Below are 72089 nucleotides of genomic sequence, written 5' to 3'. Positions count from 1 at the left end.
CTTATTCATTCTCGTCTGGACTACTGCAACTCTCTACTAATCGGTCTCCCTCTTACTAAACTCTCCCCTCTCCAATCCGTCCTTAATGCAGCAGCCAGGATCATATGCCTCGCCAACTGCTACACCGATGCCTCTTCCCTGTGCCAGTCATTGCACTGGTTGCCCATCCAATATAGAGTTCAATTTAAACTTATCACACTTACCCACAAAGCGCTCCATGCTTCAGTACCCTCCTACATCTCCTCCCTTGTCTCAGTCTACCACCCTACACGTGCCCTCTGTTCTGCCAATGACTTAAAACTAAAATCCTCCATAATCTGAACTTCCCACTCTCGTCTCCAAGATTTCTTGCGTGCTGCGCCAATTCTTTGGAATGCACTACCCAGGACAGTTCGATTAATTCCCAATACCCACAGTTTCAAGCGGACCCTAAAAACCCATTTCTTTACATTGGCGTATCGCCTCCACACACTATCTGTCCGTCCCAGTTTTCCCCCATATTAAAATCTTCTTCAATTTCAGGTTCATACCATCCATGCACTTAATAGCCTCAGTCAGGACTGTACACATACTGGCTGGCGACCAGTCCATGTATTATTATTTATACATGGAATATTCTTGAATGGACAAGTCAGTCACCTGATCTCAACCCAATTGAGCATGCATTTCACTTGTTAAAGACTAAACTTCAGACAGAAAGGCCCACAAACAAACAGCAACTGAAAACCACCGCAGTGAAGGCCTGGCAGAGCATCAAAAAGGAGGAAACACAGCGTCTGGTGATGTCCATGAGTTCAAGACTTCAGGCAGTCATTGCCAACAAAGGGTTTTCAACCAAGTGCTAGAAATGAACATTTTATTTACAATTATTTAATCTGTCCAACTACTTTTGGTCCCTTTAAAAACAGGGTGGCACATGTTAAGGAGCTGAAACTCCTAAACCCTTCATCCAATGTTAATGTGGATACCCTCAAATGAAAGCTAAAAGTCTGAACTTCAACTGCATCTGAGTTGTTTTGTTTAAAATTCATTGTGGTAATGTCTAGAACCAAAATTAGAAAAATGTTGTCTCTGTCCAAATATATATGGATTAACTGTATATCAAGGCTGCATTATACAATATATGTACATTCTACCTTTTGTGTCTCCATTTCTTCATAGACTGTAAGCTTGCGAGCAGGGCCCTCAGTCCTTTCGATATGAGATATGCTTATTCTGTATTGTCTGTATGAGTCCCCCCTAAAATTTGTAAAGTGCTGCGGAATATGTTGGCGCTATAAAAATAAAAATTCTTCTTATTATTATTATAGATAAGGGGCTGTGGGGTCATTATTATATAAGTAGAGAGCTGTAGCGACATCATAAAATATATAGGGGATTGTGCGAGCATCAAACTATATATAAGGGGCTGTGGGGCCATAATACTGTATATAGAGAGCTGTGGGGGACATTATAATATATATAGGGAGCTGTAAGAACATCATTGTGGGGCATCATACTATATATAGAGGGCTGTGGGGCCATAATAATGTATATAGGGAGCTGTGGGGACATTATAATATATATAGGGAGCTGTAGGAACATCATTGTGGGGTATCATACTATATTTAGGGGGCTGTGGGTCCATAATACTGTATATAGGGAGCTGTGGGGGACATTATAATATATAGGGAGCTGTAGGATCATCATTGTGGGGGCATCATACTATATATATCAAGCTGGGGGCTTTAGGGCCATAATACTGTATATAGGGAGGTGTGGGGGACATTATAATATACATAGGGAGCTGTAGGGACATCATTGTGTGGGCATCATACTATATATAAGGGGCTGTGGGGCCATAATACTGTATATAGGGATTTGTAGGGGACATTATAATATACATAGGGAACTGTAGGGACATTGTTGTGGGGGTATCATACTATATCTAGGGGGCTGTGGGGCCATAATACCGTATATAGGGAGCTGTGGGGGACATTATAATATATGTAAGGAGCTGTAGGGACATCATTGTGGGGGCATCATACTATATACACGGAGCTGTGGGATGTCCCTTAGTAATGTTAGTAGGGGACATAGAGCTCTTCTCCTCTATAGGGTTATTCAGGACTAATCCGGGAAAAGCTGAATAATTGCACCAACAAATTCAAAATTGTGCATGTTCCGAGCTTTTGCCATGATCGATGGCTTGTGCATAAAATCATGGCTGCTGCAAATTACAAACTGTGGATTGGTAGCAGTTCCCATGGGTTTCAGCGCCTTGTGATCTCTATCCATTTTAATACAATGTGTGGATGGCTCCTCTAAGATCAAGTTAAAAATGGCCACCAAGGTATTCGGCACCTGTAGTTCCTAGACGCCCATTCACTTTACTATTGTTAATGTGTCTTCTGTTATCAAGATTTTCAAGGTGGTGACTTTTTTCACAAAATGCATCTATATTAGCAGCGACTGAGGAGGGAATCAAGATTTACTATAATACCTATATTTTCAATAATACCGCTATATAAGATTTAATAACAATAATGCAATAATAATATTACAATATAAGAGACAAATAGCACCAGCCCATAACCAATATTACCTGCATATACAGTAGTGATAATACCGCCAGGGCCGGCTCCAGGTTTTTCTGGGCCCCGGGCGAAAGAGTCTCAGTGGGCCCCTATAATACATACCACGATTCATGATGCACAGATACCACAGAGAAATATATATATATCTATATATATAATCGTCTTATCCCGTCTGTCTGTCTGTCTTTCTGTCTGTCTGTCTGTCTGTCCTGGAAATCCCGCGTCGCTCATTGGTCCGGCAGCGGCCAACAGCGCTGCGGGATTTCTAAAAAAAGATGGCGGCCGTTAGCGGCTCATCTGCGGGACGGAGCTCAGTGGTGATGCAGCCGGGAGATGACCGGCGCGAGGCGCTCATCTCCCGGCCGGTACCAGCAGAAGGACCTCGACCGCCGGACCCATCTGCGGGACGGAGATGCAGCCGGGAGATGAGCGTCGTGAGGCGCTCATCTCCCGGCCGGTAGCAGCGGAAGGACCGCCGGTGTCGCTGACCTCCATGCGGAAGGGAGGACCTGGGAGCGGCGCTGTGGGTCGGGATACTTCTGCTGCGAGCGCCCGCTCATGTCCCGGGTTCTCGCAGCGGAAGTACCCGCACAGGCAGCGCCGCTCCCCGGTCCTCACCAAGACGATTCGATGATTGGTCGCGGTCTTCGGACCCGACCAATCACTGATCTTACCGCAAAAGTTAAACACCGCTGTGCTGATTGGTCGCGGGCAATCAGCACAGCGGTGTTTAACTTTTGCGGTAAGATCAGTGATTGGTCGGGTCCGAAGACCGTGACCAATCATCGAATCGTCTTGGTGAGGACCGGGGAGCGGCGCTGCCTGTGCGGGTACTTCCGCTGCGAGAACCCGGGACATGAGCGGGCGCTCGCAGCAGAAGTATCCGGTCCCGCAGCGCCGCTCCCCGGTCCTTCCTTCCGCATGGAGGTCAGCGACACCGGCGGTCCTTCTGCTGCTACCGGCCGGGAGATGAGCGCCTCGCGCCGCTCATCTCCCGGCTGCATCTCCGTCCCACAGATGGGTCCGGCAGTCGAGGTCCTTCTGCTGGTACCGGCCGGAAGATGAGCGCCTCGCGCCGGTCATCTCCCGGCTGCATCACCGCTAAGCTCCGTCCCGCAGATGAGCCGCTAACGGCCGCCATCTTTTTTCAGAAATCCCGCGGCGCTGATTGGCCGCTGCCGGACCAATGAGCGACGCGGGATTTCCAGGACAGACAGACAGACAGAAAGACAGACAGACAGACGGGATAAGACGATTATATATATAGATATATATATATATATATATATATATATAGTGTACAATACAAAGATTTCACTTCTTACATTACATGAGCGATATCTATTGTAAATTCCACAATAGCTCAGAAACCGGCGAATCGCTCCACATAGTATACTGGCCCCCATATAACGCTCAATACAGAATACTGGCCCCCATATAACGCTCCATACAGAATACTGGCCCCCATATAACGCTCCATACAGGATACTGGAACCCATATAAGGCTCCATACGGAATACTGGCCCCCATATAAGGCTCCATACGGAATACTGGCCCCCATATAACGCTCCATACAGAATACTGGCCCCCATATAACGCTCCATACAGGATACTGGAACCCATATAAGGCTCCATACGGAATACTGGCCCCCATATAAGGCTCCATACAGAATACTGGCCCCCATATAACGCTCCATACAGGATACTGGAACCCATATAAGGCTCCATACGGAATACTGGCCCCCATATAAGGCTCCATACGGAATACTGGCCCCCATATAAGGCTCCATACGGAATACTGGCCCCCATATAAGGCTCCATACGGAATTCTGGCCCCCATATAAGGCTCCATACAGGATACTGGCCCCCATATAACGCTCCATACAGGATACTGGTCCCCTTATAACGCTCCATACAAGATACTGGCCCCCATATAATGCTCCATGCAGGCTGTCCCCCCCCCCTTATAATGCTCCATGCAGGCAGTTCACCCCACATAATGCACTATGCAGGCTGTCCCCCCCCCTTATAATGCCCCATGCAGGCTGTTCCCCCCCTTATAATGCCCTATGCAGGCTGTCACCCCTCCTATTTATAATGCCCCATGCAGGATGTACCCCCTCTTTATAAGGCCCCATGCAGGATGTCACCCCCCCTCTGTATAAGGCCCCATGCAGGATGTCACCCCCCCTCTGTATAAGGCCCCATGCAGGATGTCACCCCCCTCTCTTTATAATGCCCCATGCAGGATGTCACCCCCCCCCATATAATGTCCCATGCCTCCATACATTTAAAAAAAAAAAAAAAATACTCACCTCACTCCTCACCTGCTGCCTGCGGCTGCTCAGCTCCGGACTCCAGCATCGCCGACTCGCCGGTATCTTCCCGCTCTGCGCGGCCTGTGACGGCCCAGGGGAGGGCGCGGTGTAAAGACGTCACCGCGCCCTCTGACCTGGGACGTCACAGAGAGCGCAGAGCAGGAAGACAGCGGATCTGCGTAGGCACGGGGAGAGGTAAGTATCCGGCTGCCGGGGCCCTGAGCAAGCGATGGAGAAGGGCGGGCGCTGGCACAGCTCTCCTCCGCCTATAGCCCGGCGGGGTGCGCAACCGCCAGTGGGCCCCTCTGCCTGCTCAGGGCCCCGGCATTTGCCTGGGTGCGCCGGGTGCTGACGCCGGCCCTGAATACCGCCATACTGCTCATTACCCAAAACCACTGTACTAGGACTTATAATACAGTGGTATGTAAAAGTTTGGGCACCCCTGGTAAAAATTACTGTTATTGTGAACAGTTAAGAAAGTTGAATATGAAATTATCTCAAAAATACCTAAAGTTAAAGATGACACATTTCCTTTTGTATTTTAGGCCAAAAATATATATATATTCCATATTTTACATTTTAAAAATGACAAAAAGGAAAATGGGCTGATGCAAAAGTTTGAGCACCCTGCATTGTTAGAACTTACTAGCGCCCCCTTTTGTGAGTATCACAGCAATCCCGGATCCAGGGAAACTATTCCAAATTTGAGAGCTGTCCCGGCAGGTGGTGTGGGGTAGGGTGTCCTGACTTTAGCTAGCTCCTAGCAGCATGGAGAAAAGAGACAGGCACTGGTTGCTTGAGCAGCAACATTATCATCTCTGCTGTTTGGCAGGAGAGATAATTATTGTGTCCAATAGGTGGCAGCATCGCTACGCTGCCTCCTGCTGGTGTTATAGCACAGCCTGGGACCAGTAGTGAGATTAGTCTGTGCTGCAGAGGAAGAACACAGGAGGAGGGGGAGTGTGAAGCTGTCCTCCTTCCCTCCTTACAGTCCAGCGGCCAATATGACTGGACTCCTCTCAGGGACTGAGCTGACTGCATAGGTCGGTTACACAGTTTGTGACTTTACAGGGAGGTCATGGAGGTCATGAATTACCTGCCTTCCTAGGTTCTGTACAGGCAGATGCTGCAATGAAATCAGTTTTTCAGTGGCTCGTCCCCCATTCAAAAGGCCCTGCGACCCAGTGTCCTCCTCCAAGAGCCCTTTCTACCCGGTTTTCCACTCTAATCCCCACCAAGAGCACCTGCCTCCCAGTGTCCTTCTCTAATCCCCACCAAGAGCCCCTGCCTCTCAGTGACCTTCTCTAATCCCCACCAAGAGCCCCTGCCTCTCAGTGTCCTTCTCTAATCTCCACCAAGAGCCCCTGCCTCCCAGTGTCCTTCTCTAATCCCCACCAAGAGCCCCTGCCTCTCAGTGTCCTTCTCTAATCCCCACCAAGAGCCTGCCTCCCAGTGTCCTTTTCTAATCCCCACCAAGAGCCCCTGCCTCTCAGTGTCCTTCTCTAATCCCCACCAAGAGCCCCAGCTTCCCAGTGTCCTTCTCTAATCCCCACCGAGAGCCCCTGCCTCTCAGTGTCCTTCTCTAATCCCCACCAAGAGCCCCTGCCTCTCAGTGTCCTTCTCTAATACCTACCAAGAGCCCCTGCCTCTCAGTGTCCTTCTCTAATACCAACCAAGAGCCCCTGCCTCTCAGTGTCCTTCTCTAATACCCACCAAGAGCCCCTGCCTCTCAGTGTCCTTCTCTAATCACCACCAAGAGCCCCTGCCTCTCAGTGTCCTTCTCTAATACCTACCAAGAGCCCCTGCCTCTCAGTGTCCTTCTCTAATCCCCACCAAGAGCCTGCCTCCCAGTGTCCTTTTCTAATCCCCACCAAGAGCCCCTGCCTCTCAGTGTCCTTCTCTAATCCCCACCAAGAGCCCCAGCTTCCCAGTGTCCTTCTCTAATCCCCACCGAGAGCCCCTGCCTCTCAGTGTCCTTCTCTAATACCCACCAAGAGCCCCTGCCTCTCAGTGTCCTTCCCTAATCCCCACCAAGAGCCCCTGCCTCTCAGTGTCCTTCTCTAATATCTACCAAGAGCCCCTGCCTCTCAGTGTCCTTCTCTAATACCTACCAAGAGCCCCTGCCTCTCAGTGTCCTTCTCTAATACCCACCAAGAGCCCCTGCCTCTCAGAGTCCTTCTCTAATCACCACCAAGAGCCCCTGCCTCTCAGTGTCCTTCTCTAATACCTACCAAGAGCCCCTGCCTCTCAGTGTCCTTCTCTAATACCCACCAAGAGCCCCTGCCTCTCAGTGTCCTTCTCTAATACCTACCAAGAGCCCCTGCCTCTCAGTGTCCTTCTCTAATACCCACCAAGAGCCCCTGCCTCTCAGTGTCCTTCTCTAATCCCCACCAAGAGCCCCTGCCTCTCAGTGTCCTTCTCTAATACCTACCGAGAGCCCCTGCCTCTCAGTGTCCTTCTCTAATACCCACCAAGAGCCCCTGCCTCTCAGGTTCCCCTTATAATCCCTATCAAGAGCTCATGCCACACAGTGTGTCATCCTATCCCCCCCCCAAGTGACCCTGCCACCCACTATTTCCCTCTGATACTCATGAAAATCCCCAATATAAAGGACTGGGATAGGTTAGGGTACTGGCCTAGTGGAAAATAAAAATTGCTATGGCTTTGTGCACTGCAGTATGTGTCCCTCTTTCTTATCCTTTAAAGTTGGGTGGTTTGCCATACAGTGACCATAGAATGGTAATATGAGTTCCACACTAGTGCTCTGCAGACCATATATGTGTGCACTGTGCAGGTTCTCACCAGTGACGTTCTCCCTGATTGGTGTCATTAGTTTTCCATTTTCTTTTCCATTCGGCCCAGACCGCCATAACCTCTTCATCCTTCAGTAACTTGTCCCTGCAAAATGTAACACCCAGACATCTTTGGCTTACTGCATTTCCAAGACCCTCTTCACATTACCCACCTCTACACACACCATATAGTACTAAAGGCAGTGCTCTAGACAGTAATAAGGTCTCCAATGTGCCCTGAATAGTACCCTCTTCATGTGTCCAGCACAATAACAGTGCCCCCTCTGTGCCTCTATAGCTATACCATAATAATTTTTTCCTTTGTAAACCCTCTACACATTATGATGTCTGCCATAGCCCCCCATAGGGTATGGTCATCACAGCCCCTACACAATATTATGTCCATTTTAGCTCCCTATTATAATGGTCACCACAGGCGCTACACAAAATGATGTCCACCATTGTACCCACATAGTATGTTGTCTAACAAAGCCCTCCACACATTATGATGTCCACCACAGCCTCCACACAGTATGATGCCAGCCACACAGTATCATATCCACTACAGCTCCCCATATAGTACGATGTCCACCACAGCCCCCCTATACAGTATGATGTTCACCACAGCCCATCATACAGTATGATGTCCTCCATAAGTCCCTCGCACAATATTATGGTCGCCGCACAGTATGATGTCATCTACAACCTCTCATACAATATGATGTTCACACAGTCCCCCATACAGTATGATGAACCCACAGTCCCACATGCAGTATGATGTCCTCCACAGTCCCCACACAGTATGATGTATCCACACAGTTTTATGTCCACACAACCCTCCACACAATATGACGTCCCCCTCAACTCCTGATATAGTGTGATCTCCACCTCAGCCGCTCATTCATTATGAAGACTTCCATGCAGTATAATGCCCTCCACTGTCCTCCATACAGTATTATGCCCCCCACATAGTATAATATCCACTGCCACTCCCCCATACAGTATGATGTGCTTCACAGCCCCTCACACAGTGTGATGGTCCCTACACAGTATGTTGTCTCCATAGCCCCATACAGTATGATGTCTTCACAGCCATCTATACAGTATGATGTTCACCATAGTCCCACATACAGAATGATGACCTCCACAGTCCTCACACAGTATGATGCCCCCACACAGTATGATGCCCCCCATAGCCCACCACAAACTATGATTTCCCCCTCAACTCTCCATACAGAATGATGTCCCCCACAGTCCCCTATACAGCATGATGTCCCCAACAGCACCCCATATAGTATGATGTCCCACATAGCTCCCTATGCAGTGTGATGTCCCCCATACAGTATAATACCCCCACCCCTAACTCACAGGCCCAATAATATAAGAAAAATTGCTGAAGTAAGTGCTGCAGTAGGGTGCCGGAGGCTTTGTGGTCTGTCACGACTGTTAACAGTAGATGATGCCGATACTGGTAATAGTGTTGCACTCAATGCGTCCAATGGCCGGATCGGTCCATCAGGCATTAGCCAGATTTGCCTGTTGGCCAGTCTGGCCCTGGTAAAGGAGGCACCAGAGATGCCAGATAACTAAAGACCGGATTGGAGATGGGCTGCGCAGCAGGACAGGTGAGAACAAGGGAAATGTGAGTACAATTTTTTTTAACCCCTTCCCAGCCCTTTAGAATCCAGAAAGAACAGAGAACGTGACAAGTCCATTCTCACTGTGACATTTTCAATGAAGCATAAAAATCAGTAATGTATAAATACAACAGGAGATCTTTAATATAAGCCACATTAAAGACAGAAAAACACAAATATCCACGTTTCATATAATATGACATTTATGTAACTTAGCCGAGGAGATGATTAGAAACGGGGAAATCTGATGCTCTGTAATGTTAGAGGGGATAATGTAGATCCGAAATCTTCAGGTCTGTAAGTATAACTCCACTTTACAAAATAACTGTATAGATTGATAGAAATTGTGGAGAGAGAAATAGATAGATGTTTCTTCTTGATTGTGTATTATCTTTATATTATAGAATTTTCTATTTCTTTAGTAAATTGACCTTTAAAGAATATTAGGTTACATTTATATATTTCTCCCCTGTGTGGAGAATTATTAGACAGTGGTTATTTTGACATATAATGATTTTTATGCAGATTTCCCACCCCGAGCTGTATAAACTTGACTGCTTATTGGACGGAGCAGATCAGGTGATGTGTATTTGTGTAATGAGAGGGGTGAGGCCTAAGGATACAGCGCCCTATATCAGGGTGTGCAGAATTATTAGGCAGCTTGTTTTCCTCAGGCAAAATGGGCTGAAAAGATCTAACTGACTCTAAAGTCAAAAATTATTACACCTTTTACAGAGGATGCAGCTATCCTGAAATTACTAAGATATTGGGGCGATCACAGAACTATCAAAAGTTTTATTGCAAATACACAACAAGGTCACAAAAAACGTGTTGAGAAGATGCACAATGACTGCCAAAGATACAAGAATAATCAGACGTGAAGCGACCAGGAAGCCATTATCCTCCAGTGCTGTCATATTTCAGAACTGCAGCCTCCCTGGAGGCCAGAAATACAAGGTGTTCAGTGCTCAGAGACACGGCCGAGGTGAGGAGGCTGAGCCCGACCACCACTGAGCAAGACACAGAAGTACAAGGTGTTCAGTGCTCAGAGACACGGCCGAGGTGAGGAGGCTGAGCCCCAGGGCCGGACTGGCCATCAGGCAGTTCTGGCAAATGCCAGATGGGCCGGTCCGGCCGTGGGCCGCATTACCTGCTATTAGCAATTGTGACGGAGCACAAAGCCGAAGGCTCAGTCACTTACTCAGGCAGGTCGCGGGCATCCCTTCACACGCAGCGCAGGTCACTTGCGCAGGCGGGCCGCGGGCATCCCTTCATCCGGGGGCTTGCTGGAGGCATGCAGATGACGTCGGCGGTCGATGACATCACTGCATCGCACCGCCAGTGTCCACTGAGAGACGGGACAGAAGATGTGATGGATGCTGAGGAGGATGAGGAGACAGGATTAGGTGAGTATAAAGATTTTTTTTATTTTTGGGTGCTGTGGGAAACCATAATACTATATAGGGGCTGTTTGTGGGGGATGATTCTGCTATATGGGGACTGTTTGTGGGAGACCATCATACTACATGGGGGCCGTTTGTGAGGAACCATCATACTATATGGGGGCTGTTTGTGGGGGATCATCTTGCTATATGGAGGCAGTTTGTGGGGGACCACGACACCATATGGAGTCTGTTTGTGGGGGACCATCATACTATATGGAGGCTGTTTGTGGGGGACCATCATACTATATGGGGGGTTGTTTGTGGGGGACCATCATACTATATGGAGGCTGTTTGTGGGGGACCATCATACCATATGGAGTCTGTTTGTGGGGGACCATCATACTATATGGAGGCTGTTTGTGGGGGACCATCATACCATATGGAGTCTGTTTGTGAGGGACCATCATACTATATGGAGGCTGTTTGTGGGGGACCATCATACTATATGGGGGGTTGTTTGTGGGGGACCATCATACTATATGGGGGGCTGTTTGGGGCAAACATCATACTATATAGGGGTCTGTGGAGAATCTTCATCTTGTGTGGGTGCTGTGGTGCTCATTATACTGTGTGGAGGTCTATGGGGTACATTATACTATGTGGTGGGCTGTGGTGACCTTCATACTGTATGGGGTGATTAAGGGGGACATCAAATTTAATGGGGTGGTTATGAGGGGCATCATGCTTTATATAGGGGTCTGTTGTGCACCTCTTACTGTATATTAGGGGCTGTGCTGAATACCATAATGTATGGGGGGCTGTGGTGACCATCTTAATATGTAGGTGTGTAGGAATGTCTCAACCCGGCCAAGGACCAGGATCAAGAAGGCCCGGGAGCTTTAGAGTGTGGCTCCCTAGCAAATGGGTCCCGGGGAGGATGCAGACGGAGCGGAGTACGCCACCTGTCCTCGCCTACCTGATCTATTCAGAGGGATTCCGGCTGCAAGAAGGGTACCGGCCCCCGACACCCCACCTCGTACTCTATGTCCAGGACGGGAAAGCCCGGTTAGGCCCTGAGGATCCCGCCGGGCCTCGGATGGAGAGGAATTGCCACCCGACCCCTACACCTGAGAGGAGCTTAGAGGGAGACCCGGCCTATCTACACATGCACAGACGGGAAGGGGTAAAGTCTGTAGTGCAGGAACACTCTGGTGTAGGGATGCTACCTCACACTGGACTTCCTCGGAGGTAGTCGGACCCCCGTCCCTGGTGGCTGCAGGACTCCGCGAGGAGCAGGGAGAAGCCTTGCGCTGCTTATGAGAACTGTGAGTAAAGCCTTGGAAATTCATCCCTATGGCCTCTGGACTGTTTATTACGCGCCATACCACGCGACGCGGTGCCCGCACTCCCCGCGCTACTACTACTACCCCCTTCATCCTGCCTTGCCTGCCCTGAGGCCGTGCTCCGCCTGTGGGGAGCAGTGAGAACTTTAGCCGCCATGACACCGGGCCTCAGCGGACTGTAGCGGCGCTGGTGGCGCATCACCAGACACCACAGGTGGCGTAGTCGACAATTACCACTCAACCCGGAAAGCCCTAACATCATTTTTAATGTGACGGCCCTGGGCACGGAACGGGTCCAGGCCACGACTGCATCCCCATTCTCAACTTCGGACCCCGCTCCGAGTACCCCATCTTCCCAGGGCAGGGCTTGCGAGCGTCACATCGGGAGCGGCCGGTCATGAGACCACAAGTATGATTTGAATTCATGCGATCACGTGCTGACTAGACGTGCACAACCTCTCTCAATACAAGTGAATTTAGCAAAGCAGAGTACGTTTAGCTGGAATGTGGCCGGAGGTGTGGAAATCCCATACTTGTGGTCACATGACGGCCTCTCCCAACGCTGGCACCGGAGAATAATGACAGTGCGTGCTGTGAGGATTCAGAAGTCTGAAGTCACATACACTTTAACACCAAGCCTGGACAACCCCTTTAACAATCAGTATGGTGGTATTATCAGTACTGTATATAGAGGTAATATTTGGTTATGGTTTGTTGGTATTTGTCGGTTATATTGCAATATTATTATTATTATTCAATTTTATATATTGTATTACTAGACATATTGAAAATCTTGATTTCCTTCAGGGAGGGTAATATAAGTAATAGATACCTGGGGCTCGGGGCTGGGACAGCATGGGCCTGGGTGCTTTTATATGCCAGGGCTGAATTTCAGTCCCAGTCCATCCCTGCTGAGCCCGACCAGTGCTCAGAGACATGGCCGAGGTGAGGAGGCTGAGCCCGACCACCACTGAGCAAGACACAGAAGAGCAAGGTGTTCAGTGCTCAGAGACATGGCCGAAGCAGGCGGCTGAGCCCGACCACCACTGAGCAAGACACAGAAGTACAAGGTGTTCAGTGCTCAGAGACACGGCCGAGGTGAGGAGGCTGAGCCCGACCACCACTGAGCAAGACACAGAAGAACAAGGTGTTCACTGCTCAGAGACACGGCCGAGGTGAGGAGGCTGAGCCCGACCACCACTGAGCAAGACACAGAAGAGCAAGGTGTTCAGTGCTCAGAGACATGGCCGAAGCAGGCGGCTGAGCCCGACCACCACTGAGCAAGACACAGAAGTACAAGGTGTTCAGTGCTCAGAGACACGGCCGAGGTGAGGAGGCTGAGCCCGACCACCACTGAGCAAGACACAGAAGAACAAGGTGTTCACTGCTCAGAGACACGGCCGAGGTGAGGAGGCTGAGCCCGACCACCACTGAGCAAGGTACAGAAGTACAAGGTGTTCAGTGCTCAGAGACACGGCCGAGGTGAGGGGGCTGAGCCCGACCACCACTGAGCAAGACACAGAAGTACAAGGTGTTCAGTGCTCAGAGACACAGCCGAGGTGAGGAGGCTGAGCCCGACCACCACTGAGCAAGACACAGAAGTTCAAGGTTTTCAGTGCTCAGAGACATGGCCGAGATGAGGAGGCTGAGCCTGACCACTACTGAGCAAGACACAGAAGTACAAGGTGTTCAGTGCTCAGAGACACGGCTGAGGTGAAGAGGCTGAGCCCGACCACCACTGAGCAAGACACAGAAGTTCAAGGTGTTCAGTGTTCAGAGACACAGCCGAGGTGAGGAGGCTGAGCCCGACCACCACTGAGCAAGACACAGAAGTACAAGGTGTTCAGCGCTCAGAGACACAGCCGAGGTGAGGAGGCTGAGCCCGACCACCACTGAGCAAGACACAGAAGTACAAGGTGTTCAGCGCTCAGAGACACGGCCGAGATGAGGAGGCTGAGCCCGATCACCCCTGAGCAAGACACAGAAGTACAAGGTGTTCAGTGCTCAGAGACACGGCTGAGGTGAGGAGGCTGAGCCCGACCACTACTGAGCAAGACACAGAAGTACAAGGTGTTCAGTGCTCAGAGACACGGCTGAGGTGAGGAGGCTGAGCCCGACCACTACTGAGCAAGACACAGAAGTACAAGGTGTTCAGTGCTCAGAGACACAGCTGAGGTGAGGAGGCTGAGCCCGACCACCACTGAACAAGACACAGAAGTGGAAACATCAAGATTGGGCCAAGAAATATCTAAAGACAGATTGTTTAAAGGTTTTATGGTCTGATTAGATTGATTCTTGACGGACAGGATGGATGAACCTGGGCCTGGGGTTGGATCAATAATGGGCACAGACTCACTTCTACTCAGACACGAGCAAGGTGGAGGTGGGTATTACTATAAGCTGGTATTACTAAAGATGAGCTAGTTGGACCTTTTTGGGTTGAAGATGGACTCAAAATCAACTCACAAACCTACTACCACAAGAAAAAGTCGGCATCTTTCATGGAAAACCAAGCTTTTTATTCAGGACAATGCTCCATCGCAACATCAAATTCTCCACTGGCCTTAAAGATGAAGAATAATAACCCGGCCCCTTCTTCACCCAACCTAAACCCTATGGAGAACTTGTGGACCTTCTTAAACAGGAGATTTGGATGAAGGAGAACAGTCACCTCTCAGATCAGTGTCTGGGGTTGTGGTTGGTGCTGCCCAAAAAGACGATCGTCAACAGATTAAGAAACTGGCAGACTTCATGGATGGAGCTTATAGTTGTTATTGAGAAGAAGGGCGGCCATATTACTATATTACTGTATTGGTCACTGATATATTTTTGAAATGTCAGAGATGTATTGTTGTACATTTTGAGCTATTTGGTGATTATTCTCATCGTAACAGATGAACAAAAACAATTGAGATTGGAAATTTACATTTTTGATTTAGTTGCATAATAATTCTGCACACCAATAGCTGCCCAATAATTCTGCACACATAGATATTCTCCTAAGAAAGACAAAAACGCACTTTTACTGTTTGAAATATTCAATTTTCAGATTTATTAACCTTTTGGATTGACCGAGAGCTCTGGAATTGTTCAATAATAAAAGAAATCGTAATTGTGAAAAGGTGTATTATCATATTACATTGAGTTACATTGTGTCTTATCTAATCATGTCAAGAGCTGCATTCAAAATTCTGCTGGATTTCTGTTTGCTCTCAGGAGCCAGAATATGACATGTGGCTACTTGCTATAGGGCTATATGGATATCACAGAGGTGTCCCTCAGTTTGGATCTCCTCTGTCGGCCACAAGAAATCAGCTCCTGATCTAGCAGATCCTACTCGTCTATGCTTTATATGGACAGTGAACACTAATGGACATGACGGCTGATCTCTGGGGTTTAGTATGGATGACTACAGAGATAACCGATGGCAGGGCCGGCGTCAGCACCCGGCGTACCCGGGCAAGTGCCGGGGCCCTGGAAAATCAGAGGGGCCCAGCCGCCCACTCACTGTCGGGGCCCAGGCCCACACAACCACCCACCCGCCCACTCACTGTCGGGGCCCGGGCCCACACACCCACCCACCCGCCCACTCACTGTCGGGGCCCGGGTCCACACACTGTCGGGGCCGGGCCCACACACCCACCCGCCCACTCACTGTCGGGGCCGGGCCCACACACTGTCGGGGCCGGGCCCACACACCCACCCGCCCACTCAATGTCGGGGCCGGGCCCACACACTGTCGGGGCCGGGCCCACACACCCACCCGCCCACTCACTGTCGGGGCCGGGCCCACACACCCACCCGCCCACTCACTGTCGGGGCCCTGGCCGCTTCCTCGGCACCTGTTCAGGGACGCAGGCGCTGCTTGATTGCCGGCACTTCCCCCAGACATGGCCGTGCGCTGTCCGGCTGTGTCTGCTAGTAATGACACGGCAGGGTCGACGGCACTGCACCTTTAATTGTGCTTGTGTGTTGCTCCTGCCGCGTCATTACTAGCAGACACAGCCGCACAGCGCGCGGCCATGTCTGGGGGAGTGCCGGCAATCAAACACCGTCGGAGCGGAGGTCCTGCACAGATGGGCGGGAGGGGCCCGGACCCGACCGCAAGTGGGCCCCTCTGATGTTCCAGGGCCATGAAGTCTGTGACACGCCGGGGGCCCTGCACTGCCCCATACCCGAGGAGCTGCTGGACAGGACACTGGACCGGGGACAGGTGAGTGAGGCTTCCCCAATCCCCATATTAAAACTATTAGTAATGGGTCTGTGTGAGTGCATGTATGTGAATGTCAGTGTATATGACTGTGTATATATATTTGTCTGTTTTATCTATGTGTATGTCTGTATGTGTACATATGTCTGCGTACCGTGTGTGCGCGCGCATATGTCTGCGTACCGTGTGTGCGTGCGCATATGTCTGCGTACCGTGTGTGCGTGCATATGTCTGCGTACCGTGTGTGCGTGCATATGTCTGCGTACCGTGTGTGTGCGCGCGCATATGTCTGCATACCGTGTGTGCGCGCGCATATGTCTGCGTACCGTGTGTGCGCGCGCATATGTCTGCGTACCGTGTGTGCGCACGCATATGTCTGCGTACCGTGTGTGCGCGCGCATATGTCTGCGTACCGTGTGTGCGCGCGCATATGTCTGCGTACCGTGTGTGCGCACGCATATGTCTGCGTACCGTGTGTGCGTGCATATGTCTGCGTACCATGTGCGCGCGCGCATATGTCTGCGTACCGTGTGTGCGCACGCATATGTCTGCGTACCGTGTGTGTGCGTGCATATGTCTGCGTACCGTGTGTGCGCGCGCATGTCTGCGTACTGTGTGTGCGCGCACATGTCTGCGTACCGTGTGTGCGTGCATATGTCTGCGTACCGTGTGTGCGTGTGCATATGTCTGCGTACCGTGTGTGCGCGCGCATATGTCTGCGTATGTGAAGGATGAGGGGGCAGGCTGGGCCATGTGTAATAAATAAATATATATATATATATATATTTATATATTTATTTCTCCGCCGTATCTGTGCATCATGAATCGTGTATGTGTTAAAAGGGCCCACTGAGACTCTTTCGCCCGGGGCCCAGAAAAACCTGGAGCCGGCCCTGACCGATGGGCATGCACATAGCCTGATAGAAGAAATGCTGAGGTACAAACAGTTGTACTGTTAGCTTAAGTACTGAGAGTAAGAACAGAAGTAGCTTATTAAAAAAGTGACTCTCTCTGAGCCCTTTAAAGGAGTTGTTCACTATCTTTCTTTTATTAAATGTGTTAGGGGCATGATTGTGACCCTTACTAATGTATAAATATTTCAGTTTCTCCTCCTCCTTCCTCACAGACAGCACAGCTCTCCTGTTCTCAGTGACCACTGATGGAGGAACGTGTGACCAGACCCATCCATCAACCTCCTCCAATCCAACACTTCACATGGGAAAACTGGTTTCCAGTTGGAGGAGATTGACGGTGTGGTCACATGCTCCTCAAATTAGCAGTAGAACTAAGTGATTCGCCCAAAATTTGGGCAGATTTGCTCAAATTTGGCCAGAAGATTTGATCCTTTCCAAATCGTAACTGCCCCAGTTGCCGTGAGAAAAGGGAAGGGGTAAAAAGACTTTCCTCACGTTCTGCCACCTCTGCTGCTGCCACAGCTCCAGTCCTCTTCATCCGTCTTCTTTTCTTCCGTCGTTGAGGATAAGTTGAATTTGAGGTTTGTGATTGGCCTCACGTGGTTATTTGGGGGCAGCACACATCATGATATGCATTGCACCCCTATGTGACCACATAAGGCCTCACAGGCCTCAGAGTGACCTCATGTGGGTGAGCAACCAGCATTAGCATTAATGCAAGTTTTGCCCTCCTTCACTTGACTGAATGAGGCCGATCACAGGTCTCAGATTGACGTCACGCCAGAATCGAGAAACAGAAGAAAAGAAGACCGGTGTGGAGGACTGGAGAGCCGGAGGATGTGGTGGCAGCTAAGATCAGGTGAGAAAAGGCGAGTTCAAAGTATTTTTTTAAATCTAACCCTTTTCTGGTCCTCAAAAGAATCTAGAAAAATGGTGGCCGGCGTCATCCTATACAAACCTCATAAGAGAAACCGGGTGCTAGATTTCATGGCCGATCCTCTATATATTAATTATTGTAGAAAGTAAATTAGATGGTGAGAGCTCAATTCTTTCCATGTCAATAATGTTGTAGCTGACAACTGTCTCGGATTTCCTTGGATGCACGGGCCACAAGAGAGGCCGGAATATTAGTGGGACGGGTGTAGGTGATTCTCATGAGGGGGATTTGAACATCTCCCGAAAAATTTGTTAACTATGAAATCTCATTCTTCTCCTCCCATCTGTCTCCACCACCACCAGTCATTTTGGATTGGAAGATTGAAGTCAATAGACCGTTGCTCCTCCAGATACAGAGATATAATATTAAGGAAATTTTGTGCATGCAGTTACTACAGTGGAATTAGCCATCAATTATTGTTAAAGGGGACCTGTCACTTATTGAAAACATCTATTTTTTTTACTTGGTGAAAATGTCGCTTTTCTCCTAAATCTAAAGTTGTTTTTCTTTTATTCTTACTCCTAGAATCATAGAATGTTAGAGTTGGAGGGGTCCTCCTGGGTCATCATGTCCAACCCCCTGCTTAATGCAGGAGTCACTAAACCATCTCAGACAGATGTCTGTCCAGCCTCTGTTGAAGACTTCCATTGAAGGAGAACTCACCACCTCTCGTGGCAGCCTGTTCCACTCATTGATCACCATCACTGTCAAAAAGTGTCTTCTAATATCTAATCTGTATCTTCTCCCTTTCAGTTTCATTTCATTGCTTCTCATGTTTCCAAATGAGAATAAGGATGATCCCTCTACACTGTGTCATCTCTTCAGATATTTGTAAACAGCTATTAAGTCTCCTCTTAGGCTTCTTTTTTGCAAGCTAAAAATTCTCAGATCCTTTAACTGTTCCTCGTAGGACATAGTTTGCAGTCAACTCACCATCCTGGTAGCTCTTCTCTGAACTTGCTCCATTTTTTTTATGTCAATAATTCCTGGCATTTGGACCCCTTTTCCCATTCTTGACATTTGGAACCCTTTTACTTCTATATAAATCTAGTCTTTTTAGCCAAGTGGGTGTGGTTCTGAACTCTTCTTTGTGTGCGTCTTCTTGAAGACCAAACCCACACTTGACTAACAAGACTAGATTTACAAACAGGGAAGAAGAGGCCATATCTCAGGAACGGAGAGCAGCAGGGGCAAAAGAAAAACATCGCCGGATTCAGGAGAACTGCGGCATTTACACCAGGTATTTGTTTATAACAAGTTAAAAATATATATTTTTTAAACTAGAAAATATATTACACATCTCTCTAAAAAAACATATAAAAAACAGAAAATTTTAGGATTAAGTTAGCATAAATAGAATTTTTCTACCATTTACAGCATCTTGATAACTACAACATAGAGACATATTAAATACACATAAAGACTCCTATAGACCAGATGATAAAGAAAGAACATGGCATGAAGGGTTGGTCTCCTTCTATACCGCCCATGTATCCATCAATAGTTCCTTACAAAAAAACAGATATTATAAAAATATTTCCATAAATAAAGCTTATACAGCAGGTACCAGAATAGGACTCCAGTCTGAGGTGTTGTACAAGACGGGATGAGACGGTCAGAAGACACAAAGTCACTTCTTCACCACTCATAGCAATGTCTCCAGCTTTACAGCTTGTGTTTGGTTCCCATTAATCTCCAGAATCATTTTCTGATACAGACTGTACATGGAATCTCCAGTCAGAAATTGTCCCAGTTTCTTCATCCTCTTGCGTAACACTCTGGGAAGTTGGGCCATTTTTAGCTCTTTGAGACCCTCAATTGTGTTCCCTTTGTTTTTATTCCTCCATAAACTCAAAAGTTTTATTAGATGTTTTGGTCGTTCACATGTCTTTAAGGTTTTTTCAATGTCTTCTTGCTTTACGCGTTTTCCGGGTAAACTCCGCATTAAGGTCATTATGTTTTTGCTTGTCAGATTTAGGGAACCTAGAAGATTAAATACTCCCTTTTCACACTCTTTTAAATCTGGAAGAAAAGGAAGAAGAAAATAAGTTTTATGTATCTGAGTGATGATATTGTATGGTCCATGTATATACAAGCTGATGACACCAGATCTCGATTATCCGTTAGCGCTTACCATTACTGTGTACACACCGCTCGTTCAGTGGTGTGTATACAGCAATCGAGAAGACAGAGATGGTAATGAACCATCTCTGCCTTCTCTATAGGGAGCAATTTATTCCCGCAGCTACACGATTGCATGTAACTGCTCTACTATATACAGTGATGTTGTAGAAAATGACTACGAAGTAGAACGTGGACCTCCCAGATGTTTATCGTCTATGGGAATTCTGGAGATTGTCCGAAGGAAAGCCAATGAATCCCATTCAGTATAATGGGGCAGAAGAAATCATTTTGGCCTCCATCCATGTCTAAAAATACAAATACCACATTTTTATGTCTGCCTAAAATAGAGGAACCCTGCCAAAGTGGAGGCCAAAACGGACTCCAAAGTGACTACGTCTTCCCAATAAGACCAAACTGCAAGAAATGGAGAAGCAGATGTCCCGCTCTGATGGCGTCTCGCTAAATAAGGATGTCCAAAGTAAGCTCGAAATTGTAGAGCAGGTATTGAGGTTAATTCTCAAAGTACAACTGACTTCTCCATCCGCCGACCAGCGGAGCAACAGTAGCTGGACCTGTTCCCCATTGAGCCCTTTTAAGAGTTATGGTTTCTCATGGCCCAATCAGATGAGCAGTTTCCTCATTGCAAAACGCTTCTTGTCTGGATAACGTCCTATTTTACGCTTTCTTATCCTTTTAACGTATAACCAATTCCACCAAATGGCTCAATTGAGGGTTCTGTCTGAATCTGTTTTTTTAGGGGATTGGGATGGAAACACCAAAGAAAATGCTCAGCGTAGAGCACGGTATACATGTGAACAAGGCCTTATGTAATTTAAAGCATATAAAAAAGGGAGACCGGATAATAGTGGTTGACATGGACAATCATATACATATTTTTTGTGATGATGATGTTCAGAGTCTGTGAGATATTTGACGTTTTTAAAAATGTTTTTGCTTTTTTAATCATTAATAGTATTACCTTTGATGAGATTGCTGAAGGAGTCATCTGCTTGGCTGTGACTCTTATATAATTTATACAAGTAGAAAGGCTGTTCCTTTGGGTTATGAGTTTCCTGTATTTTATTTATTTGCTGCGATATCATCGCTGAGCTAGAAAATCTCTGAATGAGAGTCATTATCCAGTTCTCTGGTGGTGCTGGAAACCGAAATAAGGCTTCTTCACAAAGTGTGACATCTAGAGAGAGCATTGCAAGAAAAGAGTTATTCCAAATAATAAATAAACATGAATATCTACTTTAATATTGCCTACAATGAAATAGATTATACCAACACCAATTCTGCCTCTGAGCTTGAATATTAGTCTTATATACTAAGCTATGTACAAGAGTATAACCACAATGCCAAAATTATGTACAAGATTATATCTATTATAATTCTGCCTCCTATGTACAATAATATAATTACTATAATACTGCTCCCTATGTACGAGAATATAACTACCAAAATACTGCCCCATGTACGAGAATATAACTACTATAATACTGCTCCTATGTACAAGAATATAACTACTAAAATACTGCCCCCTATGTACAAGAATATAACTACTATAATACTGCCCCATATGTACAATAATATAACTACTATAATACTGCCCCATGTACGAGAATATAACTACTATAATACTGCCCCCTATGTGCAAGAATATAACTACTATAATACTGCCCCCTATGTACAAGAATATAACTACTATAAAACTGCCCCTATGTACAAGAATATAACTACTATAATACTGCCCTCTATGTACACAGAGGCAGTATTATAGCAGATAAAACCTTGTACAAGAATATAACTACTATAATACTGCCCTCTATGTACAAGGTTATATCTGCTATAATACTGCCCGATATGTACAAGAATATAACTACTATAATTCTGCCTCTATGTACAAAAATATAACTATTATAATACTGCTCCTATGTACAAGAATATAACTACTATAATACTGCCCCCTATATACATGAATATAACTACTATAATACTGACCCTATGTAAAAGAATATAGCTACTATAATACTGCTCCCTATGTAAAAGAATATAATTACTATAATACTGCTCCTATGTACAAGAATATAACTACTATAATACTGCCCCCTATGTACAAGAATATAACTACTATAATACTGCTCCTATGTACAAGGATATAACTACTATAATACTGCCCCCTATGTACAAGAATATAACTACTATAATACTGCCTCTCATGTATAAGAATATTACTACTATAATACTGCTCCTATGTACAAGAATATAACTACTATAATACTGCCTCTTATGTATAAGAATATAACTACTATAATACTGCTCCCTATGTACAAGAATACAACTACTATAATACTGCTCCTATGTACAAAAACATAACTACTATAATACTGCCCCCTATGCACAAGAATATAACTACTATAATACTGCCCCCTATGTACAAGAATATAACTACTATAATACTGCTCCTATGTACAAGAATATAACTAATATAATAGTGCCCCTATGTACAAGAATATAACTACTATAACACTGCCCCCTATGTAATATAATATAACTACTATAATACTGCTCCCTATGTACAAGAATATAATTACTATAATACTGTCCCCTATGTACAAGATTATATCTGCTATAATATTGCCTCTATGTACAAGAATATAACTACTATAATACTGCCCCATATTTACAAGAATATAACTACTATAATGCTGCCCCCTATGTAAAAGAATATAATTACTATAATACTGCTCCAATGTACAAGAATATAACTGCTATAATACTGCCCCTATGTACAAGAATATAACTACTATAATACTGCCCCTATGTAAAAGAATATAATTATTATAATAATGCCTCTATGTACAAGAATATAACTACTATAATACTGCTCCCTATGTACAAGAATATAACTACTATAATACTGCCCCCTATGTACAAGATTATATCTGCTATAATATTGCCTCTATGTACAAGAATATAACTACTATAATACTGCCCCTATGTAAAAGAATATAATTATTATAATAATGCCTCTATGTACAAGAATATAACTACTATAATACTGCTCCCTATGTACAAGAATATAACTACTATAATACTGCCCCCTATGTACAAGATTATATCTGCTATAATATTGCCTCTATGTACAAGAATATAACTACTATAATACTGCTCCTATGTACAAGAATATAACTACTATAATACTGCCCGCTAGATACAAGAATATAACTACTATAATACTGCTCCTATGTACAAGAATATAACTACTATAGAACTGCCCCCTATGTACTAGAATATAACTACTATAATACTGCCCCTATGTACAAGAATATAACTACTATAACACTGCCCCTATGTACAAGAATATAACTACTATAATACTGCTCCCTATATACAAGAATATAACTACTATAATACTGTCCCCTATGTATAAGAATATAACTACTATAATACTGCCCCTATGTACAAGAATATAACTACTATAATACTGCTCCCTATGTACAAGACTATAACTACTATAATACTGCCGCCTATGTACAAGAATATAACTACTATAACACTGCCTCCTATGTACAAGAATATAACTACTATAATACTAGACTGTAGAGACACAAATATACATCAGTGCAGGAATTTAGTTCTATTTTACCTATTTCACATGAAAAGGCCGATTCTTCTTTACACACGGTGTCATGTGTGGAGCTTCCTTTGTGCAGCACTTTGCGGCCCAGCTTTCTGCAGTTTGTTCGTGTCTGACATGGAGCTGTGGATGAAGTTACGTTTGAAAACATCCCCTTTGGACATTGAAAACAAATGGTGTCACTGTCAGGAGTCCCTGAAAACAGAGAAATGTTGGAATTAGAAACAACAATTACAGTTAGGTCCATATATATTTGGACAGAGACAGCATTTTTCTAATTTTGGTTCTAGACATTACCACAATGAATTTTAAACAAAACAATTCAGATGCAGTTGAAGTTCAGACTTTCAGCTTTCATTTGAGGGTATCCACATTAACATTGGATGAAGGGTTTAGGAGTTTCAGCTCCTTAACATGTGCCACCCTGTTTTTAAAGGGACCAAAAGTAATTGGACTATTGACTCCAAGGCTATTTCATGGACAGGTGTGGGCAATCCCTTTGTTATGTCATTCTCAATTAAGCAGATAAAAGGCCTGGAGTTGATTTGAGGTGTGGTGCTTGCATTTGGAAGGTTTTGCTGTGAAGTAAACATGCGGTCAAAGGAGCTCTCCATGCAGGTGAAACAAGCCATCCTTAACCCATCCGAGAAATTGCTACAATATTATGAGTGGCAAAATCTACAGTTTGGTACATTCTGAGAAAGAAAGAAAGCACTGGTGAACTCATCAATGCAAAAAGACCTGGGCGCCCACGGAAGACAACAGTGGTGGATGATCGCAGAATAATCTCCATGGTGAAGAGAAACCCCTTCACAACAGCCAACCAAGTGAACAACACTCTCCAGGAGGTAGGCGTATCAATACCCAAATCTACCATAAAGAGAAGACTGCATGAAAGTAAATACAGAGGGTTCACTGCATGGTGCAAGCCACTCATAAGCATCAAGAAGAAAAAGCCTAGACTGGACTTTGCTAAAAAACATCTAAAAAAGCCTGCACAGTTCTGGAAGAACATTCTTTGGACAAATGAAACCAAGATCAACCTCTACCAGAATGATGGAAAGAGAAAAGTATGGCGAAGGCGTGGTACAGCTCATGATCCAAAGCATACCACATCATCTGTAAAACACGGCGGAGGCAATGTGATGGCTTGGGCATGCATGACTGCCAGTGGCACTGGGTCACTAGTGTTTATTGATGATGTGACACAGGACAGAAGCAGCTGAATGAAATCTGATGTATTCAGAGCCATACTGTGTGCTCAGATCCAGCCAAATGCAGCCAAACTGATTGGTCGTCGTTTCATACTACAGATGGACAATGACCCAAAACATAAAGCCAAAGCAACCCAGGAGTTTATTAAAGCAAAGAAGTGGAATATTCTTGAATGGCCAAGTCAGTCACCTGATCTCATCCCAGTTGAGCATGCATTTCACTTGTTAAAGACTAAACTTTAGACAGAAAGGCCCACAAACAAACAGCAACTGAAAACCACCGCAGTGAAGGCCTGGCAGAGCATCAAAAAGGAGGAAACACAGTGTCTGGTGATGTCCATGAGTTCAAAACTTCAGGCAGTCATTGCCAACAAAGGGTTTTCAACCAAGTACTAGAAATGAACATTTTATTTACAATTATTTAATCCGTCCAATTACTTTTGGTCCCTTTAAAAACAGGGTGGCACATGTTAAGGAGCTGAAACTCCTAAACCCGTCATCCAATTTTAATGTGGATACCCTCAAATGAAAGCTGAAAGTCTGAACTTCAACTGCATCTGAATTGTTTTGTTTAAAATTCATTGTGGTAATGTCTAGAACCAAAATTAGAAAAATGTTGTCTCTGTCCAAATATATATGGACCTAAGTGTGTGTCCATATATCAATTCTGCCTCCATACTCTAGTCTACCGTATGACCATTTTCCAATCCTATGACCATGCTCCTTCCTGTGTCCATGCTCTAATCTACCCTTTGACCATGTTCAAATCTTCTGACCATGCTATCTTCTGTCTTCAATTTCTAGCCTACCCTGTAACCATGTTCCAGTCATGTCTTCATGCTCTAGTCTATCATGTGAGCATGCTCCAGTTGTCTGACCATGCTCCAATCCTGTCTCCATGCTCTAATCTACCCTGTGGCTATGTTCCAGTCTTCTGACCATGCTACCTTCTATCTCAATGCCATAGTCTGCCCTGTGACCATGTTCCAATCCTCTGACCATGCTCCTGTCCTGTCTCCATGCTCTAGTCGACTTTGTGACCATATTCCAGTCCTCTGACCATGCTGTAGTACTGTCTCCATGCTCTAGTCTACCCTGTGACCATGTTCTAGTCCTCTGACTATGCTCCAGTCCTGCCCCCATGCTCTAGTTCAGTGGTCCCCAACCTTTTTTGCACCAGGGACCGGCTTGAAGCAAGATCATTTTTCCATGGCCCAGCAAGGAGGGGGTGGGGTGGGCGGGGCTTTGGTCATATGGGGGCGGGGTAATGGAGGGATTTGGAGTTTAGTGCATACTTATCATATAGTGTAGACCAGGTCCCCGCCAGGAGCTATGCCAGGAGCCCCACATAATGTGCTGTGCCAGGAGCCGCATCACTGAGGCCCCATCACGCCCTGCAGCTGTCCTGACAGCTGCTGTTCAGCTGCATTTACAGTTCATCCTGCTTCAGGACCTGTGGTGACATCACAGTTATGTACCTTGATGTCATCACAGGTCCTCTACAGGTCTACCCTGCGGGAGTCTAGAACAGCGGGCAGCATCCACCCCACACAGTGTGCTCTGAGCCACCGCAGACCAGAGCACACTGTCAATGTTTAGTGATTGTCTGTGGCGGTGCCGCGGACCGGCTGAAAAACCCCAACGGCCCGGTCCTGGTCCGCGGACCGGCGGTTGGGGACCTCTGCTCTAGTTGACTCTGTGACCATGCTCCAGTCCTCTGACCATGCTGTAGTCCTGTCTCCATACTCCAGTCTACCCTATGACCATGCTCCAGTCCTCTAACCATGCTCCAGTCTTCTCTCCGCAATCCAGTTTACTCTGTGACTACATATCAGTCCTCTGACCATCCTCAAGATCTGTGTCCAAACTCTGGTATGCCTTGTGACCAAGATCCTGTCTACATACTCTAGTCTGCTTTGTGACCATAATGCAGTCCTTTACCATGTTTCTGCAGGTCAAGTGGCCATTGTCCAACCTGTATCCATGTTCTAGTCCTGTGGCCATGCTCTGTTCCATGCTTACATCTTCCAACCTGCCTTGTGGCCAAGTTCTGGCTAAGTTCCTGTGCTTTCTATTGTCTTGTTCTGGTTTGTGACTGTTTGTCTCATCTTGATGTTCATGGTCAGTCATTGCCTTTTCATGATGAGGCAACCCCTTTAACAGTAGATCTATTGGTCTAGTTTATATACACGTGGTCAAAATTGTTCGTATCCCTCGTTTAATGAAAGAAAAACCCACAATGGTCACAGAAATAACTTGAATCTGACAAAAGTAATAATAAATTTAAAATATATGAAAATGAACAAGTGAAAGTCAGACATTGCTTTTCTGCTTCCACAGAATTTAAAAAAATAAATAAACTCATAAAATAGGCCTGGACAGAAATGATGGTACCCCTGAAAATAATGTGAAAAAAGGGACATGTTAAATCAAGTTGTGTCCACTAATTAGCATCACAGGTGTCTACAATCCTGTAATCAGTCAGTGGCCTGTATATAGGGCTACAGATACTCACTGTGCTGTTTGGTGACATTGTGTGTACCACACTCAACATGGACCAGAGGAAGCAAAGGAAAGAGTTGTCTCAGGAGATTAGAAAGAAGATTATAGACAAGCATGTTAAAGGTAAAGGTTATAAGACCATCTCCAAGCAGATTGATGTTCCTGTGACTACAGTTGCACATATTATTCAGAAATTTAAGATCCATGGGACTGTAGCCAACCTCCCTGGACGTGGCCGCAGGAGGAAAATTGATGACAAATCAAAGAGCCGGATGATACGAATGGTAAGAAAAGAGCCCAGGATAACTTCTAAAGAGATTAAAGGTGAACTTCAGGCTCAAGGAACATCAGTGTCAGATCGCACCATCCGTTGTTGTTTGATCCAAAATGGACTTCATGGGAGACGACCAAGGAGAACACCATTGTTGAAAAAAAATCATAACAAAAGCCAGACTGGAATTTACCAAACTACATGTTGACAAGCCACAAAGCTTCTGGGAGAATGTCCTATGGACAGATGAGACAAAAATGGAAGTTTTGGCAAGCCACATCAGCTCTATGTTCACAGACGGAAAAATGAAGCATATCAAGAAAAGAACACTGTCCCTACTGTGAAACATGGAGGAGGCTGTTATGTTCTGGGGCTGCTTTGCTGCATCTGGCACAGGGTGTCTTGAATCTGTGCAGGATACAATGAAATCTCAAGACTATCAAGGGATTCTAGAGAGAAATGTGCTGCCCAGTGTCAGAAAGCTTGGTCTCAGTTGCAGGTCATGGGTCTTGCAACAGGATAATGACCCAAAACACACAGCTAAAACCACCCAAAAATGGCTAAGAGGAAAACATAGGACTATTCTGAAGTGGCCTTCTATGAGCCCTGACCTAAATCCTATTGAGCATCTTTAGAAAGAGCTGAAACATGCCGTCTGGTAACAGGCAACCTTCAAACACGAGACAACTGGAGCAGTTTGCTCATGAGGAGTGGGCCAAAATACCTGTCGAGAGGAGCAGAAGTCTCATTGACAGTTACAGGAATCGTGTGATTGCAGTGACTGCCTCAAAAGGTTGTTCAATAAAATATTAAGTTAAGAAGAAAACCATCATTTCAGTCCAGGCCGATTTTATGAGTTTCATTATTTTTAAACATTCTGTGGAAGCAGAAAAGCAATGTCTGACTTTTATTTGTTCATTTTCATAGATTTTAAATTTATTATTACTTTTGTCAGATTCAAGTTATTTCTGTGACCATTGTGTGTTTTTCTTTCATTAAACGAGGGGTACCAACAATTTTGACCACGTGTGTTACTTGCATGTTATAATATAGTCTCAGCACTCATCTGTTTACCTGGTAAATGTTCTGCAATGTTCTGTAAGTGCTGAAATATTTCCCTCTATTATATCCAGGTTCACAGTGTATAATTATATTCAGCCCAAACCCCCAAACTACACGGCAAACAGAAAACACATTTCATTGCACCAAAGGGGACACTGTTAAATGTTGAGTTCTGCGTCTGTATAAATACGGAGCATTTTGTTTCTGGTTTGGCTGATAAAATATGTAACCACTTTTAAGCAACCACCCTGTTAGCTTCACATCTCAGTGGTTTGTGCCAAGCTATGGTATCCCACCGTGGCATTGGTGAAGATGGCATTCCACAGGCTCGGCACACGCTGAATTTTTATTTTACCATTATTTCACATTTAATCTTCATTTATTACTCTAAAATAAAAGGAGTTCTTTATTTGAGCATTCCCGCATTGAAACTACCTGGGAACTTGCCAGTAAACGGTTTGTCTGGTGGGTAACATTTTTCAAAATGCTAAGAATGAGTTAAAAGTAATAAAAGAAGCAATATTCAGCTCACCGATCCCCACAGTTTATGTATTGGTGTTTTCTGGTCCACCCTCCGGGATCTATACGTCCTTCTTCCGATGACTGGTCACCAATGGACATGAGCTCACTATTGCGAAGAAATGCTGGTCAAATATGGATTGCTGGTGCTTGGATTCTTTGAGGTCAATATCCTCAAGTAAGGCAATAGAAAAATGGAAAAATTGCAATCCAGAACCAAGGGATACATTAAAAGTTCCAAATTTATTCAAGAAAATCCATTAAAAAGTGCATGAGTTAAAAAGGGGAATCCAAAACATCCTGAGATCCTACGCATTTCAGACTATAATGAGTCCCAACTCATAGTCTTATGTGTAAGGACTTGTTATATTCCAAAACGCATAAGGTTTCAGGATGTTTTGGATTCCCTTTTCTATCGCATGCACTTTTTAATGGATTTTCTTGAATAAATTTGAAACTTTTAATATATCCCTTGATGCTAAATTAAAAATTTTCCTTTTTTATATAGCTGATCACCACTGCAGCCAGTGATTGGTTGCATCAGTCACATGAGAAGGGACATCATCACTGTAGCGGGACATAAAGATCGTCAATAGACCAGGCAACATCAGGAAAAAAAATGTCAGGAGATCTGCTAGGGGAGCATTGCTTCTTTTATCATTTAACCCATTAAAAATGTCCCCCCTGTTTAAAAGGAGAATTCTCAAACTTAACTGGAGTTGCCTTTTGACCAAATAATGATTAAAACAAATGAATACGCACCTTGCTGAACCACTCCGTAACCAGGTGGACACTCCTTGTGAGGTGAGCAGAACTCTATATCCAAAAAATAGCCATCAATGCACTCACATATCCTGTTCCCGGTGCTACTACACTCTTGTGTGGCAATCTGCAGCTCCTTACAGACGGTACTGCAGTACTGACAGTCCTTGAAGGAGTTCCATTCGTTGGTAAAATATTTGAAAGGACAAGGTGCACACTCCGTCCTCTTCTCGGCCGTGCAGTCGTGTCTAACACAAGTTCCCGGTGGGCACTGGTCACATTGCAACTCAAGATGTGTGTAAGGGTCATAATGGGTGTATTTTGGAGAATTCCCTACTGTGATACTGATATGGAACACCTAAAACATAAGAACATAAATTATAAAATTAATGCATTTGTATGCCTGTGTAACACGTATTTTATAGTCAGAAATAATTAGCTTTGACCGGTGAACCAGTCTATGGAATTCTACAGGGTGGGCCATTTATATGGATACACCTACATTAAATGGGAATGGTTGGTGATATCAACTTTCTGTTTGTGGCACATTAGTATATGGGAGGGGGAAAACGTTTACAGATGGGTGGTGACCATAGCGGCCATTTTGAAGTTGGCCATTTTAGATCCAACTTTATTTTTTTCAATGGGAAGAGGGTCATGTGACACATCAAACTTATTGAGAATTTCATAAGTAAAACAATGATGTGCTTGGTTTTATCGTAACTTTATTCTTTCATGAGTTATTTACAAGTTTATGACCACCTATAAAATGTGTTCAAAGTGCTGCCCATTGTGTTGGATTGTCAATGCAACCCTCTTCTCCCACTCTTGACACACTGATAGCAACACCGCAGAAGAAATGCTAGCACAGGCTTCCAGTATCCATTGTTTCAGATTTTTGAAAAAAATAAAGTTGGATCCAAAATGGCCTAATTTCTAACTCCATTCGATTATTTGCTTATACCTCCTCTTGGTTGACTTACTGTCAAACTATGTTTTTTTGGCAAAATTTTGGTAAACATTGGCGTATCTTATTCTGCACATTGGTGCTCCTTTCTAGCAAAACTATAGTAATAATAATAATAATTTTTATTTCTATAGCACCAACATATTCCGCAGCAACTTTACATTTCTGAAGGGACTTGTACAGACAATAAAAGACATTACAGAATAACACATAACTCAGATACCAAGAGGAGCGAGGGCCCTGCTCGCAAGCTACAATCTATGAGAAGGAGGGGAGCTATGAAAGGTAAATAGTAAAAAGTGCTCGTATTTTACGGTCCACCCATCAATATAATAAATAGGGTATTCACATAACGCTACATGATCTGGTCCCCAGCCAGTATGGGTACCGTACAGACGCGGAGGGCTACTAAGTGCATGGAGGGTGTGTGAACAGATGCTACAAGGGTCCTGATTTGGAAGAAAGTTTTGTAAGGGCAAAATGGGAATAGTTAGATAAGTGAGGAGAGGCGATAGTCCAGTCTAAAGAAATGCGTATTTAGGCTATGCTTAAAATTGTTGGTATTGAGAATTAATCATATTGTCCTGGGTAGTGCATTCCAGAGAATTGGGGCAGCACATAAGAAGTCTTGGAGACAGGAGTGGGAGGTTCGGATTATTGAGGATTTTAGTCTTAGGTCCTTAGCAGAACCGAGAGCACGAGTAGGGTGAGAGTGATAAGTTTATATTGGACCCTATAGAGGCATCGGTGTAGTGGTTGGCGAGGCATATGATCCTGGCTGCTGCATTAAGGATGGATTGGAGAGGGGAGAGTTTAGTAAGAGGGAGACCGATTAGTAGAGAGTTACAGTAGTCCAAACAAGAATGAATAAGAGCAACAGTAAGTCAAAGGTAAAAAAAAACGTTGAATTCTATAGACTTCTATCCCACTTCAAGCAAAATGACTCCCCATCTTTAAATAAGGAGGAAACAGTGATTTAATCAAATAAATAAAAAACTATGTTGAGTCTCACTTGTAAATCTTACCCATTATATATTATTAAGGATGTCCATTGAAAGTCATTTAATTCAACATTAATGGGACTTAGCAGGTGTTGAATTGTAAGACATTCAGCATTCTTAAGCAGCCATATGCATTAGATTTCTGTCGGAAGAACAATGCTTCAGATGATTGTTCATCCAGTAGTTATCTTAGCTGACTCTCCCATACACAGGAGCGCTTACTTGACCGAGCGCTCCTGTGTTCTTTATGAGAAGGCGTCTATGACATGTCAGCCGGTGGCTAAGATCATGGATAACAATGTGATAAGCAGTCCGAAATCGGACATGCGTGATCGACATCTCTCCTGACCATCAGTCGGCCAGCACCCCAATACACATTAGACCATCGTCCGCACCCATCGATCTTGGCGGGTTCATCCAACATCAGTGTATGGGAGCCTTTAGGCTATGATCACATTATATTTCTGCAAAATGTTTGTGGCTCCACTGGGGCTTCCATCTGAAGCCTGAAAACATTGATTCCGGGAGAACCACTGATGGAGTTGTAGTGAGCTGGCAGGCTCTGGCTGTTCTGTGATTATTGATATAGAGCCTGTTACAGAAGTGATTACACAGGATGATGTTGCCACCTTGTGGCCAGAGGTTGCACCTGCGCAGGGTGTGATGACAGAAAAAGACTGAGCCTCCTGTGTCCGGCCCTAGAGAGTCATGTGACCAAACTGGGAAGCAGAAAAAAGCGCGCGAGGAGTTTGCTGTGGTCTGTGAAAAGAGCCAGGACTGTGTGCAGGCCCTCGTGTGTGGCGCAGGAGAGACTCTCAACGGGATTTCTTTTACCTGACACCATATCCTCGGGGCCTTCCCCAGCTTCTTCACTGCTGAGGGATACTGCTATTACACTCCCTGCTACTGGAGTGTGGACTACATAAGGGATCCACCAAAGCTGCTATCCGGATCAGAGAGACTGTAAGCGGGTCCTCTGGCGAGAGGCCGAAGTATTCCCTCCTTTCAGCGTAATTTGTTGTTCCTGTTTTTTTCTCCGGCTGGGACGCCCTCCTGCAAAGACAGACAGGCCTGCGACGGGGGACACATCCTTCTGGAGTAAAGGACTGGTAACGTGTGAGTAGGGACAGTGAGGGGCAGCTTATCACTACACGTTATTACTGTGCATATTTACTGTTGTCATTTATTGTTTTTCTTTGCTGTTAAAAATGTATACGAGTAAAGATACGGTTATCAAGATGGAGTCTGTGTGTGGGGATCTTGCTGGGCCAGATTATAGATACCAATGCGCGGCCTTGCCCGCGGTCACTTCAGAGTCATTCACTATAATGATTCAGACAGTCTCTGTGCACTCCACTCTGGCAGTATCCAGCTATTTAAAAGTACTTTTCCTATTAATTTCTATTGAAAAAACACTGTTCATGTGAGGTTTTGCTATACGCAGCGATCAGAACACGGCCAGTAGGAACTAAATTACTAATCATGCTTTTCAGTTTAATAATCTGTTCTCCACTTGTCTGGGGAGTTGGGAAGTTTTTGTTTGATGAAGAGTCTCTTATTCTGATATAATACATGTTATGTTCTTGTTGTTTGTTATAAAATGTAACGACCCCATTCAGTAATTTATGTGAAGAGGAAGTCCCGCAGCTCTATATATACATGCGCTTGGGGATTAGTCAATTTCTGGATTTAAAATATGAATCCCACATTTCTTAATTACATTTTAAAGGCTGTGAGCTCAGCCAGATTGTTTTTTAGCATTGGTGGTGATTAGTGATGAGCGAGTATGTTATGTTAACCCTTTCGGCGAGCATGCTCGGGTGCTCGCCGAGTATCTTCAGCGTGCTCGGGTGTTATGTTTTACTCACTCCGTGCTTATGATTTGCGACTGTTTTACAGCTTTAATACATGTGAGGAATGCCTAAGAAACATGCATTCCTCACATGTATTAAAGCTGTCATACAGTCGCAAATCATGAGCACAGAGTGACTAAAACATAACACCCGAGCACGCTGAAGATACTCGGAAAACACCCGAGCATGCTCGTAAATCTCGAGTAACGAGTATTCTCGCTCATCACTAGTGGTGATGTGATGCGCCCCCTGGGCCGTGGGGTACTCGGTAGCCGGGCCCGGTCGATGCTGGGGGATGTCACAGTGGCAGTGACCCGGTCCGTGACCCAGGGTGGTCAATAAAAGGGGATTATAGAAAAGGGAATATAGTTTTTAAAGTTAATGTTCGTGACGCCACCTGTGGTATGCGGCTACATGGGGCCGGCGCTGTGGTGCTGATTCTCTGGAGCTGATGGTGTCGCAGCAGAGTTGGTTCAGCTCTCCACAGGTAGAGCTAAGCTCCAGAGCGGTGCTGTGATGGTTAATGATGAGGTAGATGTTGCTGTGCAGTGTAGTGCAGGGGATGGTGCAGATAATAATGCTAGGACACAGTGGGGTGCAGTCTTCAAGGTTTACTCACAGTTGTTGACCTCCAGGCTACCAGTACTAGAGTAACCTCCCACGTCGTCCTGCGTTCACCAAGGAAGGGGTTCAGCAATCTCTCAAGTATCTCAGGAGTACTTAAACGGGATCCCGTTCTATGTGCCTTCCTCGGTCGTCTTGCTGCGCTGACTCTCACCCCCCTACCCTGCGCCTCACACCCAGTGTCCCAAGCCGGTGATCGCGGACCTTGTCGGACGACATCTTCTCTGTCCCCTGGGTCCTCTATGGTCACCTTTTTAGCGATTAGATGTGGCTGTTGGCTGTGTAGCACCCTGAGGATTCGGCTGCTACAGGGGTATTGCACCTCAACCCAGAGGTGTGATATTCCACTCCCGGGTAAGGATGGAGTGTGGAACTGAGCTCGGTAGGCTGCATGCACTACACACATCCCATTTCCGAGGAACAGGCCGACGGTACTCCCACTTAGAAATGTGCAGGTACGACCGAGTCTGTTCCTGGCTGGAGTGGGAGGGGGGTGGTACATCCCAAGTAGTGTAGGGGCAGATAGGGGGAGCAGCCTGGGTAAAGATAGGAGCTCATTGGGTGCTGGTCACCTGAGCTCACACATAGAGGGTGTATATAAGGTGGGCACCAACTAAGAACAGGGTCAGTCTGTCAGCCTTTGCAGAGAAGTAAGAAGCAGAGGAGCAGAGCAGCCCCAGAGAGAGAGAGAGGAGAAAGCAAGAGAGACCCAGAGGGGGAAAGAGAAGAGAGGACTCTGAGACCCCAAATCCAATCCACGGGTGAAGAGTCGGCATCAGGGTACCGGAACCCAAGCTGGTGGGGGCAAAAACACACCCCAGCCAGAGACCGGAGGCCGTGGGCAGCGTCTGCCACGGCCACCCACCACATCCACCCCGAAGGCATACCACGTGGAGGGTCAGGGAACCCAAGGCCAAGGGTCTCCCAACAGAAGGCCCGAGGGAGCTGGACCTGGGTGGATCACTAGTGGGGACGGCCAGAGAAAGGACAGAAGGAGAGCTCAGGGTCACGCTCCGGACTCGCTTGGGGGTTGGCTGGATCCAGGACCTGGTGGATGCAGCACGGCTCGGGAGGTCACTTGAAGCTGGAGTGACCGGAACATCAGCAGTGAGTAAATACCCTTAACTGCATAACCCGACTCTGTCTTCCTTTAACATCTATGCTGCACCACCACAACCCCCATTCTCTGCACCTGACCCCCTGAGGCTATACCCCACCCGTTGGGGGTTATACCATCAAAAGCTGCACCTACACCATCAGCCTCAGCGGACCCTGCTGCAGCGGCGGCCATAGTGACCGCAATACAACGGGTGGCGTAGTCGACAATAAAGAACTTAATAACATCTGTAGGACTGCCACATACAACTGAGTTTGACACCCTGGGCACGGACCGGGTCACAGCCACTCGGAAGACTACAACTCCCATCTGATCCGGCTCCGGATATTCCCCCTAAAGAATATGGCCCAGGGGGCGCGTCAACTTTGGCGTAGTCGGCAGGATTACGTGCCCGCAACAACCGGGTACTGCGTGCCTGAAGAAAAGTGCAAGTTTACCTCAAAAAGAAGTCTCCTGCCGGTTCCGGAGGGTCCCCGCCATCGGACTCCATCACAGATCGATTCCAGCCGGTTGTCCGCCATTAACAACTTTTTCCCGCCATCTGCAGAGTTTCCCGCCACTGGGAAGCGATTCCCGCCATTTCCAAAGGTTTCCCGCCTTGGAAGAGCGGACGCCATTATGGGCGTGCCAGAGGGTGGCGAGAGGCCACCTCCCATCGTGGGCCAGGACCGAAAATGGCGCCAAAAGTGGAAACCGCCCCCACCAACAGAGACTGTGATGCTAGAGGTGTCTGTCAGCGTGAAAGAACCGCCCCTGGAGCTGACAGTCACCCAGTGGCCCCGGGACCGCCCTCGAAGTGGGAGGAGACGAAAGGAGAGAACAAGGATGGGTGCCGCCTGGAGCAGTCAAGAGCGAGCGCACCCGGAGGCAGGAAGCCTGGAGAAGAGTAGCAGAGAAGCTCACCCGGAGATGGCGAGAGAGCAGAGCAGCACCGGCCCGCTGGCCAGGAGCCTGCTGGAAGAAGAGCAGAGCAGCACCGACCCGTTGGTCAGGAGCCTGCTGGAAACCACGACCCCACTAGGCCTAGTGGAGGTCCTTGCACAGCTCCCCCGAGACCGGGAGTGTGCACAGACTGCCCTGGAGGGCCTCGCACGGAGGATGGCCCGGGTACAGCGAGAGACATTGGCGGAGTGGAGCCGAGAGATGGCCCAGCAAACCAAGACCCGGAGCACGCCAGCCAAGATGAGGAGACAGACCGCCTCTGAGGATGGCGCGGGAGGACCCAAGGCCGGAGACGGCGCCGAGAAGGGAGCCGAACGCATGGAGGCAGGTAAAGGGGACGTCTATACCCCAAACCGGGAAACCGCGTACCTGCCCCAGCTCCCCGTCACAGAGCCCGAAAGTCCCCCTGCTGTGCCTGAAAACGCCATGTCACCGACGCAGACTAGGCCCCAACCGGAAGCCGCCGCCGCGACCCCTGTGACGCCATGCGCACCGACCCCGAGCGTGGCAAAACAGGAAGTAACACCAGCCTGGTCGCAGGGCCTAGAATTTCCGGGCGTCGCATCACCAACAGCACCCCCTACCTCCGCGGAGCCTCCGGCCTGGCCGCAAGGCCAGGTAGCCCAGGGCGCCGCCGTCCTAACGGTGCCCTTCACCTTCCAGGTGCCCCAGGCCTGGCCGCAAGGCCTGGGCAACCCGGGCGCCACCACCACCGCGCCCGCACCCGTAAAACCAAGGGTGCCGCGTCTGGGAGAGGACTTGTTTGCCCAGCACACGTGGCCAGACGGGCAGCCTTTCATCTGGCCCCAGAAATATTATGAACTGGAGCACCAGAGGAGAGTTGGGGCCATGTGTGCACCCCTGATTCCGGCTCCGAAGCCCGTGATAAGGATCTCGCCCCCGCTTGAAGAGACCCAGTTTGAGTGGGACCCCACCGGAGAAGACCTAATGGGGTTCACTCAAGAAACCAGGGCAGCTGCAGCGGAGCGTGCTGAGTGCTGCCGACAGCAGCTCGAGGAGTTTGCGAGGGAGCGGAGAGAGAGGCGGGTCCGGGAACAACAGGCCCAAATAAGGAGCGCCGAGCAGAAGAGCCGAACCAGGAGGGACCCCCGTGCAGCGCACAGTCCCCGCACCACCGGGACTGTAATTAAGTTCAACATGCAGCATGGGTGGGGCTTCATCAGAGACCACAACACCCCCGGCGACGTCTTTGTCACGCGCAGAGATGTGGAGTCCCATCTGCCGGAGGGGCACAGAAGTCGTGACCTTTATATCGGGGACGAGGTCACCTTTACCCGGCACAAGTGTGCCAAAGGACCTTACGCCCTCCATGTGCATCGCCTGACAGAGGAGGAGCTGCGATGTGAGGTGGAAGAGCAAGAGGATCCGGACGGGTCTGAAGCTGAGAACCCCAAAGAAGGAGCAGGAGGAAGACGTTGTTGAGTACAGCGGAGTAGGTGCTGTAAATAGTTACCCGATCGGGGTATAAAGAAACTGTTATTGCTAATATAGTCCCCGTTGGGACCAGCTGAGTGAACTGTTCACCCGTTTACCCTTAATCCCACAGGCTGAGGACTGTGAGCAGCCATTCCCTTTCCCTCCTTAACTGGCCGAGGACTGAGAGCGGCCATATCCCTGTATATAGTTGCGCGTCCTAAAGCGCCCCCTACCGGTTTTATAGGAAAACCATTTTTCTAGAAAAACTGTCGCACTTTGCCCGGTCAACAGTTGCACAGTGACCGGAGGAGAAACAAGAGGCGACGAGAATGTTTTATATTGATATATATATATATAATGTTTTATATGTTTTATATGTTTATGCAAAAATTTGTATGTTTTGGTGTTATGTCTTACAGCCCGAGGACGTGCTGTGATTTACCAGGGGGGAATGTAGCACCCTGAGGATTCGGCTGCTACAGGGGTATTGCACCTCAACCCAGAGGTGTGATATTCCACTCCCGGGTAAGGATGGAGTGTGGAACTGAGCTCGGTAGGCTGCATGCACTACACACATCCCATTTCCGAGGAACAGGCCGACGGTACTCCCACTTAGAAATGTGCAGGTACGACCGAGTCTGTTCCTGGCTGGAGTGGGAGGGGGGTGGTACATCCCAAGTAGTGTAGGGGCAGATAGGGGGAGCAGCCTGGGTAAAGATAGGAGCTCATTGGGTGCTGGTCACCTGAGCTCACACATAGAGGGTGTATATAAGGTGGGCACCAACTAAGAACAGGGTCAGTCTGTCAGCCTTTGCAGAGAAGTAAGAAGCAGAGGAGCAGAGCAGCCCCAGAGAGAGAGAGAGGAGAAAGCAAGAGAGACCCAGAGGGGGAAAGAGAAGAGAGGACTCTGAGACCCCAAATCCAATCCACGGGTGAAGAGTCGGCATCAGGGTACCGGAACCCAAGCTGGTGGGGGCAAAAACACACCCCAGCCAGAGACCGGAGGCCGTGGGCAGCGTCTGCCACGGCCACCCACCACATCCACCCCGAAGGCATACCACGTGGAGGGTCAGGGAACCCAAGGCCAAGGGTCTCCCAACAGAAGGCCCGAGGGAGCTGGACCTGGGTGGATCACTAGTGGGGACGGCCAGAGAAAGGACAGAAGGAGAGCTCAGGGTCACGCTCCGGACTCGCTTGGGGGTTGGCTGGATCCAGGACCTGGTGGATGCAGCACGGCTCGGGAGGTCACTTGAAGCTGGAGTGACCGGAACATCAGCAGTGAGTAAATACCCTTAACTGCATAACCCGACTCTGTCTTCCTTTAACATCTATGCTGCACCACCACAACCCCCATTCTCTGCACCTGACCCCCTGAGGCTATACCCCACCCGTTGGGGGTTATACCATCAAAAGCTGCACCTACACCATCAGCCTCAGCGGACCCTGCTGCAGCGGCGGCCATAGTGACCGCAATACAACGGGTGGCGTAGTCGACAATAAAGAACTTAATAACATCTGTAGGACTGCCACATACAACTGAGTTTGACACCCTGGGCACGGACCGGGTCACAGCCACTCGGAAGACTACAACTCCCATCTGATCCGGCTCCGGATATTCCCCCTAAAGAATATGGCCCAGGGGGCGCGTCAGCTGCAGCACCTGAAATGCTGCACCATCCGGTTATCTAGTTGAGACTTGAAGAACTCTGCTAGTTTAGGGGCCGGTCCCCTCTCTGTGGCCTGATCCTTCCACTCCTGGTGGGTTCAGGCGCACGGGTGGCATCCGCACTGCCCGTGCCCCTGGGATCCTTTCTGTTCTGGAGCCTTCCTTCCTGCTCCTCTCATCTCTTTAGTCTGTAGTGGGCCTCTCTCACTAGGCCCTCCTCCTGAGCATGGCTCCTGCAGAACTTCTGCTTCACACTCTCTCTCCTCACTGTTCCCTCAGACTGTTCTGGCTTCCCCTTTTTATATCCTCCTTCTCAAGTGCTCCCCTGAGCTTCTTCCTCCACCCACACCCACTACATGGTTCCCTCTCTCTTGGTTCCCCCCACTCCAGCCAGGGTCAGGGCTCAGCAGGGAAGCGACGCATCTTGCCCCTCCTGCTGGTCTGGAGTAGTGTAGTGTTGGATGCAGGTGTTAGGCTCCTGGGCAGTACTCCATCCTTACCTGAGAGTGGGATACCACACCTCTGGGTGAGATGCAGTACCTCTGTGGCGACTGAACCCGCAGGGGTGCCACAGATGTCTTTAACTAGTTATTGTTAACCCACTTAAGGCTGAAGCTACAGGGCGACTTGTGTTGCATTACAGCAATTCTATGAGAAGTCGTGCCACCAAAAACATTTCTGGAACTTGTCTGTGACTTGTTCAACTATTTTATAACTGCGATTTGGGGGTCAAAGAAATTGAAAAAAAAAAAAGTCAGATCACAGACAAGTTGCATGTAATTTACATTGACGTCAATGGCAAGTGAGTCTTGCGCAACTTGCAACCAGAGACAGAAAATGAAACGCATCTGTAAACATTTGCAATTCTGTATTGCAGTCGTGGTAAATCTCAGGTCCCAACGTGATGTTGTAGGAAATCATTACATGCGATGTCGCAACACAGCCATAGACCAGAGTGATTTGTCAACCAGACACATTGTGACCCTCCATGAACCCATTCACTTGTATCTCTGTCTACATAATTATACATGCTGCTCACACATGGCGAATACTATACAGATTTTATATCCAGTTTTAGGGTATGTGCACCTGTTGTTTTTTTTTCTGGACAATTCCTCCTGGAACCCACCTAAAAAAAATAATGAACTGTCATACAAGGTGAGGGAAAGACTAAGTGCAGAACAACCGGAAGAGGGGAAGGAAGCCCAAACATTAGGGAAAGCAGGAGTGGAGACCCCTAGGCAGATGTGACAACACCCTGACTCCCCTAAAGTCCCTAAATCGGTTCCGCACCTATCGCCGAGCAGGAAACCTAATCTCTAACTGCCCCTAGCGATAGGCCCTAGGTAGGGAGGGGATGGGGTGAGCACTAGTCAGCCCCCACTGCAACTAAAGACAAACGGGTAAACAGACACGGGAAAACACTTAGCTTGAGAAGACACCAGAGAGATCACACCACCTATCCTCCAAGGGAACTCCAAGAAGACACTAGCCGACTACTAGTACTTCAAGCCTGGACAGAGGAAAATAGAGCTATCACCGGCGACTCTCTGCAGAGACTGAAGGTATTTAAACATCCAGAAAGGGTGTGTCAATTAGCAGCAGAAGGTGGAGGTCACTGCTAGGTCCTAGAAGGAGAAGGATATCGCTACACTACAAATATGAAAAGATCAAGAAGATGCCTGCAGAGCCAAGCGCAATGACCTTCTACAGCTGGATCAAGAGCGACTGTCTGTCACACCTGAAACTCCCGTGACATGAACATATGCACAGCAATGTCAAAACTACTTGCCGTGCAAATGTTTCATCTTTTGTCACTGATAGAGTTCAACTTTTAGCCATAGTGGTGGCGCCGGAACTGTTTCAGTCACCGCTCTGTGCATAGCCCGCTGTCAGTCAGTGCCGGTGGTTCTGTCACTCTCAATGCACAGATTCCCTATTACTGGAAGGCTGCCAGGTGGAATAAAGTTAATTTCCTCCTGGCAGCGGGGCTTTCAGTGCAGCGGCCGCATAGTGTCAGAATGCTAACCTGTAGATTAACCCCGTATCTGTAGGTTAATAGTGTTGTTTCACATGACAGGTTCCCTTTATCGGCCACAGTATGAATCTGCACCTACACATTGCATCTATACAAACTGGTGTGCTGGACCATTTTTTCAGTGTAAAAAAAAAAAGTACAAAATTGTTAAAAAATATATATTTGAACATAAACTGTTTAAAATTTTTGTTCTCAGTTTGCATCAAAATATCTAGAAAAATTAGCTTGTTGCATTTTTTTCTCTGGTAAAATGACAAAATTTATGGTGGAATCCCAGTTAATACAGTTACACTAATTAGGTAAATGTATTGTACATGTTATTAAACCTATAAAATAATAAAGAGGACCGGTCACTTACCATAAATATATACCGTATATGTATTTTTACCTGGTGTTCATTCCACTATTCTCCTGAATTTTTTTTTGTTCCTGTGCCTCTCGATTCTTGAGATATGGCCCCCTTTTACCTGTATGTTAATCTAGTCTTGTTAGCCAACACACCCAGTTGGATAAAAAAAATAGATTTACATATAGAGGGAAGGGAGGGCCACATCTAAGGAAACGAAAAGGAGCAGGGGCAAAAGCTAAACCAGGAGAACAGCGACATTTACACCAGGTTGAAGAAAAAATACATATTTATGGCAAGTGACAGGTTCTTTTAAAATATGCAGTTTTATTGACTATGTCTAATTATCTAATGAATTAAAAACATAGGCCCCAGTTATCCATTTATCAAAGTAGTGTCTAAGGAAACCTGGCTTTGTTGCCCATAGTAACCAATGAGATTTCAGCTTTCATTTTCTAAAACACTTTGGTGAAATAAAAGCTGTGTTGTGATTGGTTGCCCTGAGCAACAAGGCCATTTTTTGGGGGTTATTTTAGACAGTTTTGATAAATCTCCAACCTAGAAATTTAATATGTTTTTTTTTTTACATTTTTGTTTCAATGTTTTCCATTTTCTTCCGTTTTATGAGACACGTCATTATTAATACTATTATAGTATATCCAAGCGCATGTAAGCGCCTAGTGACGCACCCCTGGGCCTTCGTCGCGCGGCATCGCGCGCACGGGAGCTTACCCGGAGCCGGATCTGTTGAGGGTTGTAGTCTCGTGGCGGTGACCCGGTCCGTGCCCAGGGAGTCAAACTGAGCGGCGATGTATTAGCGGTAGATGTTGGACGACTACGCCACCCGTTGAATGCAGCGAAGGAGCTGCCGCTGCAGGGCAGACCGCTGAGGCCGGTGGTAGGATTGTGCAGCGTGATAGTATCACCCCCAACGGGAGGGGTATGGCCTCAGGGCAGCCGACGTGGATGATGGGGGTAGCAGGAATCACTCAGAGACGATGCGGTGTAATTCAGGGTCTTTACTGGTGATAAAGATAGACCCTCCCGGAGTACTGGCTAGCGATCGGGGCCTGGTCAGTCCTTGAGCAGATGGGATCTCCCCTGGCCAGGCGGAGTTGTAGGCCTCCCAAACTGACTGTACTCTTCTGGCTACCTTGCTAGAGGCGGGTATAAGTAGCCCACGTCCCTGAGTGTACCGTGTGGTGCTCACCCGTATGGCCGGTGACTCGGGGCCTTCTAGTGGCGTCCGCTCCACGACGGCGGTGCTGGTCCCACGCGTGTGACCGTGCCTTCGGGTTTCTTGGCCAGAGGACCTGAAATCCCCTGCCGGGCGGTTTCTGCTGCTGGGTAAAGATTAGTCCCCACAGCCTCGGACTCCGGGTCCGGTGATAGCTTCTCAGTCAGGGCGAGCTCTGCAACTGCCAGCCCCTGACTCCTTATAGCACTGCTCCCACAGAGCTCCTGATGTTCTTTTCCTAGATCTGCTTCTCTTCTCTGTCTCTACTTCTTCTCTACTCTCTAACCCTGCCTCAGCCCTAGGTTTATATAGGGGAAGTTCTTCCCCTCCCAGGACTGGGCAGGAGGTGTGGCATGCACAGGATCCCTGACCAAGAGACCTCCCACCTGCTCTCAGACATAACATTGCTGTTACTGTGGAAACCAGACCCCTGGGGTGCCACATTCCCCCCTAGTGAAATTTAGTACTCCAGGACTAAACATATTTTTAAACATAACAAGGTATAAACAATAATAGTACAATAAGAAAAACATATAAAGATGGTCACGGCGTGTCCGCAACCGGGTGCAGTTTTTGAAGAAAAGCAAGGTGTCCATTTCACCAAAACAGGGAGACGTAACCAGGTAGGGGTCTGTCCTGCCCCGAGTCCTTAACAGTCTTTTAGTCCATTCCTGGGTTACGCTCCAACCAATTGTACAAGGATTCCCGGTAAATCCACCAAGGACTCCTAAAAATAACTAGAAACACATAATTATTTACAAGTAACAGACAGGTGACCACAAATAAAACAATTTAAACACTTCAAATCCTCCAACGTGCGGGTAACTGGCCTCTAGTGGCCCTAGTGGACCTACGGAGTTGACTGTCTGGCCCTGAACTACAGGGTGTAGGAGCTGTCAAGGGTAAACTGGGCAGCTGTCTACGGGCTCTTTGGCTCACTAGGGGTACGGCAGGCTCACTATGAGCAGAGGGTTGATCCTCCTGTTCTGCTTGTGTGGAGTCTGCTGCCTCCTGGACCGGCTGCTCTTCCAGCTCTACCTGTTGCTCCGTAGGCACTTGGGATGCTGGTTGGAGGAACGTGAGGACGGGTACCACAACTGCACCATTGACTTGAGTCCAGGACCGAGGGAAGTCTCCGAGCACAGTACTAACCATATCTTCCCTTTCCTCTACGGGTCGATGGTATTCTTGTTCCTCTTCAGGGTTCCGTAGCTGTTCAGGACACTTCTTCAGGTGATCCCGGGATACAATGGCTATGGTCTCCCCTCCGTCTTTACTGATGGTACAGACTTTCGGGTTCTCGTGGCTTGAGGGCAGTACGGTGTACGGGTCCTTCTCCCACTGGTCGTCCAACTTGTGGAGCCGTCTTTTCCTCTTCAAGACCTGCTCTCCGGGTACCAGGGGAACAGCGGGAGCATACTGGTTGTAAGTTTTCTCTTGTCTTTCCCTAGCCTGACAGAGACTTCGCTCCACGCTCTCCTGTACTTTCCGGTACTGCTGCTGCCTCTCTGTGTCCCAGTCTGCTTCTGGTGAAGTGTCCTCGGGTGTCAGGACTCCCATTTCCAGGTCAACAGGTAACTTACCAGGTCTCGCCCTCATTAGGTAAGCCGGGGTACAGTTGGTGGAACCTACCGTGATGTGGTTGTATAGGTCCACCAGATCGGGCAGCTTCTCAGGCCACAGACTGCGTTCTTCCAGGGGCAACGTTTTCAGGAGATCCATTACCACCTGGTTCATTTTCTCACAAAGTCCATTAGTTTGCGGATGACAGGGTGTCGTCCTTATCTTCCGGCAGCCATACAGATTGCAGAATTCCTGGAAGACCTCCGCTTCAAAGGCAGGTCCTTGGTCCGTCAGCACTTGGTCCGGGTACCCGTGTGGGCGGCAGAAGTGCTGCTGGAAGGCTCTAGCTGCTGTTTGAGCCGTTAAGTCCTTAACGGGGACGACAACCAAGAACCGGGAGTAATGATCCACAATGGTTAACGCGTAGACGTAGCCACTTCTGCTTGGGGTCAGTTTTACATGATCCAAGGCTACCAGTTCCAACGGCTGCCGGGTGACGATGGACTGCAGGGGAGTCTTCTGGCTGGCACGGTCCTTCCTTCTTAGGTTGCACGGGCCACAGTCTCTGCACCACCTCTCGATGGTTCCCCTCATGCCTACCCAGTGGAACCGCCCACGCAGCAGGAACTCCAGCTTCTTCCATCCGAAGTGTCCAGCCCCGTCGTGGTATGCTTCCATCACCATGGCTACGTATCTCCGTGGCACCACTACTTGCTAGATTAGTTCTTGCGTCCGGGAGTTAACCATTCTACGGCACAACTTCCCCTTGTAAAGGAACAGTCGACTCTTCTCAGCCCACAGTTGCTTGGCTTCCTCCGGAGCGTCTGGGTCAAGGCGAGCCTCTGGCCGAGTCAGCATCTCCTTCACCAGCCGGACGGCAGGGTCACTGTCTTGCGTTTCCTCCCAGTTGTAGTGAGGCAAGGGGTTAAACGTAGCGGCTTACTCCTTACCCGATGGGAATACTGGATAGTCCCATGACGGTGGAACGCGGGGAGTTCGACTTCTTCCAGTCCCTCTGGATCTTCTCCTACGTCCGGTAGGTTTGGCATCCTGGACAGGGCGTCCGCGTTGGTATTGGAGCGTCCTGCCCGGTATTTGATTGTGAACTCGTAGTTGGACAGACGGGCCATCCATCTCTGCTCTAGGGCACCGAGTCTTGCCGTGTCCAGGTGGGTCAACGGGTTGTTATCCGTGTACACGGTGAACCGGGAAGAAGCGAGGTAGTGCTTAAAGCGTTCGGTGACTGCCCACACCACTGCCAGGAACTCTAGCTTAAATGAGCTGTAATTCTCAGGGTTTCTTTCGGTGGGTCGCAGTTTTCGGCTAGCGTAAGCGATTACTCGTTCTTTCCCCTGCTGGATCTGGGACAGTACGGCTCCTAGCCCGATGTTACTTGCGTCGGTGTAGAGGATAAAGGGCTGGCTGTAATCAGGGTACGCCAGGATTTCATCCCCCGTGAGGGCCATCTTCAGCTGGCGGAAGGACTCTTCTTCTAACTTCTCCCATTTGAAGGGCGGCTTCTGGTTCTTGGCCTTCCGGGACTGGCCTATCAGGAGGTCCTGCATAGGAGCTGCCTTTTTGGTGAAACCGGGGATGAATCTGCGGTAATAGCCTACCAACCCGAGGAACTGCCGCACTTCCTTTACACTGGAGGGACTTGGCCATTCCTTAATTGCGGTGATCTTATCAGGGTCGGGAGCCACTCCGTCAGCGCTCACCACGTGTCCCAGGTACTGCACCTTTGGTTTCAAGAGGTGACACTTGGAGGGTTTTACCTTTAAGCCGTAGCTTGCCAGAGCTTCGAACACTTCCGCCAGGTGTTTCAGGTGGTCCTCATAAGTCTTGGAATATACGATGACATCGTCCAGGTACAACAGGACCGTCTCGAAGTTTCTGTGGCCCAGACAGCACTCCATTAATCGTTGGAAGGTTCCCGGTGCGTTGCAGAGTCCGAACGGCATACAGGTAAACTCGCTAAGTCCCATCGGGGTGGTGAATGCGGTCTTCTCCCGGTCCGCCTCTGCTACAGGAACCTGCCAGTACCCGCTAGTGAGATCCAAGGTAGAGAAGAAGTTAGCAGCCAAAGACTCCTCTATCCTTGGTAAGGGGTACGCATCCTTGTGTGTGATACGGTTAATTTTCCGGTAATCTACACACATCCTCATGGTGTTGTCTTTCTTTTTGACTAAGACTAGTGGAGCTGCCCAGGGGCTACAGCTATCCCTGATCACCCCAGCCTCCTTCATGTCCCTAAGCATCCCCTTGGCGTGTTGGTAGTGTGCAGGGGGTACGGGTCGATACCTCTCTTTTATGGGAAGATGGTCTCCCGTGGGGATGTGGTGTTCTACCCCCTTGACTCGCCCGAAGTCTAACGGGTGTTTACTAAACACTCTCTCGTACTCTTGAACCACCCGATAGACTCCCTGTTTCTGGTGTGAGGGAGTGGAGTCAGTACCCAAATGTAGTTGCTGACACCAGTCCTCCATTGTTTCTTTAGAGCCGTTACCTTCCTCCGGGGAAGATGGAGGCAAGGGTTCTACGGACTGTATGGAATTTTGATTGATGGTATACAATTTGGCTAGCGTGGCATACCGGGGCAGGTACACTTCCCTCTTCCCGATATTTATTATGCGAACGGGCACCCTCCCATGGCGTACATTGACCACCCCCCGTGCTGTCAAAATGGTGGGCCTACTGTCTGAGTAAACTGGTTCTACCATTGCCTGGTAATCTCTACCTCTCAGACCAATAGCTGCCCGGCACCAAATCATCATTTCACTTTTTGGGGGCATGGCAATAGGGAAAGGGTCACACATTCTTACGCTACCAATCTCACCACCGGAGAGTTCTATCTGTTGCCGTCGCATCAGTGCCCGGATCTCTTTCTGGAGCACTCGCTGCTGGCCGGAGCTGGCGTTCTTGGCAACCTGTTGTAAAAGGAAAATCACCTCTGCAAGACAATTTTCAATTACATTAGTTCCTAGAGTTATCTTTGGGTGACTCTCGTGTTTGTCAATGTCCACAATGATCAGTCCCTGTGCTGCCAGTTCGACTCTACCGATTTTAATGGTCACCTCTTTAAATCCAATCTGTGGCATGGGCTGACCATTGCTGGCGATGATACTCAAGTCGTCGTCAGGGTAGCGGGTGATATCCGAGTCATTCCAGTACTGCTTGAAGAGCACGTACGGGATGGTGGTGACCTGTGACCCGGTGTCCAGTAGGGCACTCATAGGAATGCCATCCAGTACCACGGGTAAGACTGGACGTCCTCCCACATATTTGTTGCGCCAGTTCGATGGGCCTGGTGATCTTTTTCCTGGGGGTTGGCCCTCTACCCCAGGTTGTGCCAGTTTAAAGGACAGTACCTTGCCATATGTCCGGGTTGATTGCAGCGGCGGCAGATGGGTCGTCCGTCCTCGTTGTATCGGTCGCTGGGTCTTCCTCTGGCCGGTGGGGTCCTCCTTGGTCGACGCCACGGGACGTCCTCCGGTCCGGATGCCAGCTGGATCTTCCCTGGAGTGGAAACCTGTAAAGACTGCACAGTTTGGGTTAGCGCAGCAACGCTTTTAGCTAGCTCTTGGACCTGATGGTGCAGGTCTGGAGCCGGGTCATTGTTCAAAGCCTGCGCACCAGCTCCCACAGGCCCTGCCGACAAGGGCGCCGCCTCCTGGTGGTAAGTGGTAGTGGGGCGTCTGGGGGTCACAACGCCACCTGGTGCCGGTTCTCGAAGCACCCGGATGGCTCTGTCCTTGAACTGTGCAAATTCCAGATGAGGGTCCTGTAAGGCCATTGCCCGCAACTGGGTTCGGTGGGCATTGCAATATAAACCCTCTATAAATTGTTCAGTCAACAGCCTGTCCTCGTCTCCCACGCCGTCAGGGTCGGTCTGCTTAATGGCTCTCAGGGCCTCTTGTAGGTTCAGGGCATAGTCCCTTATACTCTCATGTGCCCGCTGTTTGCACCCGTAGAATCTAAGCTTGATCTCGGCTGAGGTGCGGGTATCAAAGGTGTCCCTCAGCCGGGTTAGTATCCCTGCGACAGTCCTCCCCCCAGGTGGCCAGGACTTTACCTCCCTTTGGGCTGCCCCGGTTAATTGGGCCACCAGGATGCTCACTTTTTGCTCCTCTGTGAGGTGGTACACCTGGAAGAGGCTATCCAGCTTTTCTCTAAAGTCATGCAGGGTATGTGACTCCCCTGAGTACTGGGGTAGCCAGGCTGCCCCCGGGATATAGGGCATGGTGAAAGGCATGACCGCAACAGCGGCAGTGCTGGCGGGGGTTGAAGCGGTGAAGCTCTCCTCCGTATCCGACATCCTTCTCCCCCCTAGTGGACCGTGGCCTACCTTGCGATGATCCTCTTCCATAGGCCGCGGCTCCGCAGTGGATCGTCAGGGTTGAGGACCTTCCGTCGCGCTCCTGTGACGTCGGCGTCTGCTGGGCTCCTTCCAGGACCTTACGCAACGTCCGGACGTGAGGCGGGGCTTCAGTTCTCGCGCGCTTTCGGAGTCCACGCCCCTCTTCTTCCCGCGCGGCGTCCTCAAGATGGCGTCCAATGGCGGGAAAACTCCACGTATGGCGGGAAGAAGGCCGAAGATGGCGCCGGATGGCGGGAAAACTCCACCGATGGCAGGAAGGAAGCGGAAGATGGCGCCGGATGGCGGGAATCTTCACCACAGGTAAGTTTGAACAGTCTTTTTCAGGCACGCAGTACCCGGTGGTTGCGGGCACGAAATCCTGCCGACTACGCCAAAAGTTGACGCACCCCTGGGCCTTCGTCGCGCGGCATCGCGCGCACGGGAGCTTACCCGGAGCCGGATCTGTTGAGGGTTGTAGTCTCGTGGCGGTGACCCGGTCCGTGCCCAGGGAGTCAAACTGAGCGGCGATGTATTAGCGGTAGATGTTGGACGACTACGCCACCCGTTGAATGCAGCGAAGGAGCTGCCGCTGCAGGGCAGACCGCTGAGGCCGGTGGTAGGATTGTGCAGCGTGATAGTATCACCCCCAACGGGAGGGGTATGGCCTCAGGGCAGCCGACGTGGATGATGGGGATAGCAGGAATCACTCAGAGACGATGCGGTGTAATTCAGGGTCTTTACTGGTGATAAAGATAGACCCTCCCGGAGTACTGGCTAGCGATCGGGGCCTGGTCAGTCCTTGAGCAGATGGGATCTCCCCTGGCCAGGCGGAGTTGTAGGCCTCCCAAACTGACTGTACTCTTCTGGCTACCTTGCTAGAGGCGGGTATAAGTAGCCCATGTCCCTGAGTGTACCGTGTGGTGCTCACCCGTATGGCCGGTGACTCGGGGCCTTCTAGTGGCGTCCGCTCCACGACGGCGGTGCTGGTCCCACGTGTGTGACCGTGCCTTCGGGTTTCTTGGCCAGAGGACCTGAAATCCCCTGCCGGGCGGTTTCTGCTGCTGGGTAAAGATTAGTCCCCACAGCCTCGGACTCCGGGTCCGGTGATAGCTTCTCAGTCAGGGCGAGCTCTGCAGCTGCCAGCCCCTGACTCCTTATAGCACTGCTCCCACAGAGCTCCTGATGTTCTTTTCCTAGATCTGCTTCTCTTCTCTGTCTCTACTTCTTCTCTACTCTCTAACCCTGCCTCAGCCCTAGGTTTATATAGGGGAAGTTCTTCCCCTCCCAGGACTGGGCAGGAGGTGTGGCATGCACAGGATCCCTGACCAAGAGACCTCCCACCTGCTCTCAGACATAACATTGCTGTTACTGTGGAAACCAGACCCCTGGGGTGCCACACTAGTAACATTTGCCATGATGTTAGACCATAGGCTTTGCCCATGATATTAAATAGGGTGTCTTCTTTGATGTATAATGTGATCAGTGCTGACCGCAGTATCTATGTGATCTATGTACGTGATCAGAGGTCTCTCAGAGGGTTAACTTGGAGGCATCGGAGGCGTTTAGGGGTCCAGTAGAGACCTCTAAATGCTCTCTGCTACAATTCCTCTCGAGGCATGGTGGCCTCATGTAGACAGATTCTTAGGCCGGGTTCATACGAGCATATTTCATGGTTTGTATGAGGACCACAATGACTGGACTGACCAGAGGACCTCCCAACTCAAACATATGTCTATTAGGCTGTATATTTGGGTCGGGAGGGCCTTTGGTGAGTCCAGGCTTTGTGGTCCATGCACTGACCATGAAATACGCTCGTGTGAACCCGGCCTAAAAGCTGCCACTAGGGATAATTACTAAGTCTCACTCCCTTTAAGCTGTCGGCATGAATGCAGTTTGGTTTTACTCAGAATTTTGCCACGAGCAGTTTTACGTCAGACAGAAACTGTGAGTAAACAAGAATATTAAATAAGATGTGAACAACAAGCCCAAGATTGTTCCATCCCTTCCACTGATTCTACAGAACCTGGAAATAGCTCCTCTGATCCGTCACCCAGGCTTTCCACTCAATGGTTTTCAGTGCCGGTTAATTTAGGCCGTCTGCCCTGTCTCTAATAAGTTCTCAGTGTAGATCTTCCTGGACCACAGACATCAAACAGAAATACACAAGGAACAGTCTGAGCTTATATTTTCCCGAAAGATTCTTGTCTGAGCCTGGTGCATAAATTAGGACGTTACAGAAGTTTGTGGGCAGAGACGGTTCATCAAGATGTGGAGCCCAGGACGTAATGTCTTCCATGTAGATACAGTTTACATACCTATCATGGCCTTTTATTTCAAGATTAAAGGGAGAAAAAAATATACCTATAAATCATAAGTTATACAACGAATTGGTGCAAATTTATTAACACGTTTTCCATAGGCTTCAACAGTGGTCTATGGCTGCTGGACGGTAGAAGACGTACCGCCTCTTACCTGCTGGTGTTCATGACTCCTCTTTTGATTAACCGGTCTGGCGCAACATCACATGTGCGTTGCGTCAAGCCAGTTGATTAAAAAATGAAGAGTCATGGATTTTGGCATATAAGATGCTAGACGGGAGAAGGAGTAACGCCTCTTACCTGCTGGCAATCATGACTTCTCTTTTGATTAACCGGTCTGGCGCAACGTGACATATGGGTCGCGTCAAGCCAGTTGATTAAAAACTGAACAGTCGTGAACTTTGGCATCTAAGATGCTGGATGGGGGAAGGAGTACCGCCTCTTACGGGCCAGCATCCATGACTCCTCTTTTGATTATCTGGCTTGGTTTGACGTCACATGGACTTCATGCTGCAATGATGGTGTTGCACCAGGCCAGCTGATTGAAAAAAAGAAGAGTTGTGGACTTTAGCAGGTAAGAGGCAGTAGTCTTTCTTCCGTCCAGTGGCTACAGGTCACTGTCGTGGCTGATGGAACGGGACACGTGAATTGGTTTGCACCAACTCTACTTCAAAATATAGTTCTATTAGGTCGGGTGCCCCGATCCTCTGGTAGTCACTCTATCTCAGGTCACGGCTGTCTTTTTTCCGGTCAAGTGCTTGACACTGGACAGCATTTTCAGTATCTTACGTAACCAGAGCAGTGAGTGAAAAGGGCTGACTCATATCTTATTTCAAAAGCAAATCCAGGAGTTATAGTTGTGTAGATATAGAAGGGGGCTGGCTTAGCTATTGAATGAGCTATAACTGATAGATCAGTGGAGGTCCAACATCTGGAACCCAACTGATCACTAGAATGTATAAGTCCAGTTCCTCATTACTCCTCACCAGCACATCCACTAAGAAAGGTAGAGCCGTAACTCGAAGAAGCTCCTAGGTCCCAATGCAACACCTGCAGCAGGTTCTTCCCCCAAACATGTATCAATTATTATACTGGGGGCTTCTTTGCTTTATCTGTTTTTATGCCTGCCTGTTCCATAGAGAATCCCAACTATTTATTTCCCAGAGGACTCTATGAAATCAAATATATGTAAATACAGGTAAATGTGAAGCTGCTAAATGTCCATGCCGATATACAGGGAAAAATTTAGGAGGAGTCATATGGCTTCACAAAATTACAAAAAGAATGGGACCATCATAAAGGTGTAACTTTAAAGGGAATCTGTCAGAAGGTTTTAATCTGACAGTAGCGTAATATAAGGGCAAAGATGCAGATTGCAGGGATGTGTAGCTTGATCAGCAGCTTTCTGTAGTTTCAATACAATCAGTGTTTTATCAGCAGGAGATTATCACTAGAGGACTAAGTGTTGCACACAGACCAGTCAGGCCAAACTGTGTAACCCTGCCCCCAACACTGACTGGCAGCTTGCTGACAATGTACACAGGAAGCTGAGCTGCCAATCAGCGGGGTTTGGTAGCCACTTACAGGCATTTTTTTTTTTTACAGGAATGAAGACAATTCTAATAAAATGATTTGCAAAGTTTAATAACTTTCCCTGCTGGACAAAATTATTTTAAAAACATATGAAAGTTATGTTCCTCTTTAAGTCATCAAAAAATTAATCTAGTGTTAAATACTGAAAGGAAAAACGGTAGAGGGGAGAGGGGGGAGATGCAGCTTTTCATGCAAAGTTTACATGAGAATAGATTGAGAATTAATTTGACATAATCTATGAGAATAATGGACATATTGAGTTTTCTGCTGCATTGACTGGTAAATCTGTGAATCAAGTGAAATAATTCTCAATTTTTGCCTCCAAGGTACTTAATAAAATTGCATTTATACGGTCACCAGTCATTCTCATAGACTTAAAAGAGTGTTTGCTCAATTACAATAGATATATACAATTATTACTACTAAAATTCTATTTTACAGACACTTTATACAGATGTAGCAGTGCTGAAGCTGTTACTGAATAGACTCTGTTCTGGACTGTGCTAACCCATTATATTACCATCAGGCAGTAGCTATACTTACAGTGCTATATAACCCTGGCTCTCAAACTCAGCCTAGGTAAGTTAAGCTTAGGGCATAGCTCTATGGGGGCTCCAATGGGTTGCAATGGCATCCAGGGGTCTGCAGAAGACCTCAATGCTTGCCATGATGATTCTCCTGTGAAAGCCAGGCCATGGCTGATGTTCATAGGAGACCATGATTTTCACTATACATAGCAGTGCTGATACACTGCTGTGTATAGCACAACAATGAGATGATTGCAGCTTCTAGTCCCCTAAGGGGACTAACATCTACAGTTCTAAGTGAAAGAAATATTTTTAAAAATCTGAAAAAAAAATCACTTCTTTCACACCCATTAAAAATAAAACTATTAAAAAAAAAGCTAAATACACATATTTTGTATTGCCACGTTCAAAAATGTCCAATCTATCAAACTATAAATAAATTAATCTGATCGGTAAACTACCTGATGGGGAAAAATCTAAATGGCAGAATTACATTTTTTGGGGCTGCCACAACATTGCAATAAAAAGTGATCAAAACATCGTATCCAACCCAAAATGGTATCAGAAAAAAATATATACATATTTGGTATCTGTGTACTCGTACTGACCTGGAGAATCATAATGCCAAATTAGTTTTACCATATAGTGAACATGGTAAATAAAAAACCCAAAAAACAATTGTGGAATTGCACTTTTTTTGCAACTTCAACGCACTTGTATTTTTTTTTTCATTTTCCATTGCATCACATGATAACATGAATGGTGTCATTCAAAAGTACAACTCGTCCTGCAAAAAAAACAAGCCCTGATATGGCTATGGGGACGGAAAAATAAAAAAGTTATGGCTCTTGGAAGAAGGGAAGGAAAAATTCCAGCCGTAGGAAATAAATGTTATGCTTTGTATTATACAACTTTCTAAGCACACTTTCCACTTTCCAAGAAATCTGCTCGCTGTCATTCAATAGGATTATTCATTGGAAAATAAATATCTCTGCTGGTCATGGTGGTCGGCGCTGATATCTCTGCTGTAACTGTGACAGACCCTGCACCTATCACTGATTTTTATCCACTGGGAGTAGACAATGAATGACAGCAAGCAGAGATGTTGAAAGCCGTGAGAAATAGGAAAATTGTGTAACATTTAAATCTACAAAGAATAAACCATATTTGCTAAAACTGTAACAAACTCAGCTCTGCTACATCTAAGTAACGTTCCGCATACATTTCTCGTTAATCACCATCCTCTGCCCTCTTTCTATCCTCTCTTCAGGCTTCACAATCAGCAATTGAATCATTATAACAAATTTGCAGTTTGTGCCTTTTCCCCGAAGCTTCATTTGAGTAAACCCCCCGTCAGCCGCAGCCGAGCAGTGTGGATGTGACTGTGTGTACTCACCACCAGAAGCGTGCAGCTAATGAGCTTGTACATTGTGGTCTACGTCCAAACCTCAGCTTCTGGGAGCGCAGCTCTCCTCTGACTGCTGGAGGGTTCCACCTCCAAGTTTTATAGCTTTATATTCATCATCCGACACAAAACAGGAAGCTACTGTTTTTTTTTCCCCTTCTTTTGATGAAAACAAACAATTTCTTTATAATAAGCTCCTCGCCGAGGTCAAGAACTGTTACGTCCCACGGCTTATAATAACGAATCATTGTGAATGGCGACTGACAGTGTATAAACCTCCAGAGTGACTTAATTTGGAATGTGACTTCTTTATTGATTAACCCCTTTATGGGATTTTCCAGGTGTATATATATATATATATATATATATATATGTGTGTGTATATAAAGCCTGATAGTGATATGGCCATACAAGGTCACACGAGCGTATAAAATTTATAAAATTTAAGCTAACCTGAAACTGCAATTGGTCACTGTACAGTACTAAGCTTGGTGATGTATTCCTGTACTGACGGTGGTTCTGGTGCTGCTTTCATGAACTGATGGTGGTTCTGGAGCTGCTTTCATGTACTGACAGTGGTTCTGGTGCTGCTTTCATGTACTGATGGTGGTTCTGGAGCTGCTTTCATGTACTGACAGTGATTCTGGTGCTGCTTTCATGTACTGATGATGGTTCTGGTGCTGCTTTCATGTACTGATGGTGGTTCTGCAGCTGCTTTCATGTTCTGATCATATAGCAATCCATAATGTGCTTCATATTAAAATGGAAAAATCCTTAATACTTAGTTTTGAGATTATGAGGAAGATTTGGCTGAGTTTCTGAGTGTAATTTTGGATGTGTTCACATTGATTTTTTTTTGAGCAGAAACTCTCCAAATCCTTCTCAAATACTCAACACTTAGTTCTGATGATGTATTAATGTGTTGATGGTGGTTCTGTTGATATATTCATGGAAATACCCCTTTAAATTTTTTTGCGGCCCTTTGGATTGGTTCAATATAACAATATGGCCCTTGGACCAAAAAATGTTGTGCACCACTGGTATAAATAAATCATCCACCGTTCATCTAAAAAAAAACGCTGACAATTTCCAACACAATTTTCATAGGTTTGTAATCCATATTTTTGCATCATCAGTTATTAAAATTTACAAGACCAAATACAATTTCCTATGGTGAAGAATTGCAATGTATCTGTAAAAATCGGATGCAATATCTATGATCCAATTTTTCTTTTGCTCACGCATACAATTGAATAGACGAGTCACGTCCGTCACAGGGAAGAAACAAGTGCATAATTTCCTGTGTGTCAAGATGGACCATAAAACAGAGACCAGTGGGGGAATCAGAAAGCGTTGGCATGAAACTGCAGACAGATCAGTGAAGTATAGTTTTGGCTGATCTTTATTTTTTTTAGATTTCTATTTTTTTTTATATGCTATTTTCCATGAAACTGGTTGTGCAGAGTACAGAGAAATTCTGCACGTCCTCAAATTCTCCTTCCAAATATAAATGAATGGAAAAAAATATTTTTGTACCCTTTTTTTAATTATTTGCATTAAACAAAAATTAAATAAACGTTGAATTAAATGCGTTACTCATAGGTAGGCTAAAATTTCAGCAGACTTTATTCCAAAGATTCCAGGAAGAAGCGTCTGTCAGGTGCGAAACCACTGTTGTTCACATACTCTAAAGTATTCCACATGCCACAACGCTGTACTTTTATGTATTTGGAATAAAGTCCGCTGAAATTTTAGAGTACCGTAATTCCCTCTACATCTATGCTTGCATATACAGTACAGACCAAAAGTTTGGACACACCTTCTCATTTAAAGATTTTTCTGCATTTTCTTGACTATGAAAATTGTACATTCACACTGAAGGCATCAAAACTATGAAATAACATATGTGGAATTATATACTTAACAAAAAAGTGTGAAACAACTGAAAATATGTCTTATATTCTAGGTTCTTCAAAGTAGCCACCTTTTGCTTTGATGACTGCTTTGCACACTCTTGGCATTCTCTTGATGAGCTTCAAGAGGTAGTCACCGGAAATGGTCTTCCAACAATCTTGAAGGAGTTCCCAGAGATGCTTAGCACTTGTTGGCCCTTTTGCCTTCACTCTGCGGTCCAGCTCACCCCAAACCATCTCGATTGGGTTCAGGTGTGGTGACTGTGGAGGCCAGGTCATCTGGCGTAGCACCCCATCACTCTCCTTCTTGGTCAGATAGCCCTTACACAGCCTGGAGGTGTGTTTGGGGTCATTGTCCTGTTGAAAAATAAATGATGGTCCAACTAAACGAAAACCGGATGGAATAGCATGCCGCTGCAATTTGCTGTGGTAGCCATGCTGGTTCAGTATGCCTTCAATTTTGAATAAATCCCCAACAGTGTCACCAGCAAAGCACCCCCACACCATCACACCTCCTCCTCCATGCTTCACGGTGGGAACCAGGAATGTAGAGTCCATCCGTTCACCTTTTTTGCGTCGCACAAAGACACGGTGGTTAGAACCAAAGATCTCAAATTTGGACTCATCAGATCAAAGCGCTGATTTCCACTGGTCTAATGTCCATTCCTTGTGCTCTTTAGCCCAAACAAGTCTCTTCTGCTTGTTGCCTGTCCTTAGCAGTGGTTTCCTAGCAGCTATTTTACCATGAAGGCCTGCTGCACAAAGTCTCCTCTTAACAGTTGTTGTAGAGATGTGTCTGCTGCTAGAACTCTGTGTGGCATTGACCTGGTCTCTAATCTGAGCTGCTGTTAACCTGCGATTTCTGAGGCTGGTGACTCGGATAAACTTATCCTCAGAAGCAGAGGTGACTCTTAGTCTTCCTTTCCTGGGGCTCTCCTCATGTGAGCCAGTTTCTTTGTAGTGCTTGATGGTTTTTGCAACTACACTTGGGGACACTTTCAAAGTTTTCCCAATTTTTCAGACTGACTGACCTTCATTTCTTAAAGTAATGATGGCCACTCATTTTTCTTTACTTAGCTGCTTTTTTCTTGCCATAATACAAATTCTAACAGTCTATTCAGTAGGACTATCAGCTGTGTATCCACCAGACTTCTACACAACACAACTGATGGTCCCAACCCCATTTATAAGGCAAGAAATCCCACTTATTAAACCTGACAGGGCACACCTGTGAAGTGAAAACCATTTCCGGTGACTACCTCTTGAAGCTCATCAAGAGAATGCCAAGAGTGTGCAAAGCAGTCATCAAAGCAAAAGGTGGCTACTTTGAAGAACCTAGAATATAAGACATATTTTCAGTTGTTTCACACTTTTTTGTTAAGTATATAATTCCACATGTGTTAATTCATAGTTTTGATGCCTTCAGTGTGAATGTACAATTTTCATAGTCATGAAAATACAGAAAGATCTTTAAATGAGAAGGTGTGTCCAAACTTTTGGTCTATACTGTACTCTCTGGATTCTTTATACATTTTCGCTGAGCACCACTCAGGGGTTAATGCTTTCTGTTGTGTGCCGGTACTGACTCTTTAATTTGACAATTTAAAAACAAACAAACAATTGATTAGCAGTTTGGAAATTATTAATTATATTATGGTTATTGAGTAATAAGCACAATAAGGATAATTATTTATTAAACTTGGTTACAATTTGGTAAAAATTCCTGTGCATTCGGTCATAATAGCTTTTAGATGCACAACGGGACCTTTCTATACTTTGATCATTACCTTTCTATGAGATACTGTATTAGACAATGGTCATATTACAAGGCACTATAGCAGATAGCGCAGGTGACAGGGAATGCAGGGGTTAACATTTCAATTTATTAGTGTGATAGAGATGAGCAATTGCTGGATTGGATTGAAACAGTACATGTGCAGGTAGCAATCTGTACAGTACATGTAACACAGTTAAATAATAGTACAGTACATGTGACTAGGTAGAGAGCAGTACTGTGCATGTAGTACAGTTAAGTAGTAGTACAATAAGTGTGGGCAGAAAGGAATCCGCACAATATTTGTAGTACAAAGAGATTATAGTACAAGTAGTACAGGTAGAGATCAGTACAGTATATTCAGTACATGTAACGATGAGTACATATGTAGCAGAAGGTAGGGTGCAGTACCATACATGTAGGTGGTAGTATAGTTCATGTAGTACAGGTAGAGAGCAGTACAGTATATTTAGTACAGGTAAGTAGTAGTACGGTACATGTGGTGCAGGTAGGGATCAGTACAGAATCTGTAGTACAAATAGATAACAGTATAGTACATGTAGTTCTAGATAGGGGGTGTACAGTACATGTAATACAAGTAGGGACCAGTAAAGTATGTAGTACAAGGAAAGATTAGTACGGTACATGTAGTGCAGGTAGGGATCAGTGTAGTACCTGCATTAAGAATAGATAACAGTAACAGTGCAGTACCTGTACTATAGATGGGAGGCAGTACAGTTCATGTAATACAGATAGGGAGCAGTAAAGTATATGTAGTACAAGTAATGAATAGTACGGTACATGTAGTGCAGATAGGGATCATCATAGTACCTGTATTACAAATAGATAACAGTGCAGTACATGTACTATAGATGGGGACAGTACATGTAATACAGGTAGAGAGCAGTAAAGTATATGTAGTACAAGTAAGGAGTAATACGGTACACGTGGCGCAGGTAGGAATCAGTAGCTGTACCTGTAGTACAAATAGATAACAGTCTAGCACATATAGTACAGGTAGGGAAAAGTAGAGTACAAGTAATATAGATAGAGGGCAGAATAGTACATGTGAAAACCGGTAGGGAGCAGTACAGTACATGTAGTAGGGGTAAGAATCAGTAAGTACATGCAGTACTGGTAAGTAGTAGTACAGTACATGTAGTGCAGGGAGGGATCAGTGCGATATCTGTAGCACAAATAGATAACAGTAGGGAGCAGTACAGGTAGTACAAGCAGAGAGGCCATCAGGAAAGGGAAGGCTGAGGGAGCGGTTGGATCTCTTCTATGCAGCGATCTCATTACTTTTCGCTGCTATAATAAATGTTCAAGAAAGTAAATAAGTAAAGAAACCAAACATCTTTATGCTGGTAGTTATTTTTTTCAGTCCACTTTGTATTTTCAGTGATTTTTGTATTAGGTTTCGCTATTCTCTTTTTATGTGGGGTTTTCCTAATGGGTCCAGTCACTATAATATCATTTAATCTTTATATAAACCCTAAAAAACATATATAAATAACCATCAAAGAATATAAGAATCTTTAAACTAGAATTGCTGTTTTTTTTATATATTTTTTCTAGCTACCCACTTAACCCTAAACTCTCTTGAATTTCTTGTGAATTTCTGGTTTTCCTTTTTCCTGTGTGGTCGATAATGTTATTAAAACAAATCAGCTGGAAATTCCAGTGTGACGACCCGTGCTGGATTGTACCAATGTATGCTTTCCTCTCTATACCATGGCTTAAGCTTATACATCTGTTTTCCCTATTACTCCTCCTTACTTACGAAACTGAAAACTCCTTAACTGACTTCCAATGAAAATGACAAAAAACAACAACATCATTTAAAGACATAAAAGTAACAAAAATGAAATAAAGTAATGTCGAAAAGCATCCAAAATGATCCAGAAACCACTCGTAGATTCCCTCAAAATTAGATACCAGAACTGCGTATACATCGACCGAGAAGCAACAGTCCGAACAAAACATGGCGATACGGCAGGGCTCAAAGTAGAGCGAGGCGTCAGACAAGGCTGCCTCCTGTCACCATTTATCTTCCTTTTATACGCAGAAACTATTTCTTGAAAAGCCTGGACTTGCCGAAAAAGAAGAAGGAATCAAAATTGCTGGATGAATCATCAACAATCTTAAATACCCAGAAGATATAACACTGATAGCAACAAGCGTAGATGGAATGAAGGACTTATTGCGGAATTTCAAGATGGAAAGCTTGAAGATGGGACTGCTACTCATCACAAAGAAGACAAAGATAATGACCACTGTCAGGTACGACCGGGACACATTTGAGATGGACGGCGATGAACTGGAGGTTGTAAAGCTCTTCAACTTACTTGGATCAATGATCACTCAAGATGGAGCGATGACACCAGAAGTCAATAGGAGAATAGCTATGGGCAAATCAACAATGAAGTCACTGGACAAGGTCTTCAAATCGAGGAACATTTCACTGGTGATGAAGACACGGCTCATATATAGTTTGGTCTTGTCTGTAGTAACATAAGGATGCAAAACCTGGACGATAAAGAAACAAGACAGTAGAAGAATTGACGTCTTCAAAATGTGGTGCTGGAGAAGGAGGTTGACAATATTATGGATGACAGGAAGAACAAACAAATCAATTTTAGAACAAATCAAGCCAGACATGTCATTGGAAGCAAGGATCACCAAGCTACGACTTGTCTACTTCGGACACATCATACAAAGAGAGCAATCACTGGAGAAGGACATAATTGTAGGAAGAATAGAAGGAACAAGATGAAGAGGAAGACCAGCAACCCGATGGCTTGATACTATGAAGTGGAGAAGATACTGGTGGATCTATCTAGGTTTGCACAAGATCAATCTCCCTACAGATTGTTCATCCATCAAGTCACCATGGCTCGAGATCAAGCTGAATGTAGTTAAATAAATAAATAAATAAACTTCGTACACAATGGAACTTTGCAAACTTGTCCCCAAGGGTGTAAAGACCACAGCTGCAGGTCACACTGCTCCTTGGAGAGAGGTGGTACAACCTTCATTGATCCAATCGATTTTGCTTCTGGGTGGGAGATCCTTTCTACAGGAACTACAGAAACTCACCCAAACGTCAACGACGTAGCAATCCCTTTTTAATGGGATGCTCATTTAGTGTTTTTTGCCAAAGGGCCCCATACTCTTATGTGCGCCTTTGTGAACTTGCTAAAGCAACATTTTTAGATATTTTTAGTTCAAAATGATTTTTGATCAATGAACAATGTGGAAAAAAAAGTTGGCAGAATTGTTGATTTTTTTTCTAAATTTCCCCAATAATTAAAATGAATAGAAATTAAACAGTTACTTATTTGTATCCTAAAATGATGCTGTGAAAAAGTAGAGGGAGCAAAAATGAAAATCATTCTCTGTTACTGTAAGTCCAAAAATTCACCACAAACTTAACGAACATGTTTTTTATGCATCAAGTCTTTCCAAAACTGTTGCCACAAAGTTGGAAACATAAAATTCTCCACAACTCCTTTGTAATAAAATGACCGTGATTAATAGCTAAGGTTCAAAGCCCAAACCATGAAAAACAACCCTAACCCGTCGATTTGCCACAAGACTAGCTGGGCTACACAGTTCTTCAATCATCTGCCAAAACCAATGTACATTTTTTTTTTAAGTAAATCCACAATTAAAAACATCAATGTGTAAATTCACATTTCTAATCTAAAATTTAAAAGAAAATTTATGCAGGATTAAAAAAAAAGTCCACAAAATAGAGAATGAGATCAAATAAAATAACTATTATTTACCTGGAAAATCCCCCAACAGCACCACTCGGCACCACCGATATGTTGGTCCTGACACGTGCTGTAGCCAATCACAGCCCTCAGATTGACTGTAATCGGTCAGTTACACTTTGTCGATCATTACTGCTAGAGTGCTAGAGACCGGAGAGACCACCAAAGCTGTGGTGTTAACGCGGTGGCAGATATGTCACGCAGGAATTAGGTAGTGGTTATTTTATTTTATTCCTTGCTTCGTGGCCATTTTATTAAACCTCAGGACACCCCGTTTAAGAAGGAAGAGCCCAACCCTTTAAAGGGAATATGTCACCAGGTTTTTGCTATGTAATCTTAAAGCACAATGATGTACTGGAAGAGTACCTGATTCCAGTGATATGTCACTTACCGGGCTGTGTTTTGCTGTTTCAATACAATCAGTGTTTTATCAGCAGGAGATTATCACTACAGGACTAGGTATCTTGTGCCTCCTAGTCCAACCACGCCCCCAGTACTGTACACAGAAAGCAACCAATCAGTGATGTTGGCGGGGTTATACACAGCTCAGTATTCCGAGCTCTGCTAGATCTGCAGCAGAGAAAACTGTGATTCTATCACAACTGCTGCACTGAGTAAACTAAGTGATATATCCCTGGAATTCATGATTCTGTCATATTACATAGCAAAAATCTGCTGACATATTCCCTTTAAAAGAAATAGAGAGCTTCCTTCTTTCACTCTCTCTCTCTCTGTCATTTGAAAACATCAGAAGGAGGAGAAAGTGTAATGTGAGCCTGCAGGGTTGTAGACAAAGTGACCGCAACCCTTCTGCACCTTCACTGTTTATGTAACATGGCAGACAGCAATAACAATTTTTTATAAGGGCAGGTGCAGATGTCCGTATTTTTGGTCCGAGTGTGATCCGACACAACATCGGCTCGCACACAGATCAATGTTATTCTATGGGGCCGTGCACATGTCTGATTTTATCTTCAGACTGAGTCTGTCCAAGGAAAAAAAATCGCACAATCAGACTCTGATTGCATTCTGATCACACTCTGATTACATTCAGTTCAGACTCTGATTACACTCTGATCACACTCAATTCAGACTCTGATTACACTCAAGTTCAGACTCTAATCACACTCTGATGACACTCAGTTCAGACTCTGATTACATTCAGATCACACTCTGATCACACTGAGTTCAGACTCTGATTACACTCTGATCACACTCAGTACATACTCTGATTACACTATGATCAGACTCAGTTCAGACTCTGATTACACTCTGATCACATTCTGATAACACTCTGGTAAAACTCTGATCACACTCTGTTCAGACTCTTATTACACTCTGATCACACTCTGTTCAGACTCTCATTATACTCTGTTCACACTCTGATCACATTCAATTCAGACTCTGATTACACTCCGATCACACTGAGTTCAGACTCTAATTACACTCTGATCACACTCAGTTCAGACTCTGATTACATTCTGATTACGCTCTGATTACACTCTAATCACACTCTGATTAAATTCTGATCGCTCTCAGTTCAGACTCTGATTACACTCTGAACAAACTCTAATCACACTCTGAACAAACTCTAATCACACTCTGATCACACTGAGTTCAGACTCTGATTACACTCTGATCACACTGAGTTCAGACTCTGATTACACTCTGATCACATTCAGTTCAGACTCAGTTCAGACTCTGATCACACTCTGAACAAACTTTAATCACACTTTGATCACACTCAGTTCAGAATCTGATTACACTCTGATCACACTCAGTGCAGACTCTGATTACACTCTGATCACACTGAGTTCAGACTCTGATAACACTCTGAACAAACTCTAATCACACTCAGTTCAGACTCTGATTATACTCTGATCACACTCAGTTCAGACTCTGATTACACTCAGTTCACACTCTGATTACACTCTGATCACACTCTGATCACACTCAGTTCAGACTCTGATTGCACTCTGATTACACTCTGATCATACTCTGATCACACTCAGTTCAGACTCTGATCACACTCTGAACAAACTCTAATCACACTCTGATCACACTCAGTTCAGACTCTGATTACACTCTGATCACACTCAGTTCAGACTCTGATTACACTCTGATCACACTCAGTTCACACTCTGATCACACTCTGATTAAACTCTGATAGCACTCAGTTCAGACTCTGATTGCACTCTGATTACACTCTGATCACACTCTGATCACACTCAGTTCACACTCTGATCACACTCTGATTAAACTCTGATCGCACTCAGTTCAGACTGATTACACTCTGATCACACTCAGTTCAGACTCTGATCACACTCTGAACAAACTCTAATCACACTTTGATCACACTCAGTTCAGACTCTGATTACACTCTGATCATACTCTGTTCACACTCTGATTAAATTCTGATCGCACTCAGTTCAGACTCTGATTACACTCTGATCACACTCAGTTCACACTCTGATTAAACTCTGATCGCACTCAGTTCAGACTCTGATTACACTCTGATCACACTCTGAACAAACTCTAATCACACTCTGATCACACTCAGTTCAGACTCTGATTACACTCTGATCACACTCTGATCATACTCTGTTCAGACTCTGATTAAACTCTAATCACACTCAGTTCAGACTCTGATTACACTCTGAACAAACTCTAATCACACTCAGTTCAGACTCTGATTACACTCTGATTACACTCAGTTCAGACTCTGATTACACTCTGATCACACTCAATTCAGACTCTGATTACACTCAGTTCAGACTCTGATTACACTCAGTTCACACTCTGATTACACTCTGATCACACTCTGATTACACTCTGATCATACTCTGTTCAGACTCTGATCATACTCTGTTCAGACTCTGATCATACTCTGTTCAGACTCTGATCATACTCTGATTAAACTCTGATCGCACTCAGTTCAGACTCTGATTACACTCTAATCACACTCTGATTACACTCTGATCATACTCTGTTCAGACTCTGATCATACTCTGTTCAGACTCTGATTACACTCTGATCACACTCAGTTCAGACTCTGATCACACTCTGATCACACTCAGTTCAGACTCTGATTACACTCTGATCACACTCTGATCATACTCTGTTCAGACTCTGATCACACTCTGATTAAACTCTGATCACACTCAGTTCAGACTCTGAATACACTCTGATCACACTCTGAACAAACTCTAATCACACTCTGATCACACTCAGTTCAGACTCTGATTACACTGTGATCTCACTCTAATCAGACCAATTTTCTTGGTCCCCACACCGACATCTGTGTCAATTTCTACATCCATGAAAAACGGAAAGTTTTTCATCTCTGTGGAATCCGTTTATTTCTCTTGCATTTAAAAAAAATGATGAAACTCTTAATAATGAATCAGTGAAAAAACAGATAGAACCCGAATAAAACTCTGAAGTCCAAAGTCTGTCTTCTGTTTTCAATGAATGTTTATCGGATCCCCATACAGTTTTATGGAAGATTCTAATCCAGAATACGACCGGCTCTGGGAGACACAAATCCATTTTTAAGACAGATGTGTGTATGGATCAATGAAACTTTATGAATGAGTTTGGTTTCTGAGAAAAAAACGGACAGAACATGGATGTGTGAATGCAGCCTAAGTCATATAGGAAGAAGGAAATATCTGGACCACAAACGGCTGAACTGAAGGGAAATTTGTGTTAACTGTATGAGATTATTTCGAGACTGACCTGTCTGAATTTTTGTACATCTATGCAGCAATGTTGTGCAGAATGTTTAAACAAAAGAGGATTACGACATCGGCTTAAGGGGAAACCAGATGACAATTTCCCGCCATTGTATTACAAGACGGAGACAAGATCTAGTCACTATTTAGTCTTATAACAAAAATCTGATGTTACCACTTAAATGGAATAATTAGGAAATGACTATGGAGAAAAGCATGTTTTATCCATTATGTGTTTGTTAAACATGTGCTTTCATTTTTACAAACTAAAGAAAATAACTTTTGTTTTTGACTTAATAGACTGGTTGTGTAGAAGCAGATAATGAGACATCATTAACGGGTTAGAATAAAACATTTTTTAGCAAAAAAAACCCATAACCTTAAATTCATATATTTAAGCCTAACAATAATTTTTGCAATTCAGTTACATGAAAAAAATTGCTCCGTTTGGCTTTCAAGCTCTTTGTTTTTTTGCTCATTCGACTTTAATGTGGTCTCTGATCATAAATCAGCTTAGAGGAGTCCATAAAAAGTCAGATAAAACATTCGCAAACTCCCCGTCAGACCATCATAGCAAGCTCATTGACGGTGTCACCGTTAACTCATTCTGCAGCCAACACAGGGGCTATAGAAGGCAAATAAGAACTGGGCAATATTTTTAATTCAAACTAGTTGCAAAAATTATTTTTAGCCCCAGATGCATTTAAGAAAGTAAAAAAAAAGGTGGTCAACTATTTTAATATTTAAAGGGCTATCCACAGAATAGGCGATAAATGTATAATCGCTGAGGGAGTAGAATGGGGTGCCAAGACCCCTTGTTTTGGAGAACATCAAATGGAGCGCATGTGCGCCTGGCATTCTATTCAAAGCTGTTCAAGTTTGAAAGCTATCCTCTATCAATCACTGGGGGTCTGAAGACACCGGTCCAGAGAACTGGGGCTCTGAAGACACCCAGCTCAATGGAGGGAAGGTCAATCATGCCCACTGCCGTTTCATTTAATCTTAATGAGAGCGCCAGAGATTGCCGAAGGATCCACTCGGCTGATCTTCGGCACTCATAAGAATGCATGGAGCGGCACTGGGCATGATTGACCTTCCCTCCATTCAGCTGATTCTCATGATTGGTGGGGGCCATGGCGGTCAGACCCTCAGTGATCGGAAAGTTATCCCCTATCCTGTGGATAGGGGATAACTTTCAAACTTGAGAGTATCCCTATAAAACAGACTGAGACAGCCGAGAGCTGGACCCACTCTAGGTCCCGTGTGGTCCCCAACAATCAAACATTTTGTGGAAGATCCATTGATTGCTTCCTTTTAAGATCAGTAAGTGAATACAAAGTGTGGCGCTCTCTCTGGATGACCCAGTATGGCTTTTTATCACACGGGCAGCCTGTTGATATTACTGGGCACCATGTAATGCATTTTCTCGGGTGGAAGCTAAAAAGTTGCTGGGAGTTTCATCCACAGGAGCAGGAACCTTTTGATCAGTTTATCATTGGAAGATCCTTCAAACAAAATATTGGCCAAAGTGGACAATCCCTGTAACACTAATATTTGTAATAACGTTAGAGAGTCAAGCTTTAAGCACATTTGGTCATTGACGTGACTAACGCCTATAACACCTTCTTGATTGGACAATTTTCCATTTTAAAGCTTTAGGCTACGTTCACGCACGTTATGTTTTGCTGCGTATTTTGCAGCAGATTTTTATGCAAATTTTCAGCTGTGTCTTGCAATACCAGCAAAGTCTATGAGAAACCAGAATTCTCTGTTCACACATGTTGCTTTTTGTTTGCTGCTTATTTTTTGCCTTGTTTGCGTTTTTGGAAAATAGAGCATGTCACTTCTTTCAGCATTTTTTCAGCGTTTTTTTCACCCATAGGAAGTAATGGGTGGTGAAAAAAACGCTGACAAAAAGCATCAAAATGCGCATTAATTTTTTTTCAGTGTTTTTGATGGCAAAATATGGGTTCTATTTTGTGATTAATCATCTTGTCTTGGTCACTGAGATGGTTGATGGTTTAATTAAATTAGTGATGTGTATTATTGTAAAGATTAGGTGAGCTACCTGTGAGATTGAACAATACCTGTGGCCCAGTGAGGTATGAAATTGAACAATGCCTGTGCAAACTGTATGGCAGACCCCATAGCGTGAAAGCAAATAGTGTCATACAAACTCAATGCACTGCCAGTGTCTAAACTATTCCTGAACAATTCATCTCCCCCACTATGCCAAAAACAGAATGAGACTTTTTTTTTTTCACAGAAAAATGTACATGCACATGCATGAATAGAGGCAGAAGGACAGTGAAAAAAAAGCTGAAAAAGCATCAAAAAATGCATAAAAAAGCAGCAAAACCTGTATTTTTGAAGTAGCTGTTTTCCTACCAGAGAAAAGTTGAAAGCAGATTTGCAGCAGATTTAGCTGCAGAATAAAACACAATGTGTGTGAAAATAGCCATAATGTTCTCCCCCCCCCCTTCTCCCAAAACTTTATTTTATTATTTTTGCAGGATGAGTTGTAGTTTTGAATGAGACCAATCACTTTACATATAAAAGAGGAAAAACGAAAAAAAGAAATCCTATCATTGTTTTTGAGTTTGTTCATTGTACTGTAAAGACAACATGGTAATATAATTTTTCAAGTCAGTATAATTATGGACATTTATTGTACATACAAAGTTTTAATTGTTTTTTATATTCTTTTTTTAGGGGGAGAGCAGTGACTAAAAATAAATAAATTCTGCCATTACATTTTTTTTCTTTTTGGAGTTTAATGTACTATTTAAATCATTTTATATTTTGATAAACCGGTCTTTTACGAAAATGACAATATCATTTTTTAAATTATTTATTTATTTTTGAGCTTGTCAATTTACTGATTTAAACTTTTCTATATATATTTTTATATATATTTTTTTACTTGATATTGCAGTACATAGAGAAATTGATATTCTCCTATGTAGCTGGGTTTCATACAAGGGTTGCAGCGATGGTGTTCTTCAGCAGGCCATGGCTGCATTTTGGTGGGCGATGGGCACCAGTGCATCCACGTGCCAAATTAATGCATTTAAATTATTTTTTCTGAAATTTACAGAATCATTTAAATGGTTAAACAACAGTGATTAGAACTGGTTCTTGAGCATGCACCATACACCCGAATAGGATGAATGGAGATAAAAATGATTGCTCAAATATGCCATTTAAGTATTATTATTATAGTTATTACTATTGTTATTATTAATTATTGTATTATTATTATTTACTATTTTGTTATTATTTATTTTAAAATTATGCTGCCATGTCTGCTAAAATATGCTATTTATTATTATTATTATTATTATTATTATTATTATTGCTACATTTTATTATTATTATTATTATTATTTGCTATTTATTTATTATTATTTACTTTAAAATTATTTTTGAGCTTGTCAATTTAGTGATTTTTTTTTAGATATTTTTATATTTATTTTACTTGATATTGCAGTATATTGAGAAATTGATATTCTCCGATGTAGCTGAGTTTCATACAAGGGGTGCAGCGATGGGGGTCTTCAGCAGGCCATGACAATTCACTAGCACCTCATGACTGTGTTTTAGTGGGGCGTTGGGCACCAATAATTTGTGCATTTAAATATCCTTTTCAGAGATTTACATCATCATTTACCGTAAATGGTTAAACAACAGTGATTGGAGCACGCGCCTTACACCTGGAACACAGCATGGAACGTATGGAAATCAAATATGATCCGGCCATATTTGTTAAAATGGTACCAATACCAAATGCCAAAATTGCACCAACAAGTCACTTTATCTTGGCGAGGGCGTTTAGATTTAGGGCTTCAATAAACAGAATCTTTGCCTTGGATGAAGTTACAACCCTGAAAGAACCCACAAGTCTATTTTACATTTTTGGCATGAAACATTAAAAGAACCAAAAGAGATTTATCTGAAACTATTGTGCAACGTTCCTTCCAAACTATTCAGTTGTTTTCTAAATCTTCCTTTGTCATGGATTAGGAAGGCGAATACGGAGAAATAGATTTGATGACTTTGACTCACTTTCCGGCTGCGCCCTAAATCTTCCCACATTACACAGCAAAGTCATTCTTCCGTGATGGGAACCTGTAATTGAAGTCTATGGCACAAAGACACAAAGCCAAATTATTTAGCCAAAAAAAAGCTGAAAATCAAACATTACGTAAACCCACCTACTGGAGCTCCTGTATTAGAACATTTGGCACTTCTGCGCCTCGCCTTTTTCAGTCTCAGATGTTTTTCTCATTACCGGGAATCTGTCATGAGTTCAACTTTGTACCAAACTGACTGAAATAGCAGGTAGGAAATGCATACCGCAACCAGGGAGAAATGGTAAAAATAGCCGATGATGGGCGTATAATTCTTTTAATTAACAGGGAAAACCACATTAGAGAAGACGTAAAAACATAATTAAAAGCTAACCTGACAAAAGAAGAGCTGAGTGACGAGGACATTAATAAGAGGCCCCTGTTTATTTTTGACAAAATATTTTTATGACTTTTTTTCTATTTTACAGGAACCAAACAAAAAAAAAAATGTTGCTTGCATCCTGTAAATTCACAGATATTCACTTCATACACAATGCCAGGCTAATTACTTACATTGGAAATTATTCACTTGAACCACCATCATTTGTAAACCAGCTGTCTACCTTTGTTCAAGCTTGTTGCTTAAGCCATCATGTAACCATCAAGCTCATTGTCTCCCAGTGAGTAAAAGCTCCTTCATCTGTTGCTGGTGTCTTTCAGCATTATTTTTGCAACTCTAATAGGAAAAATCCTTGCAATCAAGGGTCAATGTAAGCATACTATTTAATGAGGCACAACACACCACCACCTAAGCTCTTATAGTCAGCGGAGTCCTGTCTCTCCTGTAGAGTGTAAGCTCTTATAGTCAGCAGGGTCATTTTTCTCCTTTAGTGTGCAAGCTCTTATGATCAGCAGGGTCCTCTCTCTCTCCCCGTAGAGTGGAGGCTGTTATAGTCCTCTCTCTCCTGTAGAGTGTAAGCTCTTATGGTCAGCAGGATCCTCTCTTTCTCCTGTATTGTGTAAGCTCTTATGATCAGCAGGGTCCTCTGTCTCTCTCTCTCCTATAGAGTGTAAGCTCTTATTGTCAGCAGGATCCTCTCTTTCTCCTGTATTGCGTAAGCTCTTATGGTCAGCGGGGTCCTCTCTCCTGTAGAGTGTAAGCTCTTATGGTCAGTGGGGTCATCTCTCTCTCTACTGTAGAGTGTAAGCTCTTATGGTCAGTGGAGTCCTCTCTATCTCCTGTAGAGTGTAAGTTCTTATGGTCAGTGGGGTCCTCTCTTTCTCCTGTACAGTGTAAGCTCTTATCGTCAGTGGGGTCCTCTCTCTCCTGTACAGTGTAAGCTCTTATGGTCTCATTCTCCTCTCACCCACATGTATTTTCTCAGCAATTACAAGCTTTCCAGTATTGAAATTTGAGCTAATTTATTGGCTGCAAATTTAATGATTGGGGAAAATTTGTCAGAGTTGGCAAATTTTAAAAGATCCGCTCATATCTACAGGTATCAAAACTTTGTGTGCCTCTACACTGATTGAAAAAGACTGCAGAACCACACAAGTCCAATTTCTGCTAGGGTCTTTGCGGTCGAAGCTAAACTGGTCTAGTTCTTAAAGAAGCCCTC

At 45.4% G+C, this 72089-nt stretch overlaps 1 protein-coding gene across 1 annotated transcript; it reads right to left on the bottom strand.

The window, feature by feature from the left end:
- Positions 1-16126: 16126 nt before the first annotated feature.
- On the bottom strand, positions 16127-55322 carry TNFRSF11B (TNF receptor superfamily member 11b). The gene is made up of 5 exons (XM_073679828.1): positions 55192-55322; positions 30210-30567; positions 23889-24074; positions 21216-21431; positions 16127-20134 (listed from the first exon to the last, which is right to left on the bottom strand). Exons 1-5 carry the CDS (start codon positions 55222-55224, stop codon positions 19758-19760), a joined length of 1170 nt encoding a protein of 389 aa, XP_073535929.1. The 5' UTR covers positions 55225-55322; the 3' UTR covers positions 16127-19757.
- Positions 55323-72089: the final 16767 nt, after the last annotated feature.

This window comes from Phyllobates terribilis, unplaced genomic scaffold (genome assembly GCF_046119375.1).
Source record: "Phyllobates terribilis strain yellow unplaced genomic scaffold, ASM4611937v1 Scaffold_4__5_contigs__length_816908805, whole genome shotgun sequence".
Classification (NCBI taxonomy): Eukaryota; Metazoa; Chordata; class Amphibia; order Anura; family Dendrobatidae; genus Phyllobates; species Phyllobates terribilis.
The sequence above is the reverse complement of the archived record's forward strand: the minus strand, read 5'-3'. Positions and strand labels throughout refer to the sequence as shown.

Excerpts from the sequence above, each read along its gene's own strand:
- TNFRSF11B (XM_073679828.1), bottom strand. The coding sequence starts at position 55,224 with ATGTACAAGCTCATTAGCTGCACGCTTCTGGTG. Across the intron at positions 30,568-55,191 it reads TTAGCTGCACGCTTCTGGTG|GTGTTCCATATCAGTATCAC; the intron begins GTGAGTACACAC and ends CTTATGTTTTAG. Across the intron at positions 21,432-23,888 it reads GGCCTTTTCATGTGAAATAG|ATGTCACACTTTGTGAAGAA; the intron begins GTAAAATAGAAC and ends TGCTCTCTCTAG.